This window comes from Phoenix dactylifera, chromosome 11, assembly GCF_009389715.1.
Source record: "Phoenix dactylifera cultivar Barhee BC4 chromosome 11, palm_55x_up_171113_PBpolish2nd_filt_p, whole genome shotgun sequence".
NCBI lineage: Eukaryota > Viridiplantae > Streptophyta > Magnoliopsida > Arecales > Arecaceae > Phoenix > Phoenix dactylifera.
In genome coordinates, this window is record NC_052402.1 from 15,537,886 (window position 1) to 15,598,659 (window position 60,774).

The 60,774-nt window shown below is 37.7% G+C and overlaps 5 protein-coding genes and 1 long non-coding RNA gene across 6 annotated transcripts; 4 read left to right on the plus strand and 2 right to left on the minus strand.

The window, feature by feature from the left end:
- Positions 1 to 1,851: 1,851 nt before the first annotated feature.
- On the plus strand, positions 1,852 to 2,778 carry LOC103717068 (coiled-coil domain-containing protein 86-like). Its single transcript, XM_008805308.4, has one exon. It carries the CDS (start codon positions 1,971 to 1,973, stop codon positions 2,559 to 2,561), a length of 591 nt encoding a protein of 196 aa, XP_008803530.2. The 5' UTR covers positions 1,852 to 1,970; the 3' UTR covers positions 2,562 to 2,778.
- A 9,378-nt stretch (positions 2,779 to 12,156) lies between these two features.
- LOC113463382 lies at positions 12,157 to 14,024 on the plus strand. The gene is made up of 2 exons (XR_003387527.2): positions 12,157 to 13,350; positions 13,453 to 14,024. It is a non-coding gene; the product is annotated as an uncharacterized LOC113463382 (long non-coding RNA).
- A 10,569-nt stretch (positions 14,025 to 24,593) lies between these two features.
- Positions 24,594 to 26,036, plus strand: LOC103717069 (zinc finger protein GIS3-like). The gene has a single exon (XM_008805309.4). It carries the CDS (start codon positions 25,137 to 25,139, stop codon positions 25,890 to 25,892), a length of 756 nt encoding a protein of 251 aa, XP_008803531.1. The 5' UTR covers positions 24,594 to 25,136; the 3' UTR covers positions 25,893 to 26,036.
- Positions 26,037 to 32,140: 6,104 nt separating this feature from the next.
- On the minus strand, positions 32,141 to 46,738 carry LOC103717070 (chaperone protein dnaJ 15-like). Its single transcript, XM_026808437.2, has 12 exons — positions 46,499 to 46,738; positions 46,183 to 46,420; positions 42,567 to 42,690; positions 40,562 to 40,644; positions 40,380 to 40,491; positions 40,179 to 40,283; positions 39,943 to 39,993; positions 34,931 to 35,020; positions 34,723 to 34,831; positions 34,480 to 34,628; positions 34,345 to 34,398; positions 32,141 to 32,830 (listed from the first exon to the last, which is right to left on the minus strand). The coding sequence occupies exons 2-12, from the start codon at positions 46,299 to 46,301 to the stop codon at positions 32,609 to 32,611; spliced, it is 1,218 nt and encodes a 405-aa protein (XP_026664238.2). The 5' UTR covers positions 46,302 to 46,420; positions 46,499 to 46,738; the 3' UTR covers positions 32,141 to 32,608.
- A 5,979-nt stretch (positions 46,739 to 52,717) lies between these two features.
- On the minus strand, positions 52,718 to 54,227 carry LOC103717071. Its single transcript, XM_008805311.4, has 2 exons — positions 53,219 to 54,227; positions 52,718 to 53,100 (listed from the first exon to the last, which is right to left on the minus strand). Exons 1-2 carry the CDS (start codon positions 53,987 to 53,989, stop codon positions 53,035 to 53,037), a joined length of 837 nt encoding a protein of 278 aa, XP_008803533.2. The 5' UTR covers positions 53,990 to 54,227; the 3' UTR covers positions 52,718 to 53,034.
- Positions 54,228 to 56,279: 2,052 nt separating this feature from the next.
- LOC103717072 lies at positions 56,280 to 57,649 on the plus strand. Its single transcript, XM_008805313.4, has 3 exons — positions 56,280 to 57,066; positions 57,283 to 57,346; positions 57,453 to 57,649. The coding sequence occupies exons 1-3, from the start codon at positions 56,380 to 56,382 to the stop codon at positions 57,464 to 57,466; spliced, it is 765 nt and encodes a 254-aa protein (XP_008803535.2). The 5' UTR covers positions 56,280 to 56,379; the 3' UTR covers positions 57,467 to 57,649.
- The last annotated feature ends 3,125 nt before the right edge of the window (positions 57,650 to 60,774 follow it).

A 60,774-nucleotide genomic window follows, 5' to 3' on the forward strand; every position in this document is an offset into this window, starting at 1 on the left:
AGTCAAGTGGTAGCAGGGGGTCAGCGGATCTTTAATTCTTCGGTGATGCATGCTGAGCTCAGAACTGCATGGAAGGGTATCTTTTATGTCCGTCGGATACTATATGCCGATCGGATTATCCTTAAGGATGACTCGGCTACAGTGGATGTTTTCTGCCCCTTTACTATTGAACGTTTTCTCCACTATTTCTTAGTTGATTTTGGGTCGACGCTTTTAGTTGGTCCTCCTATTGGTTCTGTTTGGTACCGTGGAAAATTTACTCCGAGGAGCCCGGTGTTTTCATGCTGGATCACTTTGAGGCTGTATTTGTGAGGCAACTGAGGCACGTCCAAGGAGTCAAATAACCTCAATGATGGCAAACGTTGGAGGAGTTGGGTCTTGTCAACGCATCCATTCTTCCCCCGGCAGAGTTCTTTCGCGCGGGGTGGTTCTATATACACCCCCCCTATTGCTCAGGACACCCCCCAAAAATTAAAAAAAAATTAAATACTCTCTACACCCCCCCATTTGCTAAGGACCCCCCTAAAAAATTGAAAATTCCTAAATTACCCCCCACCCTCCCCACCCCCTCACCTAAATTGCTCTCTACACCCCCCAAACCCCCCCCCACCCCGCTCTTCCCCTCCAAAACACCTCGCCAACGCCCAAAACCCCCCCGTTCCCCCTTCTCCCTCTCGTCGCCGGCATTCTCCCGATCTCCGACCACCTCGCCGGCTTCTCCCGGAACCACCTCGCCGGCTTCTCCCGAAATTTTTTTTTTCACGGTTCGTGCTCCGTTGGGCACTGGATCGCCGAACAAAAGGCTTCTGTTCGGCTGAACAGTGCCGGACAGAAGCCTTCTGTTCGGCACTGTGCAGCCGAACAGATCTGTTCGGTTGAGGGTTGCCGAACAGAAGGCTTCTGTTCGGCACTGTTCAGCCGAACAGAAGCCTTTTGTTCGGCGATCCAGTGCCGAACGGAGCACGAACCGTGAAAAAAAAAAAATTTCGAAACAAGGTGGAACACGTACCTTTGCGGCCGATTCTTCGTCCCAAATCACTAGTTGCTTGTCCATGCTTCGAATGGGGCTTAAATCTCCTTCAAAGATCGCCTAAACGATGTAAATGGATCGAGGGGTTTAAGGGGGGTTTGAGGGGTGTTTTTTTTTTCTTTTCAAAACGAAACGGAGGAGGAGGAAGGGGGGTGTATGAGAAAATTTCAAGGGCAATATGGTAATTACACTAAAGGTTAGTTTGGGTATTTTTTTTTTGGTTTTTGGGGGGTGTCCTTAGCAATAGGGGGGGTGTATATAGAACCACCCTTTCGCGCGTCTAGTTGATTGAAGGTAGAATGGCAGATTTGGTGTTAACTTGTTTTATATTTATTTTCATCACTTTGTTTCAAAACAGTTAATACAATCCAAATCAGGAGTATGATTTGTCGTGTCCTAAATTTAGAGCATGACATGATCATACTACCCCAAAATACAACTCATAATAAGACGAAACCAACATTGCATATAAATTTCTTATTAATATAATTATTTCTTATGTTCTCTGGCATTTATTGCATGACGTCTTTATCAACCTTTCTTCTAATGAGACAATAAAAAAAAAGTGCTTTGAGGACTTAAAACTTGTGATTGTATTTTATAGATATGCGTAGTTGTGAGTGGATTTGTGTTATATCTATATTCAGCAGAGTTGTATCGCCTCAAGGTGCTGCACATAGATAGAAATACTGCGATTGATTTATTTCGATGCGCTTCCGCTGATCATCAGGGGCCGCCCTTTAAAAGGCCATCGATTAATCGAGCATTAGTGGGATGGGCTCAGGAAGAGAAAGCCCATATCAAGACTAGCCCAACGCAAGTGCTCTCATACGCCTGCCACCGTCAGGCTGGGCTCCAGATCAGAAACCCTAACAATAAAAAGCCTCCCCTGCGTCTCTTGGATTCTCGTATTCCCCCCAGCCCTCATCTTGGTTGTCTCATGGCGTGCATGCTCGATTTCCGGTGCCTCGACGAAGGCCTCGGCGGCCAGAAGAACAAGCGCAAGAGATCCGAATCCGATGGCACCGAAACCATGGACGTCGACCCCCACGCCGCCGCCGCCGGCGGGGATGGCATCCTTCCGCCGTCCAAGAGGCCCGCCCTCCCGTCCCTTGAGAACCCGGAGAAGCCGGCCTTCGGCCGGCCCACCTACGATGGCGTCATCGCCGGCAAGGTCTCCGGCAGGAAGTGGAAGCAGGCCCGCCCCCGACGGGCGTCCGCCATCGCCGCCTCCCGCCGCGGCCTCTCTCTCGAGATCCGGACGAAAGAGAAGGAGCTGAAGCGGGCATTCCGGGAGCGAAAGGAGGAGCTCAAGGAGGAGATCCGGCGGAACAAGGAGGAGAAGAGGAAGAGGAGAGAGGAGAGGGAGAAGAGGAAGCAGGAGAACACTCTGAGGACGGGCACGATGCTCCAGAAGATCACCAACCCCAAGACCTTGAAGAAAATAACCAAGTCGAAGCAGAGAAAGCTGCTCAAAGTCGTCCCGGATGAGCTGCTCAACAAGAATAACAGCAATAACAAGAAAAAATAGGGCCTTCTGGTGACTTCCAGTTCCATCATTCCTTTTCTACGTTAATGTTAATTTTGATATGTTTGATGGTTCTCTGATGGTGGGACTTGGTGAATTGACTGGGTTTGGTTGCATGAGTAGGTATACTTTGACAAAAATTTTGGGAAGAACTAGATTTTTTCTGGTGCTAGATCGTGGTTCCTATACAATATTGAGCTAAAGTTGTGATGTTGCCCTTCTTCTTCTTTTTCTCTTCTTTTGAAAATCTATGGAGGTGTATGTTATGTGGCATGATCGTTTATCGTTGGCCGTTTAGTTTTTTCCTTATTCTGATGGCAAGTGGGATACTTAGTTCTTTTTCTTAATTTATAATCTGGCTCTTTTCGATTCTTATAATTCTTTCACCCTGTGTTATAAGACATTGCGACTTAGATTGCACTTATGTATCTGTATTGTTGTGGTCAAGACTTGATACGATATATGTAACATTTTGGTTTTAGATATTAGAAAAGTTTGAAGTAACAAATCTTGCGAAATTTCTATACCCAGACACTCTTTTTGTTTGTGCTGGGAAGGCAAATTGCATGGGACATGTTTGATAGGTTGATGCCAAGAGTGGGAGCTCATGGTTACAGAATGGGGGATTATTATGGTATTGGTGTGTCTGCCAGCTTGCTATTCAAATTAGCAGAAGACAACCTTGTTGAACCAATAATTACTGACATCATGCTTGTCCTCTGGCATTCGAAAGTGCTGTCAAATTTCAAAGCTTTGCTGAGAGCTTGGTAGCTCTTGACAATACAGATTTGAGGGCAGGGTGGAAAGAGTCAGATTCCAGCTTTATAACATTATTCGCAAGAAAACTCTTTCCCCGCTTTCCTCCCAACTTCTGAATTCAGCTTGCTTGTCTCTGGTTGCTCGTGTTTGGGGTCTTATCTCCAAGGGAGACCTCTAAACACCCTAAAGTGAATGAACTTATGGCCATGCTTTCTGCATACAAGATCGATGGTCCAAGTGAAGATAGTTACCAATTTTTTAGATTGCATTTAGTCTTTATTAACCTCAAGGTGAAGGTTTTAGCTAGGAGGAGGCCTTGAAACTTTATAGATTCTTTGAAATCCTTGCTTTTGTACATCCTCTTCTTTACGGTTGACATTCGTTGATCATCCTTCCTAGATGGCTAGATGGTGATCTTTGTATCAACCTGACTCTGTCTTATGAAGGATGCATCATCCATTCACCAATAGAGTTTGGTCTGACTTGCCAGAGGCAGCATGTTTAAGTGGCACTATTTCAAAGTGTATTTTGGTCTTGGCTCTTTGCTTAAATTCCATCATATTTCATTTTTATCTAAAGTTCACACATTATTTTTGCAGAAAGTGTTCAAAGAAAGAGAAAGAGATGCATCAAATTTTTGAACAAAGGTGGAGTTTTAGCATTGATTTTTTAGTATGCATTATTTCTTGTATGTATATGGTCTAGATTGGATGTTTTGGTTTAGGATAGTGATGCTCTAAAATTTGGCGCCATCATCAAGATCTTTATCTCTTCTTATCTTTAAAAATCACCTCTTCTACTTAGTGAACTAGCTATTGTATTATAGGTTGGGACCTTGATGCTTCTCTTCCTATCTCAACTTGTGGACTAAATCTAATTCTTGAGAAATACTTGCCTAATCCTTCTTTATGGAAGATCATTTTCTTTTGTGGTGTAACCATGAAATTGTAACAAGCCTATCTCAAGTACCTGACTGTTGTTGGCACTGCCGATCCTTATTCACTATAGAATTTCTATTGTAGACTGCATTAGTTGACATTTCCAATTTACTAAATCTTTATACATAAATTTCATTTGTATTACTTTAGGCCCTCTTTTGTTCACCATTTGGTATCATCCTCTCCCGCTCCATTTGGTATCAGAGCCACGTTAGTATCAACTTTATACAGTTCATTTAGCATTGAGCCCAATGAGAGGCTACTAGTAGTACCTTAGGCCAATTTGTACCCAACTATACTAGTGTGGGTTCATAGGCCAAGGTGACGTAAATCCATTGGATATCCCTTGTTGAGCCATACTAGTATAGGGAACTGGCATAGCCAGAATGGTTGGCTAAGCCTCTAATGATGTTGTATGCATAGAGGTATGATGTTCAGACTCTAGTTTCTTTATTCTGTGTTTTTTGTTATGATTCTTAGACTAAGGACATGAATTGGTTGATCATAATCCATCTCATGTTAGTCTTATGTTATTCAAACTGAAGTCATTAGGACGGCTGTCTTGCCACTCTTCTCATGTTCTTCTGTATTATTTCTGAGTGTGAGTCATTGGGAAGACCTTGTTTGGGAAGACCGTGTTTGCCCATTTGAAGTCAGGATGGCGAGTTTATCTGGAATGGCTAGGACTGTCTGCCTATTTATCTGGAATGGCTTGCTCTGATTCGGGTCAAGTTTTCATTCATTTGGTCGAATCACCTTGTGAATAGTGCATTTGCTGAAGTTGATGATGTACTCCTCATTGGGTTATTATGAAAATTATGATTAATTTCAACATAATTAGTTAGGAGTAAAATTGCCTCCATAACTACTCCGTTCTTTTCTTCGCATGAAGGATAACCCAATTCGTCAAAATATTTTTGACGTATGAACCATGGATCATTTAGATTTTGAACATCATTATGATCAAGGTACATAATCACCTGTTCAGATTGCTTCTCCAAATAAGTACTGTCTAGGATATTTTTCTGTGGTACTTCGTTCATCATAGGGTTAGATGATGAAGTTGCCTGAGAAAACATTTCTTTCTTTACAGCATTAATTTGCTATTGTTGGTCAACTGTCTTGTCCTCTTTCAGATAGATTGCTAGATCCACCATTTGTGGATATCTAATGGAAAGTGCATTGGCGCTACGTTCTCTACTCAAATGAAACAGAGCATTCTCTAAACTCATGGAAAGTGCATTGGCACTGCGTCCCTGCTATATCGAGCAGAATTTCTGCCTCGATTATAATTTGTTCCTTTGAGAGGAATCATACCTGCAAAAATCTAGTATTAGAAGGAGGATTATCCTCAAAAACTGGATTATAATATTTATAATAATTACAACTTGTTGTAAAATGTTATCAATAACTGATGCATTTTCATTTGTATAAGGTAAATTTTTTACCTCAATTTTGGCTTTCTGAGAACTTACCATAGCCTCTTGCTGTAGTGACCATGATGCAATATTCTTTGATTGATTATGCAACTTAATGATTGATGCATTGGTAATCTGGGACAAATTCTAAACTTTTTAATTTAAAGTTGTCAATGCCAATTTTAGAAGAGCTTGATTGCTTTTCTTTTTTAATAAGGGTTTCTTTTATCTCATTAATGACCTCTGTTTGTTGGTCTATTATGAAGGAAAATACTATTTGTTTTTCTTCTTTTACAAAGTAAATTTCTGTCTTATCTATCTTATTGATAGGCATTATATCATCTAAGAATGGTGTTCCTAGAATGATGTCATGAGTCAGATTTTTTATTATGATGAATGATGTTTTAATGCAAACATCTTTAGGACAGACAAATGTATCTGTTAGTTTTTCTTTAATAGGTAATTGGCTACCTTCTGCTATTATGATTCTTTGTGCAGTTTTCTTTAAGTATATTTTAGGAATTATTTCTTCTTTGATGCAATTAAAATCTGCACCACTATCCACTAAGGCAATTGTATTTTCTAAAATATAATTATTGTTTATTATAATGGTAACTTTAATATACCATTTCTGAGTGGTTACCTGTTTTAACATATTTAAATATTCGGGTAAGCCATCTGTTTCCTGAAGAATAGATTTTTTCTTCAGCTGATTCATTATAGATTGTTCCATATCAGGTTCATATTGTTTTTCTAGGCGTAATAACCTAAGTTGGGTCTTTTGACTTTCTTCTTTCAATAAAGTAATTTCTATTTCTAATTGATTTACTTTGTTTTTCAATTCACTCATTGAAACTGGTTTTTCTCTAATTTGAGAATAATGAAATCTAGTTAGGACTTCACTTAATTGATATCCTTCACTGGGTAGTACTGGTTTAGAAGTTTCTGCCCTATTTGGGTTCTTCTCCTGTAAAAACTCTAACAATTGTTTCTTAGTATTATTGTCATTAATTTGATCTAATACCTTAAGGATTTCTTCTTGACTATTGGTTAGGATGTTTAATCCTCTCATTTTTACCATTGATTTCCAATAGTCTTTATTGCAACTTGATTTATTGCAACAACAGTCATCTGAATCAGAATTTGATTCCGAAGATGAACTAGATGAGATAATATTTATCTCTTCATCATCTGATGTAAAGCTATTATATTCTTCTTCTTCTGAAGAAGAGTTTATCTTTAGTTTGGCTAACTAACTTTTTAGTTGGTCATCAACTTGTAATTCGTTGATCTTTCTTCTCATTGAACATTTATTAGCATAGTGCCCAAACCTACCACGTTTAAAACATTTAGGTTCATCTGTTCGATAAGGTTTTCTTTTGTATTTTTTAAGAGTATTTCTCTTGTTGTTAACGCCTCTTTTTAGCATACCATTTATCATTATGCTTTTTCCTACGAGGTGTTTTATGTTCATATTTTTTATATTTTCTTTTCTTCTTAACTAAACCTTGTGGTGTATCTTGCATATCAAATCCAAATTGGTGACAAAACTCACCTAATTGATATTTTTCTGAGTCTCTGTTTTTTCATTTGTCTTCTTAACCTTAAATCATTACATAAGGCTAATCCTTCTTGGGCACAAATATTTATTAATTGTCCATAATTATAATTTTGGTAGTCAATTGTGACTCCACCACTTCTATCTCTTAGGATTCTTTTAATCCTTTCTGCAAATAAATGGGGTAATCCTTCTACAAATTTGGGTTTCCATCTTTCATCACTAGGATTGCTTAATTGGAATACTCTGGACAAAATTGTATCTTTATACCATCTAAAATGGATTAATGCAGGACATTTTAAATTACTTAGGGGAGTTATTTTTCTTTCTCCTAAAGGTATTGGGTGTCCTATGAAATTTTGTACTATTGCTAAACACAATGTATACACTGCATCATGTTTAGCAGTTTGCATGTCGCTACTACCTGGTTGATTAGGTAGTTTTATTCTTCTTCTTGAGGTGTTGAACATTATTTCAACAGATCCATCGGTCAATTGAACTATTTGGTCTATGTTCTTGTTTATTATAGGTTCTTGTGGAATTGCTTCTTGCAATGTCCAAGATTCTGGAAAATTAATTTCATTCCATTTTATTAACCTATTGGTTGCAGCATTAGATGTTCTAAAATTAGTTTCTACTAATGTTGTCTGACTTGCCTGACGTTCTTGTCTAGGATTAGGTGATAAGGTGTTTAATACCTTATAATGAATTTTATAGCTTATTGCTATAATTTCAGATCCTGGCATGAAGTCATATCCATGCGTACTTATATTAAGTTTTAAGGCTTCCAATATATTTTGGTCTGTTAATGACAAAGTTAAATTTGGAATACAATTAAAGTAAACTGGTCCATTAAACATACTAGTTTCTATTACTGCTGCTAGAGAAGATTTGAAGTCATTGCTTCTTCCATCTCTAACTATTGACATAAGACTAGCATTTATCCCTAATAGAGTTAAGGGTTTAAATGCTACCTGGATCATACCTATGTGTATAAATTTATACTTTCCTAGGTATGGTTTAATGTCTTTATCCCTTAGTAAGTTAAGGGTTTGAGGTGCTCCAAATATTTTGAGTGTTTGTTCTATGGTTTTTATTACCATTTTTGAGGTTAAATCATATCATCCTATTTTATATATTTGGCTTGGAGATACTTTTGGAATTGTCCAATTTTTTAATTTATCCCAATATTTTGGATACTTAATTAACTTTGCATTTTTAATTAGATTATTATTATTATTATTGCTGGGATCTTGGCTTTCTACGGATATTTCCATAGATGCTAAGATGATGATGTATATGCATAGGTTCATGATGTTATAGACTCTAATCTTTTCATTTTATGACCATTTGCTATGATCCTAAGACTCAGTATACTACCTCCATTCGCATATGGTTATCTACCCATCAATCTTGTTATATTTTACATTAATTCAAACTTAATCACTAAGTCCATCACAGAAGCGGCTATTGTCAACTCCTCAATCTAGTTCTATACCAAACCATTTATGAGTTAATCATCAAGTCCCTCATGGATGCGGCCAACAACGCCCTAAACTTGCCATCTCAGCATCAAACAGGCAAACACGGCCTTCCCAATGACTCACACTTAGAAATAATACGGGAAGAACATGAGAAGAGTAGCAAGGCAGCCATCCTAATGACTTCAGTTTGAATAACATAAGACTAGCATGGGATGGATTTTGATCAACCAATTCATGTCCTTAGTCTAAGAATCATAACAAAAAACACAGAATAAAGAGACTAGAGTCTGAACATCATACCTCTATGCATACAACATCATCAGAGGCTTAGCCAGCCATTCTGGCTATGCCAATTCCCTATACTAGTGTGGTTGGCTCAACAAGGGATATCCAATGGATCTGCATCACCTTGGCCTATGAACCCACACTAGTATAGTTGCATACAAACTGGCCTAGGGAACTACCAGTAAGCTCCCCTTGGGCTTAGCGCTAAATGAACTGGGGCAGAGGTTTAGTTCCACATCGCCTAGACATGGGTTCGTGCACAGGCTTATATGGTGTCCTGGCCTTTACCTTCACGAGGCCTTTTGGAGGGAAGGAAAATATGGTAACAAAGCTAGCGGTGCCTAAGCCTGCGTCGGCGTGTGGGCCCGGCCTCTCGCTCCCACCTATTAAGGGGAAGAAGTACTTGTGAAGCCCATGAGGGGCGTGCGGGGAAAATAGCTCTCGTGAGTCGAGAGGGCGTGGGAGGGGTAGAGGTTTAGTCCCACATCACTTGGACATGGGTTCGTGCATAGGCTTATATGGTGCCCTGGCCCTTGCCTTCACGAGGCCTTTTGGAGGGAAGGGAAACCATGGTATCAGAGCTAGTGGTGCCTAAGCTTGTGTCGGCGTGTGGGCTTGGCCTCTCACTCCCGCCTATTAAGGGGAAGTACCCGTGAAGCCCGTGAGGGGCGTCCGAGGAAAATAGTACCTGTGAGCCGAGAGGGCGTGGGAGGGGCGGAGGTTTAGTCCCACATCGCTTGTACATGGGTTCGTGCACAGGCTTATATAGTGTCCTAGCCTTTACCTTCATGAGGCCTTTTGGAGGGAAGGGAAACCATGGTATCAGAGCCAGCGGTGCCTAAGCCTGCGTCGGCATGTGCGCCCGGCCTCTCACTCTTGCCTGTTAAGGGGAAGAAGTACCTGTGAAGCCCGTAAGGCACGTGAGGGGAAAATAGTACCCGTGAGCCGAGAGGGCGTGGGAAGGGCAGAGGTTTAGTCCCACATCGCCTGGACATGGGTTCGTGCACAGGCTTATATGGTGTCCAGGCCCTTACCTTCACGAGGCCTTTTAGAGTTTGAGTCAAGCTCCTTTACAAGATCGCCGTAGATTTATATGTTGAATGAGCACATTTTTGTCAATTCTTGTCCGCTCATTTCTAAGCGGTACAACTCCCATGTTTCCTCTGAAATCGTGATATCTAACCAATTCAATGTTTAACAATTGTAAAGCTCAGTATTTTGTCTTTTCTGTGTTTATGTCTGGGATCCTCTTTGGTAGCCTATAATTTGGTCAAATAGAGTCTTGTGTTGGTTCATGAACCTTGTCCATCAACTTTCTTTTGCAAAGATTCTTGCCCGAAGTAGTTTCTTATATGTCCATACAGAGATGTAATTTTCAAAAAACTTAGCTTTCTAAACATGTAGTTCTGAAACTTCATTTTGAGGATGCTCATTTCTGCTACTTTGGATGTACAAATAATATCGTGCTTGTGTTGCTATAGGCTTCTTTCTTGGTCCGCATTTCATTAGAGTAGTCTTCTAGCTAGTACAACTGATTTAGAACCGTAAATGATTTAGAGCCTATCTAATCAGGGTAATGTTAGAAATTTGTTCACATGAATAAGCAATATTTTGAAGAGACATCCTTTGATTTGATCCTTCAAAAGTTCCATAAAGACTTTGTACTCCATGTAATGTTGCTTTTTTTTATTTTCTAACAAGTGAAATTGTAGTCTTAAAGTCAGTATTAGTTTTACGAGGATATTACAAATCTTCAAGTACTTAATTTTCGTATATTTGAATGTATTATTTTATGTCAGATAGCTGATAACTTCATTTAGTCAGGTGGTTGGAGTGGCATGTTGAGAGAAATCTCACATTTACTTTAGAGCAAATGGAAAGACAGAAATGCCAAGAAATTTAGCAAACGACCTGTGATCAGGGTTTGCTTGACTAGAAGATAGCTGTACTTTGCATTTTCTGTATAAATTATTGACCTGGTACTGCTTCTCACTCGAGAGTAGAGTGAAGTACAAGAAGTAGATTTGTCAACTCTTTCCATGTTGGTTCTATTTTGTTGTGTTGGTTGGTTGTCAACCTGTTTTATTAGGTTTTCAGATATGGTCGTTTTCAGATATAGGAAGCTGGTTTTTGTTTTGGGCTAAAATTCTTGGGGAAGCTTGAGTTTTTTTTTTTTTTGTTACCCACCACCACCACCACCACCATCATCATTACTACTATTAAGGTTGTCATTAGACGATGGCATCCAGTTGAATTGCTTTTGTTTATAAACTATGGATAATATTACATCAAAATATAAACTATGGATTGTCTAGTTTGGCTAGATTTTGGAATAATTCAAGTTCGTTGGATAAGAATCACTATAAGGGGTTTGTATGGCAGGTTGATGTTATGAGTGGTCTAGCATGTGAGTCTAATTTGTGGATGACATCCTCATGTGTTTCAAGTCGAAGAGCGAAGGTAGACAACATTATGTGCCATGGAATACAGAAGCGGCACTATTATGTAAAATTTCAATTTTTGTTAAAGCTGTGTGGTACATCCTTCTCTAGGTTCTCAGCTTGTGTCGGGGACTATTCTGGTGAGATGGGGGATGGTTTCTCAGCTGTTCTTAGAATTTTTTTATCTTCAGCGAAGGCTTTTCACAAAAGAAAAAAAGGTTGGTGAGAAACAATGAAAGCTTTTAAGGGAACTTGGAAAATGACGTCATACTTTTTAGTGTTGGAAATTGTGAAATATTATCTTGTATTGTTTCAGTTATTAAATTATGTCCAATGGTTGTCACTCCTTTCCTAAGAGATTTAAAACCCAGTAGTAGCACATTACCACTGATTACTTGAAATGCTGAACTTAATCTTATCTTTTGAGCTTTTTCTTTTTTCTTTTTTTTTTTAAAATTTTCTATTAATCAATTGATAGATAAATGCAGTTCTTTGAATATGATCCTCTAGCAGCAAGCATTAGGTTTCATTATTGAAAACTTCAGCTTTAGCCAGGTGCAGGCTTCAAGGCATGACATTGTGAAAAAAGAAAGAAGAAAAGAATGGCTTTCGAACGTGTGGCTGTCATTCATTATATGTGATAGCTACAGATGTAATTATCTGCCCACATCTTAGTGTGTGTGTGTGTGTGGGGGGGGGGGGGGGGGGGGGGGGGGGGTGACTGGTTGCAGAATTCCTCTTCTTGTTTCCCCCTCTAAGTTCTGTGGTCTTAGGATGGTCGAGGTCAATGAAAAATTAAGTTGATGCTTTAATCTTGCTATTAAGTAAGCTTATTGCATGATGTGGTTCTCTCTATTTTATGGCCCTCGGCTGGCTTAGCATCTTTATAGGTCAGCCACAAAAGCTGAGCTACAAGCAAATTTGCAATCTTTACTGCTTTGTCTGGAAGGAGCAGATCGATATGTGATATTGGCATCAAAATTTGCTAGAATTTGTGGTAAAAAGTTTCCCTGTAGCTCCAACCTTCCAAATCCTTGAGGAATTATAAAGCTTTTCAGCTCACAGAAGAAAAAAGTTTGGTTCCAGTAGGCTTCTCTCGGTTGTCTGATACCTATATGTGTACCCTCAATCTCCCTCTCAATTTTTTCATTTCTTGACTGAATGATCTAGGGCTTCACTTCATGATGATTTATATTTTTTTTCTCCGATATGCGTTAAGATTATGAATGTTATGCTTTAGTCAGATGCCAGTCCAATGAGATTTTAAGTGCTTGGTTGTCATGAATGTGTTATTCTGTTAATGATGCTGCTCGATTGTTTCTCATGAACGATGACATGTTAATTTGGTGTTTATCTTCAGAAATATATTTTTGATGCTCTCAAGTTTAAAACGTTTATCATTGGATTCTTCAAATTTCTTGAGTGATCTAATGCGACACTGCCATCCAACTTCATCATCTAGATCTCAAGAAATTGTGTCGCTTTACCGCCTCTGTCATAAAAATTATTTTAAATCTGAAACGTACGAACGACGTGACCAAGAAGTGGAGCCTTGCTCGCCTTTTGTTTGACAAAATGCCATCCTGACCCTACTGCCCTCGACTCCCTCCTTCGCGAGGCAGATGGGTAAGTGGAGCTTCGGGCTCGCCTTCTCCTCGTCCCTACCAATATGGAATCCTACCCTCTCGACCCCTGCTTGTGCCTCCACCACCCCAGACTCTTCGTCCATATTGTTCGGCAACGCCACCGCCTCCACCGTATTCGCTGGTGAATTCCTCCTTGCCTCCATCGGTCTTGACGGCTTCTGCAGCGCTGAAGCCATTTGCGGCATGGCCAAGTCCGTTGGTGCACGGGCGACACTGCTAATGGCGCGGGTTACCAATGTGGAGGAAGAAGCATCAAGATGGTGGTGTGCAGTCTCAAACAATCGCATGAGATTGTTACACTATAGGATACTAGTACTATCTCTGTAGTAGGATTCAATAATCTGACATCCTTCTTTTCCATGCAGATTAATTCTTGTACTACACTTCTTGTGGAATGTTCAAGGATTCAATCATGGCGGGATAGGGTTGGAACTTAAAATTTTCAATGCTGGCTGGGACACTAGCTGTAGCAATGGAGTTCAAGACAATGCCAAAAATGAGTACGCAAGCTTATGTCACCACCTCTACCATGTTTGATGCAATGCATCAAAAAAAGAAGAAAATCCAAATGAGTACGGTCTTTTGCTTCCTGACACTGATTGATATGTAGAAACTTAGGGAGAGATGCATCTGGGCGTAGGATGCTCGTTGGAAGTAGCAGCGATCTTTAATTGAAGTTCTTAACTTTTCTGAAAGGGAAAATGAATTCATTTAACTTTTATGACCGGGAAAATGAATTCTATGAAAGGAAGATAGATCATTTTATCTTTGTGGAATGATAAGATGCCTTGTTTTGGGAAGTTGGTGGAAAGAAAATTATCTCATCTTTTGGGGTGTTTCGGTTGGTGATAGCCATTTGCAGGCTGTTAGGTGCTTGCTTGCAGACCAGAGGGAGGAGCATGTGAGACATCGTGGAGGAAGAAAAACACACTTAGGCCCTATTTGGGAAAAAAAATGAAGGGATAAAAAGCACTTTCTGACCCTTCAAAAATATTTTTATATAAAATAAAGGTATTTGGTAAAAATTTTGAGAAATTGTTTTAGCTTTCTTACAAAGCTAAAAATAACTTTTTGGAAGAAACTTCATTTTGGAGATTTTCGAAAAAACACTTTTAGGCTCAGTCGGAAAGCTGTTTTTTTTTTACCAAAATATCTATAATAAAATATAACAATTGCACAAAATGTCTCTTTAATAATCGTTTAACCAATTTTATCACCTAACTAGAAAATTTGTTATATTATGAAAAATTAATTTACGCTAATAATTATAATATTTTATATTTCTATTATTGTATTATACTATAAATATAATATTATATTACATTATATTATAATACATTGATTGTTATGTTAAATAATTTAATATTATATTAAATTATTATGCTATAGTATACAATATTAAATTACTATATTATAATAATATTATATTACATTACAGTAATATTATACTATATCATATATTTATGTATTAATACATATTATATTTTATTATGCTCTGTTGTATAATACTATGCAATGTTTTTTTATGGTTATTTTGTCATACCAAAAGTACTTTCTCAGTTTATTTACCAAACACATATTAAAGTAGCACATCATTTTAAAAATGTAGCTACCAAACAGTAAACAACTTTTTATAAAAGCTTTACTTTAGAAAACTCTACTTTCAAAAGCTTTACCTCTAAAAGCTCTATTACCAACAGCTCCTCCAAACGGGCCTTTAACTATCCAATAATCTATAAGCATTGTAATGCAGTTCTTCCTCTTTCTTTCTCCCATCTCTCTTTCTATTTCTGGAGACGAAGCATTCCTAGCGGGCATTCATGGCCTCCTCCATCTAATAAGGTCGTGCCTTTTTATATCTTTCACTGATTTATGATATTTTTCTAGAATTATATTAATATCAAGTGACATTTTTGGACTTTTGAAGCATTATGTTAACTCCATTAAGTGGCTGGTATGGCCATATCAGATTACATCAAATGTCTAAGATAAGGTGTTGATTGTAAATTTTTATAGTCGAGGTGATCCACAAGCCAACCTAGTAAATTTTGAAGCATTTTCCCCATTCATGTATTGACTGATGGCAAATGATGAGCATGACCAAGCAACATTTTATAAGCCTTCAACACCTTAGAGATAATGAAAAGCACATATTTCTCAGTAGGAGAACAAAGTATATATACATATATATATTCTTCTACTTTCTTCCTATTCTCTCATTAGACTTTAGCATGGAGTTTTATCCATTCCTTCTTGTTATGTCCTTTTATTCTCAGTAAGATGGTTATGGTGTACTAGTGGAGGTCTGTCATCACGTATGAGGATGACGACGTCAGGCAAATTATATGAGTCCTAATTGCAAATTATATGAGTCCTAATTGCACTATACTAGATCGTAGCACTGCAATCCATATGACTCACCTCCTCCGAAGGATAAAAAATATTACAAAGGGACAAGATGCAAATGGATGGAGGTTGGTTTCTTTACATCTATTTCAAAAGAAGTGCCAAAGGGAGAAGGCACCGTTGGATTGACGGCTATAGGGGGCGGAGCTCAAGACAGTATGGAAAGGCATCACCTATACGAAACGGGTGGTGAGGGCTGAGCGTATGCTCTTTAAGGAAGACTCAGCCACGGTAATCGACTGAATATGGGATGAGGAGAGGAGGGGGGATGGAAATTCTCTGCCCTGCGATATTCATTGAATGGTGGGGAATTGTGGCGCCTTCCAAGCTATGCATGTATATCGAGAGACGAACATGGCCACTGACTGGATTGCCTCCTATGCCGCCTAGCATTACGGAGAGATCCTCTGAACACACCAAGAGGTCTCTCCTCCACCACTTTGTCATTTTCTCACTCTTGATTCTGCTAGCTGCACCTATGCTAGAGTAGTGTGAACAGTATTGTACCAAAAAGAAAAAAAAGAAAAAAAAAGTGCCAAATCGGTAAGCTCACAAGGAGGTGACTAGCGCCAAAAAGAAATAATGAAGGGGGCTGCTAGGCCAAGTAGAAAGCCCAATTTAATCTAATTCGAAAAAGCTAGAGAAGCCTTGAGGTTTAATGCCACTTATAACAACCAAGCCTAAAGTAAACGTCCTTTACAAGATACGATCTTTGTCAAAGGTTCGTTTTGACCTTCGTTTCATAAAGCTAGGTTTGTTTACGCTTGGAAGTAGCTTATTGAATCTAATAGATGGATATTTTTTTCCCCCCAACAATCGTCTCCAAAGTTCAAAAGATTTGTTTATCTAAAAGCCCTTGCTAATTTATTCACGTCATCCAAAAAACTCGCTAAGCTCCACTTAAAGACAACCTCTTAAAGGCATCTGGTCTACCAATAGATCTTATTTGTCCTAAGTGTCGCGTATCTCCATGCGTATCCATCCATCAACTATTTTCCTGGAACCCACAAGTAGGTGTCCCATAAGTGGCTCGATCGTAGCCAAACACGCTTGTTCTTGTCTCAAGTGGATAGACCAGGGACTTAATTATTTCGATCAGTACTTTTTATCTTTTCCAAGTCTACATATTGGAATTGATCGAATCATAATCTAAGCCTCAGACATTCTAGACCGTATTCTAGGTTTAGTTTCCATATCATGTCCAGATTCAAGCATTAAAGTATTCTTATGGAATCACTTCACATGGCTTCAAGTGAAATCCACCCTATCTCGCCATTCATTGTTTAATGGAAGCAGGTAATGCCACTTGGAAGAAAGTGCCATTATTAGGAGGCCCAGCCCACATTTCTTGGATTGATGGAAGCATCCCTTGAACGTATCCTAAAAGAAGATATCGGCTCAATTATTAACTCAAAAGCAAGTTTTGCAATAAAAAAGAGAGAGAGAGAGAGAGAGTTTTCAAGTAGATTGCAAATGAATTATATTATTGGAAATGGGTGACATCATCTTGCATTAGTGACCTTTGTTTTTTTTTTTCTTTCTTTCTTTCTTCAAAAGCACTACTCGGTGGTCCTTGCTTGCGATTCGGCTGATCATGGATGTTGGGATCTGCATCCTTTCGGATTACATAAAAACAAAGCATGATTAAGGTCACTGTGCAGCGTTTGATATTGATTGGTGGATGCCGCCCGAGCAAGAAAGTTCTCTTTGTTCATTAATCTCAATAATGACCTAATGGCTATCAATAATAAGAGTTAAAAAGAGACTAAGTTTGTAGGTGTAATCTCTAGAAATAATATCACTTTAGTTTGTAGTCACTGCTTGAAAAGCTAAACGGGGAGAGGCTCCTGCTCACTCTGGGCAAAAAGTACCGCAAGTCATAGGTGCTAGAAGGAGGATAATATTGGGAGCACTGTCTTTTGGGTAATATTGGGAGAACCTCCTTAAAGAGAGCATGGTTACAACTTCTTTAAATTTCTAGCTAATTCTAATACTGATAATAGGCAAAATTTATTTTTCCCATTAAACCAATTGGTATGGTTCTAGATTTTTTTTTTAAAAAAAAATATATGAATTAATTATCAAATTCATAGAGCTGTAAATTAAATTTAAAAATTATGGTATCTTTTCTTAACCAGCTTGACCATGTGCCTATCAATAAGTGCATTCTGAAAATAAAATATAAGAATATATATTCTTCTATAATATCGATTATTCTTTCCTTCCATAAATTTGTCTCCTATGCCACGTGCACCGCATAACCCATGCACCACACTAACCAAATTTTTCATTTGAACGGGCTCCATGTAGCTCGTCTTGGATTGTCGCCCTTCTCACCTTGTCACGAGACTTGGATAATATGGTGCATACGGTATAGGGTATAATTTTTCGAAACCTAGGGTGAGTTATAGGGGACCCCATATATGAGCCCACACTCCATCTGGGATTCTAATCAAACACCATATGGGAGACCGGACAGGATGCAACCTTTCATTTTGGTTCCATGCCCGTAATAATATACACTGGCCTTGCGCGGAGGTTTCATCATATAAACGCTGGCTAAAAAAATTTAGTGGGGACACGGGTCCTACAGACAGTCCCATTTTGTAAGGAAGCCTGCAACAAGGAAGGGCAGGATGGAAAGAGACAGATAAAAGAGGGGCCTGGAATACGAGGAAGCCAGAGTTCACTTCGAACCAATGCGGCAACTAGGCTCCTTTGCGTCGCTTTGGAATTTGAGTAGCTTCAGTATGCCCAACAGTGGAGAATCTAAGGGATGGAGTGGTAGATGGGTAACATGAGTGCTATCTCAAAGGGTCACTTCAACTGCTTTCTTTGAGGAAGACCAACTAAAGAAAACCCAAGGTCAAGGGAAAGAGACCTTTTTTTTAAATTCAAACGGGCCCCTTTCTAGCTCCAATGGCAGTGTTAGGGCAAGTGTGGAGCACAGAAATTTCAGGGAAAGAAACACACAGCTGATGTTTGATCTCAAGGCAGGAGGAGCAAGGAAGCTATCATGGCATACTCCAATGCCTAGTTCTAATTTTCTTGTGGGTAAAGACATCCATATCTAGAAGCTATCTTGATAATTATTTGAAGGTGGAATCCTATGAGAGTGATTGGTAGTGTGCAGTGCCTACTGCATTTAATAGAATAACAATCTATGGCACCTTCAAATTTGCCCCTAAACCTCCTTTTTGTGTGTGGACACCACCGCATGGGTAACAAGGATGGAAGTTATAAATTATCCATATTTTTGGATAAGGAAGTAGATATATATTGGACCATATATAGTGATGATACATGTGAATACAAGGACAGAAAATTTCCAAATATTTTACTATCTATTTGTTTAATCTATATTTGACCATTATTTGCTAAAGTAATTTACCTTGTTAGACTAATAATTTATCACTTAAATTTCATGAGTTAGAAAAATCACTTTGATGTCCGAGAAAATCGAAACAATTTCTATCATCACTGATTTTAGAAGGCAATCTTAGTTCCCATGCTGATGCGATCATATCATCATCGATGTAATTAGTCCATGCTCATAATTAATGGGACATGGAACTTGAAATTTTTGGATCAAAGGCAGCGTCTTAATTTGTTTGGCAAGTTTCAACTCCGAAGTTGTTTTCTGCCGGAGGTAGGCTTAGGTGGCCATTATATCGTAGAGGCAACCACCAAGGTCAGATAGTCTTTTATGGGAGCCAAAAATTTTGACTCTTAGAAGTAGCTCATGTAGCAGCTTAAAAGGTAATTTAGAGAGAATTTGTGATTCAAACTGCTTCAGTAGATGATGCGGATATGATAGTTTGGGTAGCTAAAAAAATTAATATAAATTATAATGCTATTTTGGTTTGGTGTTCGGGTTGTATTTTCCACGCAAAAGAATGATCTATCATCTTCTTTTGCAACATCGATTGTTGAATCGTGCCTGCACAGCTCTTAAAACACTTCAAACTGCTTCATTCATCCACTTGCATAGATCTCGAAGCAATCCAATAGTGGTGGAATCGCATAAAGAGAGATGAAGTCTTCTTTCATGGGAAAAGGTACAACCTCGTCCCAAGGTTGTGCCCAGAAAAGCCAATCAAGAGCTAGATCGGCGATAGACTATCACAAAAACTATAAAAATAAGTAAGGAGCAAGGAGAAGTTCTCTCTTTCATTAATGAAATTAAAAGAGAATTTCTCGATGGACATTAACAGGAAAACATGCATCATGTTAGTTAATTTTTCAAATCAAACGAACTTACCGCCCTCCATTAAAACAAGAACAACATCCACCTCACTAAATATTTTGGACAATCAATTCAGTAACCAAAAAAAAAAAAAAAAGAAAGATATGTTCATCTCAACGCAATTAGTGGAACTACAACCAAGTACCTTGTCTGTGAAAAGAAAAAAAAAAAAAAAAAAGGCTCATTGTCTATGCTTGTGAAACCTTGACTCTATTAGGCTGACCCTATACTGCGTCAATATAATTAATTAGTGGGGGATAGACCATGGAGTTGGAATAAAGAATGAGTGGCAAAAGAGGGGACATGGTGGGCCTTGTTTGGGAGTTGGGAGAAGACTTTGGAGGAAGGGAGAAGACAAAAGGGAGTCCGGAGTGACACACACACATGTAAGTTGGGAAAGATTACGATAGGGATGCGAGCACCCTTCTCATGAAAGGCTCCTTTTCTTCGTAGTTCGTAAGATTCGGATAGATCTCCACCTAGAGGAAAAGAAATGCCGAGAGCTACGGTCATAATAATAAAGTGTGGGGAAACATACAACACTAGCTCTAACGTCAATCACGCCAACATCCATCTAGTCTTTACCCCATCAGCAATGCGTTAAGGTGGTGGCCCGCTCAACCCTGATATCTTTCTCCCTCTCTCTTTCCAAAGAAAACTTGTTCATCACTTTGCCAAGTCTATCAGCCTGCGTTTGATGAACCTAACTGCGAAGATACCCGTTGTCGCACCCACTAAGGGAAACATGGTTGGTAGATAGGCTAAATGAACAGGAAATGAACTATAGTCCATCCAGATATTCTAGATGGCTTCCATGCATGACGCACGCAAAAGACTCTTGCTAACTGCGCTTGTGTTTTTTCCAAATTAATTGTTAGATTACTCGAAATATATCGAGAGTCAAATTAATCGATTTTAGGGCGTACCATGATAATAGTGAAAGAAAAACGATTAGCATGTGATAAGCAAGGCAATCATCGAATTTGGACTGTGCAGCCTAACTTATAACTAATGGGACATGGCGAGTGTTATTCTGCTTGCTTGCTGGATCCAGCAAGCAAGATAGTCATCTTAGGCCAAGCGAGAATTAACCAAATGTTATGTATCTTGATTGATGTTATCACTGTAAGCCAATTGAAACGTACCACACTCTTCGGTTGTTGAAAATTCCAATAGGTAGAATTCTAGGTGATTTAGTATCTTGCCGTATGTAGAGTTCTCGCTTTAGTTTCATCAATATGAAGCGCTATGGAGGGATCTTCCCCTCTTTTTTGACTTGATCCTCCATATGGAAAAATCTATATCTTAAATGAACGCATTAAAAAAAAAGCATAAGATGTAAGAATCTGCATGGGCATATATTTAGTCTCACATTGGCTATACCTCGAAAAGATTTTCGATAATCATATATGACCAAAAAATCCAAATAATACTTTTCGGCTGGTCTTTTTGGGTGAGATCCAAAATTGTTATAAATGATATTAGAGCGGACCCGGCTTATGACCTATGAACTAGAAAGATATTGCAACATGAGCTCATTAAGATTGACTATAGATCGATTGTGTTGCTTATGATTATATTTGAAATGATTTGGACTCTTAGTTTGGTAAGAATGACCCGTAGAAAGCCCTGATCCTCCCCCACAGCATCAATTTTTATCGATGCATGGACACGCGTGGGCAACATATTGTGTCTGGCCGAGTCTATACATCGTGTGGCCCCGACGGTCGGCTTTGGCCATGCTATGCATGAGTCGTCGCAGTCTTCCACTATTCAGTGTCCTCTTCAGGGATAGGGGAGTTGTTGAGCCCGTGAACTGAGTGTTGCTACAATAGTGTGTTCCAATGACAGCATCAGTTAAATCTTATTGGCAGAGTAAGCTTCATATGCTGTCACATATGGGGTCGAGGGCCACTCTATTATTGATCGAGCGTCCACCGATGGTACTCGACACGTGTCGTCATGATAATCATATGGAGGGCAAGCACATGATCAGCATCCTTCTTTGGTCATGACATTCCAATAGGCAAGAGCTAAGATATTTATGATGTACAATGTTGCCTACATAATTGCTACTTTGTGATAAGGAGGTTGGATAAGCAACCAATTAATGCTTGCATGACATAGAAATCTCATTTAATTAGTTAAAGGGCTACTAGACTGATTTGCAAGTTTAGCAGGCTACATGATGATCAGTTTAACAGGAGCAAGTGGAGAACTGCGAGCAAATGCTAGCATGACATAGAAATATCACTTCAGTCTAGCAGGCTACATGATCAGTTCAAATAGAAGCAACTGAAAAACACCATTCCATTTAAGTAGGTTTTTCTTCTTTTTTTTAGTAATTCAGTCACTAAGCATGCCTGTTTTAGTTACGCTAATAAATTCGTAGAGTTTGTTGAATGCATGTAACCATTATAATCTTTGTTATCTGCACTAGTTGCTAAGGTAACAACACAACAACTATCTAGTTTTAGAATGTAGTAAATTATATTCGTATCTATTATCTCGACATATCAAGTATGATTTGTAGTGAAATATAGGTTCATGAGGATATTAGAAAATATTCAATCATTAGTTGAGAGGACTCTTATACCTTGCTTCATTATTTTCTTGCATATACTGTCTGTCCTGAGGGTGGAATTGAGCAAGGTATAGGGCACATATATAGGAGTGGAAATTTTCAAAAGAAGTGCACAATGCTCTCACATGCATGGCCTCCATTTTTAAGATCACCCTAGCTCTGGTTGTTTTTTATGTTATTATTGTTGTTGTTATGGTAGGGGGTAAACAAAAGCATAGAATTCAATATATTAATAGCACAAAGCCCAAGACATCAAGTGTATTTAAAATCCAAATACAAGATATAAACAAAGAGTGGAGAGTTGATGCAAGAAGGTTGACAGATGATTACGAAGTGAATTTTATTCTATTTAATATTCATTAATGCCAAGTTGTCTCTTGTAAGAGACAACAACATACTCTATTTGTGGTGCAAATAAAGAAGAGCCTAGACTATTGTCCCAAATAATAATGATGATTGATAGTTGAACTGGTCCATAGGCAACTATTAGTTAGATTCTCAAGCATAAAAAAATGCCACTGTTTAACTTGATTATTGTATAAGGGAATAGTTATGGATTAGTGACAGGGCCTTCCTTACAATAGACTTGCTGAAACCTAATTTATTTAGTTGCAGAGAAACATATTGCAAGTGTTGGGCAAAATTAAGGTGTGTTGGTGATGCCATTGAATTAAGGTAAAAGCTCTCACTTTAGGACAATGTAACAAAGGAAATAAATCCAAAATTGACAAGATGTAGCTAGGAAAGGCAGAGCGAGTGGATAAATTTGTTAAAGACAATGTTGAAGTGGTTGCTGAGTTGCAGTATGGTATAAGTTTCAAAACCACCAAATTGTCTTGTGAAGAAGCTTGAAGAGAGCGGGATTTGTCTTGCCACAACAACTTAAATTCAGTGAACAGAATTTTAATATATATATTGCTTTTGTACATTTAAAAATTAGTAGATATTCTAACAAGTCAGGACCTCATTCAAAATAGCTAGTCGGAAGATATTTTTTAGGTTTCTTAGCCTTGTATGAGTACCCAGATCTCCTCGGCGAATAATCGTTGTGGGACTAAACACATGCCCACACGATTTCTCATATACTCTCCTCGTTCAAGCCCTGACATCCTCGTCAGGTTAAGAGTTCAAATCTGTTCAAATCTAATCACAACAACACAATCAGCCCGTGGTTAGCCTCCTCGGACCCGTGCTGCAGTGCCTCCTAGTCGACATAGGCTACGAACCGAGTTCGCTCTGATACTATTTCTAACAACCTAAGATCTCACCCAAAATGGCTAGCCGAAAAATATTTTTTTGGATTCCTTGGTCTTGTATAAGTACCCAAAATCTCCTTGGCGAATAGCCGATGTGGGACTAAACACACGCCCATACGGATCTTCTCATAGCCTATGTGGACTAGGGGCACTGCAGCATGGGTTCATGGAGGCTGAACACGGGCCAATCATGGTGCTTGTGATTAGATTTGAATCCTTAACCTAACGAGGACGTTAAAGCTTGAATAGAGGAAGTATGTGAGGATTCGTGTGAATGTGTGTTTAATCCCACATTGGTTATTCGCCGAGAAAATCTTGAATACTTATACATGACTAAGAAACCCAAAAAATATCTCCCGGCTAGCTATTTTGGATGAGGTCTTGGATTGTTAGAGATTTGATCAACACCAACTATACCAAGATTATCAACAGGTTCAGCAATATTGACAAAAGAAAGATGGGACCTTTTAGAGCATATGTAAGAAAAAGCCTAAGGGCTATAGAAGAAAGCTAGATCAATTCATGAACTGATTGATTGTTGCAATCAAAAAGTGTAAAATAAGTCATGGTATAACATCTCATATTGATGAGAAAATGTATTCGCTTTCTCCTATTTTACTTGATTTCGATGATAAATTTGAGTCTGTAAATAATGCATATTTACAGCATGTAAAATAGGCACATGGAGAAAGCTAATGCTGTGGATGTAGTAATATAATTGATTTAGATCATGCAAAATATATTACAAATAAGAGCAAGAAGTTTATGATCAAAGAGGAACATGGTGTAATTAAGGAGATTTTATTATGATTGGCAATATGGAGGTTTCCTTGCCTCAACATGAATATTTAGAAGAGATCATAGTAATACACCACCACCACCACGACGGCGACTGCGGAGATAGTCATGGTGATGCATAACCTGAGTACAAGAAAAAGGTGCATGCAACGTTATATAAAATATATTCATCTTAAAATGAACAAAGCAAGGTTTGGAGTACCATGTTTTGTGTTCTCTATCACTGAAACGACCTCGCTTGCCCCTAAAAAAAGGGGGCACGGAGTGGCAATTGATACACCAGGGTGCTTTTGGTTAAAAAAGCCAGCGGTAAGGGCGAATGCAAGGAAGTCGCCAGACAAATAAACAAAGGATAAACAGTCACAGCACAGGCTGGGACTAGCGCGATCCAAGTCTCCACGAGCGTCTGTGGATTTTGTTCCCAATATCGTCTTCCCCTCTCCTTGGGATGTCCGCAACCAACCCATCCCTTCGCCTATTCCCCTATATATGTAGGAAACCAGAACTATACAATACAATAGTATGAAACCATTATTTAAATCATTCGTCTCCTCCATCTCTCTGCGAGCAGCTATGACTCCTTCCCTTTCCCCACCTACCATATTATCCTAAACCTCCCTTTCTGTTGGTATAAATACACACTTAACCCATCCCCCATGCACTCAGTACACCCCTCCCCTCCCTTCTGCAATCTCCTCTCCTCCCCACTCTATCTCTCTGTTCTTCCTTCTCTATCTATATCTATATTGGAGGACTGAGATGATAAAGGAGATGGCAGGGATTCAGTGCCATACCAAGCCCACCATCACCACAAGCCCACGCCTGAAGATCTTCGGCTTCCACGTGTCCGAGGACGACGAGGCGGAGCACCAGTCCCCACCGAAGGCCGCGGCCACCTCCGACCCCTCCTCCACCATCAACGGGGCCACGGTCGCCGGCGACGGGAGGAAGTACGAGTGCCAGTACTGCTGCCGGGAGTTCGCCAACTCGCAGGCGCTGGGAGGCCACCAGAACGCCCACAAGAAGGAGCGTCAGCAGCTGAAGCGCGCCCAGATCCACCACAACCACCACGCCGCCGCCGCCACCGGACGCCGCTCCCCGACCGGAGGCCCGTACCACGGTAACCCCATGGCCTCCGCCTTCGTCCCCCCTCCGCACCTCCTCTCCGCCGGCGGCACCGCCGCCACCCTCGTGGGCCCCACCTCCTCCCCTCCACCGGCAAGCAGCTGGGTCTACTACTCCCGGGCTGGCCGGCCCTTCCAACTGTCGCCGGCCTGCTTCGTCCCCTCCGCCGCGAGGCCGTCGCCGGCCTATGCCTTCTACTCCCAGGCCGCGCCCGGGATGTACGCCACCAGCCTCCGCTGCGACGACGGAGACCGGCCGGTCGACGAGCCCCGGACCGCTCGATTCTCCGGTTCGACTCCGGAGGGAGGGGTAGGAGGGCCGCCGGACGGGGCGCCGGACGAGACGTACGGGCTGGACCTCCACCTCAGCCTCGCCCCCGCTCGCTCCTGACTCGGTCTCGACTCGGACCATAGCGTGGACTGCGCTGGCTCGTATCATGATACATCTATAATATGTTCTATGGTGGATTTGATCCTGTAAATTGCACCTTATTTTTTGCTCTAATTGCTACAATTCTAATTTTCTTCCATTCAATCAATGGCTTCTTCTCGTGACTAGAATTAAAAAAAAAAAAAAAGTTTAGCAAACCAATTTTTTATCAAAAATAAACAAAGGGTCAATAAATATTGTATGGTCAGGACTCATGAATGAGTACGTCACGACTTGCAACCGAGTTGGCGAGTTGACCCACTAGAGCGATTGGTTGGGAGAAAAAAAATCGCCACCCGAAACATAAGCTGGAACGGGATAACGTCCACCATAGATTTGAAGCAGGTAGACGTAGAAGTTGGACATGTGTCACGGAAGTACAGGATTGTGTGGTGAAAAGGGCAGCCACAACTCGTACTAGATCGGATCCCGACAACCTCCGTGGAATCCAAAGTACCTGAATACCAGTCTGAAGGGATCAGTTCTGAGTATTGTACGATGATAGCACTCACTACATCTCACCATACCTTCTTTTTGTTTATATCCAGTACATAGAAAAGAAAAGGTGGCAGCAGCTATTTTAATTAGCGTTTGTAACAAGGTGACGAATTTTAGGTGAAAAGCTTCAGGAAAACAACTGGGCGAGACACTCATCAGTCTCGTGATCAAGGCCGCACTGCTTCACATTTTTTTTGGTTTATGGGCTTCATTGCATCAAATATATTACTCAAATAAGCACAAAAATGGCCGCTTCATTACATCATTTTAAGATACGTATCACTTAAAATAATGGTTTTAGACTTTCTTGGACATAGAAAGTGGCTCTTGTCTCAACAATCTATATAAACTGGGAGCCGGGAGGGACCGTCACATTTGAAAATACATTGGGTTAGTTCACGAGTCTTTTAATATGTGGTTGGAGCTTGCATGAGGTCTTTTGATGGAATGTCCATGGAGAACAACTGCTCCGGGCCTCCCATAGTCTGATTCCTGTCACCTTCGCTTGATATGGACTCTTCAACCTACAAGCCTCCCGAGTTTCATGTGTTCACTTTTCCTGAACACATGAAAATGGTTTGGGGTTCACATTAATTATAAGATACAGGATCAGCGTTAGCCGGCTACAATTTATTATTTAGAAATACGATGCCACCTTTTTTTATGGTAATGAAACTATATACACACACATACCCTGCCCATCACCCTAAAGTACGTAGGTAGCATCGTTGCTGTTACTTTTGGTATTATCTGTTATTTTCGTTATAATGACATTATATGAGCTGTTATTTCAGCAATTATGTTAGTATTAGAAATTTGAAGTTGTCATTATGATCATTATAACAGTCAGTAATTGTTTTGATGAGGGGCTACTGTGACTGTGCATTGCTTAAAATCTTGATATCAACCTTTCTATCATTCTATGTTTATGAAGGTGAGGAATTCCGTCGTTAGAATGTCAGCCACCTTAATGACAAATTTTTGTTATTTTGACTTAATTAGGCTTTCTTTTACAATATTTTTTTGTAGTTCGGTTAAATTATTAAGGTAATCATGATCGCTAATCAATACAAGAGACCCTAAAGCCTATAGATAATTCTTATACTTCTATTTGAGCTGTGAATGTTTTCATAGTTCAAACTTTTTGTTTAAATAGGGCTTATACCATGTAAATCATACAGTGCTAACATCCATGAGAGAGGAACAAGATAGGGATGCTAGGCAATCATCTAGCAGCCTCTTGAATTATCGGTAGAAATTCTTGCCGAGGATTTGGTTTTTGAGCGATAGACTTAAGGAGCTGACTCTCCTAGGTGATTTTCTAATTGTCATCCTTTCTTTTAATTTGTTGTTCAAGTTTGATGGTTATGGTGATGGTTATGTGCAAGTAGTTTCCACAAGCCCTTATTTTTTAAGACTGTTTGGTTCAAGAATAAGAAAGTGGATTGAAAAGAGTTAAACCTGTTGGTATAGATAAGTTTTGTTCTCATTCTCCCTCTTGAAATCAAAATATCATGCCATCCCTCTTCTTATTTTGAAATCACTTTCTTTTCTTTCCGGTCGGAAATTTTAGTTCCTAGGGTCCTCACAAAATGCAATCCATAGAGATCTTCATCATGTTAGACATATATATTTTCTTGGAGATAAGAATTTCATGGTTTTTCTACTCAACATAGATTTTCATGAGCTTATTGGTATTTACTGTAAGAAAAAAAGTTATTTTTAATAAAATGCTTTAACTAGTATGTCTGACCTAACTGTTGTTTTCTTATTTCTTAGTCCTTTCTTCTCATTATTTCCCTTCTACTCCTTATTTTATTATATATTGCAAACAATACGCACAAAAATTACATTTCTCTCAAAACCACTTGCACTCTCTCTCACTAAAGATCTTTAATTGGGCTCTTGCAGATTATATTTCTTGGGTTTTTTGCATAATATGCTACAAATATGGCTTATTGCATATTTATCTTTAAAATACTATATATATATATAGACACACACACACACACCCCTTAAATCATTTATTTTTCCAATAATACCTGTTTTGTTAGATTGATTATAATCTTGTTAATAAGTTACTATTTTAAGTGTATAATGACACTATTTTTTTTTTTGCGTTAATACCCTAGCAAAATTCTAGCATTCAATTATAGAGCTACATTTTTGCATAAAATTTTCAAGAATATAAATGCAAAAGAGCAATAATTTATACTTAAAATAGTTATTTGTTAATATCATCAGCGAAAAATCTAAAGGGAAGGGCATCATTGAAAAAATATGCTGATTTGAGCTAGATATATATATATATATATATATATATATATATATATATATATATATATATATATATATATATATATATATATATTATATATATATATATATATATATATGGATAATGAGTTTTCAAAGAACATAAATCTACTATGAATGATATTTGCAAATTTATAAATATATATATATTTGTATAATCCTAATTTCTTTGTCTTGCATGTGAAAACCTTAGCTCTCAAATATTCCATCCTACAGGTCAGAGTGAAGTCCACTTAAAACCAACTATCGCACTAAAGCGTCATTGTTGCTAATATTCAACACGTGCCTTGCACGTGATGGAGAAAAAGGGAATTGAAGACCGTGATTCCTGCTGGTTTCCCTCCAGGTCCTGCAGACCGCAGGCTCCCCCATGGCGCTTCTCAGCTCTATCACAATAACCACCAAGTTAGCTGTCCGGATAAAAATAACAAAAAAATATATATACAAAAGATTCGTTGTTTTTTTTCATAAATCTGATAAATTAAATCATACAAGAATAAATATATTCATGGCAGTCGGTAAATAAAATATTTGACAATAGAATAGAAAGGTTTGTCGAAGAATCTCATAACATAGTAATAATGTGATTAGCCACATAAGACTCTATCCAATTAGCTGCTTCACCATTTTTAGAATCGAGCTCCTCGTGGCCGGCCTAGCTTTGCTTTAGTCTTTTGTTATGCTTCTTTGTACTAGGTTGGTAAGGTTCAACTAACAATAAAAAAGTAAAAGAGAAGCCAAATTTCTCCTATGTTGCACATATTTTATAATATTAGTCAAGATAATACGTGTAAAATTCTCTCTAGACCTATTTAACTTAGTCTTCTAAATTTTATTTCTCGGTTGTACTCAAAGCAAACTAGCAAAAGAAGAATCCCCTTTGTGCATAAGAGGCCTATTCTAAAAGGGCCTGCATGAAGTTTATTATTATTATTATTATTATTATGAGGGAAAAAATATTAATTAGATCAAGTCTACCGTGAACTAGTCAAGTGCCCAATCAGAAAACAACACGTGCAACAATAAACCCTTTTTTCTTCTCTTTCTTCTTTTTATGTATGCTATAGCAATATATGCTGAGATGAATTTATTAGTGGCCTTGGTCCGACTAATAATTTTTTACTGGAGAGAAATTTTAAACCCCATTCCTTAGCATATACCCTCACCTTCTCTCCGATCTCTTTTCTCAAGTGACAAGATAAGAAGTAATACCATCCAAATTAAAGACTTAAACTTTTGGTAGGATAGAGAATACCGAGCCGCATGTCCCCAAATATCTATTGGCTTTATCGTTACGTAAACAAGGATGACCTATTAGTATGTGTGGTGGTAGCCGAACTTTGATTATCATAGGTTGTTGAATTTTTTTATAGAATTTGTGGCAAGACATGGTTTGTTTCTCTTGTGAACCAAGTGATGCCTCAACGGTCACACCTATCCCACTCGGAGGAGGTTTTAGTGGTCTTGCAGGACAGCGGTGCGCAAGATGCGGGTCTTTTGCCTTGGAAGCATCTTGCCTCCCTTTTCTTTCAAAGAGCACGCATGATGTGTTTCTCTTACCTCAGCATCTATTGGCCAAGCATTTGGACAAGCATCTGTATGATCTACCATCCTCGCACTTTAGTTTCTTGACTTGACTCGCCAACTAAACAACAATATTCAATATCTTCCAACTTGGCTCTAAACTCTCCACACATTGCATCATCCAAAGGACCTAAACCTTCCAAACCTGAGAAATAGCGAGCTTGGTTTCTTTTCCCCACCAACATCAAATGACGCAAGACGGTATAGAATTCCTACGTTGGTCTTTTCAAGTACAGCATATCAAATTGAAGGGCATGGGATGGCCTGTCCTTTACCTTGTTAAATAAGCATCCGGCCAGGGTTTCAATTCAAGTGGGTCGCTTTCCCTGAGAAGGCCACCAAAGGGAAATCTCGAAAAAGTAGATACGCTAAGGGCCTCAATGTCTCTCTCTTCCTCTCTTCGAGCGTGGGGCCGCCAATAGCTTTATGGCCCCAAAACACATCTACGTACATATATCCGGGTTTCACGTTCTACCGTCATCCACTAGCCGAAAGTCGCAGTGTAAAATTGTTAATACTCGAGAGCCTATATTACGTCTTAGTCTTTTAGCTTTGAAGTGGGAGCTAGCACACAAGAAAAGCCTTCAGGGGTTTCCAAGGATGATACTAGGGTCAGGTAAGCAGTTAGAAGACTTGGATTTGGGGGAAAGAAGCTTCTTTCTTATGTGCATCGACATTGGTTATCTTTCTTATAAGAGAACCCGTTGGGTCAATTCCCTCTTTGAAAACAGCTGCGTCAAAGCACTCAAAAAAGTGTAGTATTGATATTGGCAGGTTGATGGAGAACCTCCTTCTTCCCACCTATCAAAGAGAAACACCGTGATTAGAGGAATTAATGCTCCAGCCTTTTTATGGTCATAGCCCGCACTAATTGTCTAAAGAAATTTTTTGTTGGAATTTGATAATGTTGCTTGCATGGACGATGGACCCTATCGTGTGGCCCTTTTCCTAGTCACCAAAGGCCTGATAGTGGTGTAAGTGTGAGGTCCATACGTGACAAGTTCCAGCAAGTGGGTATGTGCTATATATTACACGAATTCCTGGTTCCGATTTCTGTATCAGGGTCTCTTTATTTTTCGGATTTGCTAATGGCATGGCGTAAACTGCATGTTGTCATCACTCCTGGTTAAGCTGCCATGTCCGGGAATTAGATATCGAACTTCCCAAGCTTGATGTCAGATTAGTACTCAATGTTTAGCACTTCCTGTTATATTTTGAGGCCTTCTCTACTTGACGCTGTGAAAGTTTTGATGATGTTGCTGGTGATGATGAAGTTGATTAAAACAGCAGACTAACTGCATGATTCGGATCGACTCATCTATGGGTGAGTTGAAACGTTGCTCGAAACTCTGTAATAGGTTTGGGAAAGTCAAGGTTTAGGCCATTGGTTGTGTCGTCTTGCCACGGTTTATTCGATCGCAGCCGAATTTATAATGCATGGATGAGACTTCTCAGCCCTCATCTAACAACTGCTTTAACATCATAATATGCAGGACGGGAGGATTATCTTCAAAGTGTGAGCATGAAAGAGGAGAACATTAGGATTGATACGAAGAAGCATTCCCGTGTAGAAATGTAATTTAAATTTTCCAAAACAAGAACAAGAATAGAATTGCGATGGGAACAAAACTTTCAGGGGATTTCGATGGTCTGGCCCCAGTTTTAAGCCTCAAAATGTCGCCCTTTTTGGCTCTTCGAACACCCAGCTTCAGTCTTTTCGAGAAAGACGCATAAGGAACAATCAAAATATAAAGTATAGGATGGCAGTTCTGAATCACAGATTAATGAACAATGCAAAGAGAATTCGGAAATTTCATGATCCAGTCCTCTCAACGAGAAGAGCATGAGACTACAATCCAATACAGGCATATAACCGCTCAACTCCACCTCTGACTGGTTTGTAAATTAGGCCCCATAGCCACCCTTGCTCCCTCTCTCAATGGGTTACAACACCTGATATTTTGTATTCTATAAAGTTTTTCACAAAACCAAATGATCAAACCCTCTCATTAACTTGCTAGATATGCATTCAGCGAATAATTCAATTGGGAGCTGAATTCAATGATGACAAACAAATACGCTGGCCACCAAACAATATATGACAGCAAAACTCAAGATACTAGCAGAGGCCAGAGAAAATAATTGAGAACTGACACATGAAAACTTTGAGACTTTGGCAGGGCAATGTTACATATATGAGCAGATAATGAAAAGGTGACATCATCTTCCTACTGTACGAACACCTTAATCTCTTCCATGTCATGCTGGAGCACAAATGTTCAAGCCTTCTTATCGGAGCGGTTAAGATTGAGATTAAACCATTTCTTTTTGTTGGATTTATCTTTCCCATCAACACTTACATCCTCTGCTGGGCTCTCAGACCTGATCTCTTCATTGGAATGTTTGCTGCTGCCACTAGCACTTCCACTGACACTGATAACAGTCCGTACAGTTGTAAACGAGGAGTGGATACTGTCCCTTTGTTTCAACAATTCATCAACCTGCAAAGAAATTGTGTACAGCCCACAAGCAAGTCACCAAGGGCAAGGATAATGATTAAGGTCATTTGATGCAGCAGGATACAGCAAGGAATTATCAGAGAGGATCTGAGGGTATAAGAATACAAGTAGTTTAACAGTTGTTAGTACGAGTAGTCATGTCAAGACACTGGCATAATTCATCATGGCTGGTCTTCATTAAGAATCAACCCTCAGTCAATAGTTTTTGCACTAATCATTTAATCAGCTTGTTTCCAATATCAACAGGTGCCTTGGTGCATCTTCTTGAAATGATAATGGGTTTAGTGCGAAATCAATATCAGGACAAAAGGGTTAATAGGAAACATAGAACAGCAATAGGCAACATGTAGTGATCATTGATGTCAACTGGGACTTAATTATATGCAAGAGAAAAGCTGTTGATGACAATTTAAACCGAATAAACCAAAGTAACTTTGATGAAATCGATAAGTGTTTCCAAAAAGTGTGATTTTTTTTTCACTTAGCTCTAGGAGAAAATTTTTGTGCACTAATATGCCTGCGATGTTCCGTGGACTATGGATATTGGGCAATCAAGAGGCTCGAATCTACAAAAACAGTGAGGCAAATACGGGTAAAAGTGTTGGTGCTTGGCACTTAAACGAATTGCAAGACAATTGAACCTAGGGTTGTTAAACCATTTGATGAACTTCATAAAATAGGTATCAAGATGAGCAATAAAAATTAAGGCCTCAAATCTTGGATGTATTTAAGGGTTAACGAAATGGGCAAAACCAAAAACAACATCAATGGAAGCAGCATGAAAGCCTACCAAAGGCTGAAAATGATACTGTAACATCATTCACAATTGAATCCAATCTGAGTTTTAGGTTCAGGGGGGAACCAGAAATACGCATTGCCTTATAGCTTTCTGCAGAGTTTGAAAATATATTCTACAATTTTTAGTGTTGAATATTCAACCCAAGAATAACCTCAACTTTTTGGAGGATAACAGAACACATGAAGAAGGTCCTGGGTTCTATTCTCCCAAAGAAACATGAATAAGATGACAATCTTCTTACCTTTAAGGTAGAGCAGAAATAGCGAGTTCTTTGGAGGATAAAAGAACTAGAGAGATATATTGAATTCTATTTTCACAAAAAAACATGAATAACATGACAATCTGATCACCCGTAAAATAGAGGAGAAATAATGAAAATAGGGATGTAGCATGAAGAGAAGAGGAACATGCACAGTTAGCAGCAGAGAAAGTAAAGATTAATACAGTCAGAGAAGAGTAAAGGAAATAAAAATACCCTTCTTTTATGACCCCAATCTAAATTTAATTAATTTGTTATCTAACAAAATCCCATAAGCATTTAAAGTCTTAAACACTATGAAAAGGGCCTTCCTACTTCTGAATTATATTAAGACAAAAAGGAGGTGGTTTATTAGCACCAGGACATAGGCAAATCAGAAACCATTTACAGAAATTTATCTAATAAAATAATAACATTATTATTATTATTGATGCTTACAGATTGCTTTTCTTCGCTATATCTGTTAGTCACTTCCTGAAAACGTGCCAAAGCCTACACAACAATGCAAAAATGGGTTAGAAGAGTTATCTCATGCTAAATTTGATATAAAAAAAAAAAATCATAGCTTCCTACTTTTCTATATTCTGTTTCAAACTGGCGGAGGTCATTTCTCTTGGATAAAATTTTAGCCTCAATCTCCTTGAGCTTCTGGGTTGTATCTTCATATGATTCTGCACACACAGCCTCAATGGTATAGGTGGCTGGTTTAAAAAAATTATCACCTGAAATAAATAGAAGAGATCAAATATCATAAGTCAACAGTTTCATATACTTTAAAATGAAAGATATAAAAAAAGAATGTCAGGAAGTTCACACCATAAACTGCAAATATGTGAGTGCCAGGTTTCAATTCAGACACTTCACAAGGTTGCAGACCTTCCAATCTTTTGAAAAAAGCAGCCTCTGGATCTTTGGCCATTGCTAACTGTACCAATGAAGAGTAAACTAACCATTAATCCCCAATTTTTTGCTTATAACCATGAGAAAAAATTGCCTACTAATTTGATGTGACAAAGCTCCATACCGCATTAACTGTTGAGTCCATACGGTAAACTTGAAAATGTAAAAAGTACATTCCAGCAGATGTTGTCTTGCCGGTCTTCTCACTATCCTCCTGAATGGGAAAGAGAGCTGGATGTTATATTAACTACAAAAGTATTTATGAGTCAAAAGCAGCACACTATGTTTGAGTGCAACAAAGTAACATGAGATATTTACATCTGTAGTTACCCCATTGTAAATTCTTCTTGTTATAGAATACCATCTAAATTCTAAACTTACAAACACAACTCAATTACCAGTACTGAAATAAAACAATAGATTGCCATTGAACCAACAAACTCATCTGTCATGAACAAAACAAGATCCAGAATTGAACTAAAACCAAATACAACCTGTTAATTGAAGATAATTTCCACTATGGAAAAATCTTATTGTTTCTGCTTTCTTGTATGAAGCATGTATTATTAACTTTCATATAAATAGTACAAATATACTTCTCAGAACACAGCAGTTTAAGGGTCCATACATGCATTAATATTTTAACATCAATTGACAATTACGTTGTAAATAAATTATATAGATTTGTTGTTGGTAGAAGATTGTCTCACCACAACTTATGAAGTGATTTGAACATTCAATAGGCCACCTTGGCAGGTACATTGACTATTAGATGGTCGTTTCACTATCATGGCCAACAGAATGGCAATGAAATTGAAAAAAATTTAGCTTAAAACACAGAATTACTAATTAGCTTATGTAAGGACTATATTATCACTAATTATATATACTATACAATAATTATATTATATAAATACATATGTACACACATACATACATATGTATGTATACGTATATATATACATATATATATGTACATATACATACATATAGTGCTAGTAAAATGTAAATTTGGACAGTTTATGTCAGTTCAACAATTACATTTGTTTTAGAATGATAATTCTTAATAGTCATTTGATTTAGTTCTCACTTTTCAGAAAGCAATGAATCTAAAATGTGTCAACTCACAAAGTTTGCAGGCTGGTTACAAGGGGCCAATCAGCCAACCATAATATTATTTCCAATCAAGACTATTGGTTTGAACTGTAAATGCGGCTAAACTTGAGTTGGGTCACTTCAAGCCAGTGATAGCATAGGTAAGTTACTAGCATATACTTATATGGGTACTTAGGTAAACTTTTGTTTTTATCCTACTTGCAGACTATCAGCTGTAACTTCTTTTAAGGCTGTGACATGGTGTCTAATCATCTGGTTAAGATGAATTATAGATTATTTTGGAGTACCTCCTTAATAAGCCAACATGATCAAGGAATATATATATATGTATGCATTCGTATAACATCTAAATAAAAATTTTCTGCTAAAAAGTTTGTGTTGTTTAGCAACTTTTTAAATGAAATGCTTTGAAGACTAGGATATGTGACTTTTCATACTAGATTTCAGATTTTAGCAATGTTTGGTATAAAAACATTTATGGTTAGGTGTGTTGACCCATTTTGCCTGTAAACAGAAGCAGTGAGGATAAGTTAGGTTAAGAAAAGGAAGGATAGCTAGGCCATAGACAGAGGAAGAGGAGGATGAGGAGATGGGAACTTGGATAAAGAGTTATGGGTTTCATTTGCATCATGCAGTAACTTCTCCATGTTCCTCAGATTAACATTTTGTGTTTCTGAATCTTATAGTCCATCCCAAGTTGATGTTTTATTCTACAAATTCCAAGGTACATGTCTTTTTCTAAAAAAAAATTGAAATCATTTGTAAGCACAATTATTGACCATTATGAGTTTAAATTATATCTTGTATTTTTTTAAAAAAACCTTGTAATCAATTTCAAACATAGGTATTGTTTTGAAAATCTAACAAAGACCTAGTCAATTTTCAAATCTCAGGGTTTTTTTAGTCTTTTGAATTTTATTACAATTCTAGGCTTATATTGTTTAAATGTTTAAACCACAAGATTATTTCCAAAACTCAGGGTTTCATTTGAATTTCTGGACTGTTAAGATTGCTTCAGTTTTTAAATCTCTTTCAGACTTTGAAATTCATAATTAATTGCAAAGATCAAGACATTCTTCTTTAAGGATTTCGTTTCTATGTTGGTTTGAAATTTATTTTTTTTATCTCCATTGAAAATTATGAATCATCAGTTTTTTAAATTGGTATTTTTGAACTTCAAAATGTTTTTGACTCGAGATTATATTTGTATTAGAACCTATTCTTAATCCATTATCTTCACAGGAGCATTCTAATGTAAGTTCCATGTAGCATTCGTGAAATTCTTTCAGCTCTGAAAAATAGTATAGAACTTGAAGGTTACATATGAAACTCTAGCCAAGTAGTATATTTGGCATCGTTTGAATTAGCGTTGGGGATTTATGTGGATCTCTAGCTAGGTGGTAAATGTTGTCTAAGTCTAATATGATCTCGAAGATTTATGCAGCAACATCCAGTTTATTGATGAGCATATATGTGGTCTCATCTTTATTAGCAACGAGGATTCATTTAGCATTGAGTGCATAAGCAGACATTTGTAAGAAAATGTAAAATCACATGAAAGATTAGAGTTTTCTGAATTTCAAAATGTGTTTTGGTCATTTGCAGTATCTCATTTATTATTAGAACAATGACCAATGGCATTTTTGTTATCAAACATTATCAATAAACATTTATTTGAACTTGCTAGTGGTAACTGACTTGAATGTTACATTTTAAACTTCATTAGTTTTCAAATGAAAACTTAAATTATTTTGACCATGCTAAAAGTTTGCTTGCTAAGAATTCATTTATAATACAATCCTTTCAAAGTGATTGACAAAGGATATAGTGCCTCTTGAAAAAAAGAGGAGTCAATGTTTTGAAGTAGCTTTTGGATCTAGTGTTTACTGGCACAACATCAGCACTACACTAGTTTGTGCCTTTATTTGTTGAAGGTGTAGTATTTTGTATAATAAGAAATGTTGAATTTCATAACTGGATTTTATTTAAGAATTATGGGTTAATAATACATTTTAAATATGCTCTATTTGATCTTATGATTTCTTGTGAGGTTAAATACTATTTATCGATTATGATACTCATATCACAAGATCAGGGTCTTTGATCGTGACAACCTCAATGAAATGCATTTTTAGGATGTGTTTGATGCACCAAACAGGCTAATTTTTACCAAGCAATCATGACCAACCTATAAATTAGGACAAAGGCCATCTTCATAGCAAAGATGAATTAAAAAAATTACTATGTTATTCTTCTATATTCACCCTTTCCTCTATTCTTCTTTTGGATGCATTTCTGATCAAGACTTGAGATTTCACCTCCATAATACATATATGATCCCCAGGAATCATTAATTTAAACTTAGTTTGATGCACCAAATATATTTTAGTTTCAGATATAAATATGAATTTGGATCTGAAATGAACATCAAATCACAATCTTGTGGAGATTGATCATGCCTATCCATCTAAATTTATAAAACCCTACCTAAGTATTCAAAAGAAGTGCAGATCTAGCTTAAGCTCGAAAGTAGAAACTTAACTCACCCTGACCATCTGGAATTCTAGCCTAAATTCCATGTCATGAGGAGAGAGAAAGAGAGTGAGAAAAGAGAACAAGGAGCTAAAGAAGAGGGGAGGTATTGGTAGACTATCTTACTAAGAACCTTCAATTTACGGTACCTATAACCAACATTTAAAAACAGACATTGGTAATGACACTTGAAACAGGTCCATAAGAAGAAATTCTTAAATATTGAATGGACCCATACCAAATGCAAGTACCAGTTCCATGTATCATTGTTGCTAGTGGAAGCCATGGGAGCTAGGGGTTTTGATTGACAAGTAACTTGCAATTGGCTAGGGGAAAAGTGTAGGTAGATGGACAAGCAAGCTAGATCATCCAACAAGGAATAGAAAGATGGGAGAGGGTTACGGGAAGAGAGGAGGAAACGAGATGCAAAGGAAAAGGGAAGGGGGAGGTGGGGCGAGAGAGAGAGAGAGTTGCGAGGACAAGAGGAAAGTAGTGGGGTGCTTTAGCTAGATACTAATTTTTGGCATGTCCAGTCATGATTCAAGGAGTCTTTTGACAAATAGTTGTGATTCCACAATTTGGTAAAATCTTGTGATTAGATATCTTACAAGGAGATCTTTTCTTGTCTAGATTGAGAATCAACAGTATTGTGTTTCACCATGTCACAGTATAATACCTTACTTTATATCATATTTGTTATATTAAACTAATATATTATAATATAATAATATATTATAGTATATTATATATGTTTTATCATATTTCATCTATTATATTATACTATATTATGTTAGACAACATTAACTTATATCAGTCATATCACATCATATTTTACAAGTTTTGAGCTTTCCCCAGGATTGGCTTGAGCTAAGGATGATTATTAATGTGACATATGCCCATATCAACCAGGGGCTATCATTATATGTGTATTATGCCGTATTGCCCCAATATTTAGCATGCACCAGCACGAAAAGATAAACAGGTCCATGAAAAGATTACCAGTGGGCATGTTATCATAAGCTAGTTAGTCCTTATTTTTCTTCCCCAACACAACAATTTTCTTTGCCATCATAACCAGTCAACTTGGTATCTACCGTAGACACAATACATGAGCACTTAATAATTGGCAACAGGCAGCTTCTGTCTGAACCAAATCAATCTCAGGATGGAAAATCTGGGTCCAGCCGTCCAACCAACATCCAACTAAAGCCTGATCAAGGGCCATCCCCAGCCCTATCGACGTACTTATAAAGGTAAACAGTTTTCATGAAATTTCCAAAACAATAGCATCAGCAAATAAGATAACGTGATTGACAATAGAGGTTAAATTTTATTGCAACCTTGGGGGAGTCCCCCCCCCCCCCCCCCAAAAAAAAAAAAAAGCATAAAATACAAGATGCAAATCTTACCAAAGAATCATATAGTCATATTTTATGATCATAAATAACTTTAGGAACAAGATTCAATAGCTATAAGAATTATAATCACCTGTAAAGCTAACCCATAACCTCCATTTGCTTCTTGTTCAAAGTAAAGAAGCTGTTGCAACAACAAAAGCAATGTCAGGTAAAAAAAAAATGTAAGTTCCACAAAAGAGTCGAAATTAGTGTATTAAAAATATCACAGCAAAAAAGGAAAAGAAAAGAAAGAAAATGATTGGATTCCATTAATTCTTTAACATCATACTGAAGACACAAATTGTTTATGGTAAAAACTTTATGTACCTTGAATTTACTTTGTGCAGCTGATGTAACTCTAATAACTATTCCTGCCTGGGATTGTTCATCATTAATTGTCACACCAAAAAAATGAGCACATTGTTTATCAACCTGCATTGGCATGAAAAGTTTTTTAAGAAAATTCCAATTTAAAAAAGAAAAGAAAAGAAATATTCATCTCAAGAGAAAGATCAGCAGATAAAGCACCTTTCCATTGACAGAGGTTCCAATAGGAAGTGGTCTGACCGTCACAGTTCCATTTAGAGCCTCTTCAAGAACAGTAGCAGAAACAGTAGTCTTGATAGGAACTCCCAGCTTGCTAATAATGTAAAAGAATCAGATACAGGCCTGCATGAAAACTCAACCAGATCTCATAATTTAACAATCACCTGAAAAGTGCTGCAAACATTGTATTGACAGTCCCAAGGTTGGACAAATCAATCTCCATATCCATGCCATCACTTTCTAAAGCCTGGGTCAAAATATATTGCATGAGTCACACCATAGCAATCTTTCAAGCATCAACCAGAGTAGGAACAAATTGTTGTTCAACACTAATTAGTGGCTCCAAAATCAAATGAAAAAGTGCAGTGAGCAAACTGGGGAAGAATAAAAAATAAATTAAACAACAAAAGTACATAACATGATTACAGGTTTGCTGAAAGAAATAGTTCTCATATCATGCATGAAGCAAAAGAAACTTCAAAAAAGTAGGCTAGAAGAATCAAAATCCTTCACATAAACTCACTGAGTTTGACATGCTCATACTTTTGTACACCCAAGTTTCCCTCAAATAATGCCCTCGCAATCTTGTGCCTTGTCACCATTGCACTGGGACAAAGCATCGTGTGCCCTGCACCATCCCAAGCATATGTCAGTGCGGTAGTTCATCTGTCCGTAACATTACGAATCTACTCTCCATTGTCTACAAGATTGGCTCCCTTGGGCAGCTCATCAAACATGTCCTTGGGTATTATAAGAAACTATTCACGGCCACCTTACCAAGCGTACATGCTGCCCATACTTATGATGATGACTGGAGAGGCTTAAGTTCACACGTTATGAACCTAGAGTAGTCAGCCTACCATATTGGCTGCCATGGTACACAATCTCCTAGCATCAACCATCCAATCAATTCTTCCATTGATGCTTCCAAATTATGCAATTTTTGTAGATGCATTAGCCACACTCTTAAGGAGTGGAGGTACCCCACAGCTAGATGTTAGTTTTGTAAGCGACCATAACTACTGCCTATTGTATGCCAGCTTCAGCTCCGCCTACCTTTCATTGGAATAAATGGCATAGATTGCTGAACAACTCAGTCAACTACTCCATAGTACTGCCATAACATTATTTGGACATGATTCATTGACTTTCTTGTCCTGTCTCCAACAATCCACTCAAATATTGGACTCCGGAGTTCTTCCCATCATATGACCCCGCTTATAATTTCTTAATACTTACTGCCAAGCACTTTAATATTCTGATGGAGCATAGTTCAATGATTTAGGATTAGATGAGTCTCTAACCTCAAATTTAGTTTTAGATTTTTTTCTCTATTTTCTGGCAGAGTTTTGATCATAGCTTTCTAAGATCGTACGATGAGATTACAAATGTTGTTTTAACTAAATTACAAATCTGCCTCAATGAGAGAATGAATTTATTTTGATAACTAATCTTGATCTAAAGGTGCAATGTGGAATTCAGGGTATAAATTTTCGTGCTTTTTACTCTTACGTTTAGTTATGGGTTAGAATAAAACTAATCAGACCAATGGTTTAGATTAATCTTGGTTTATTAGGAATTGAATCTTTAGGGCCTAGAGTGCACATGGTTCCAAGTCAATCCAAGAACCAAATTGAAGCAATCTCATTGGGTCAACTTGCTTCAGGTTTTATGACAGATCAGTTCAGTTGCAGTTCTTGTTTTAAAAACTTGGTTCAAGTGGTTCAGCTCCAAGTCAAATAGTTGAGTAACCAAATCTATCCAAACCGCACTTATACATGCATATCAAAAAGATGAATTATTAGCAATAAATACAGTTTAATCTGCATTTTGCCTAGGAAAAGTTTATTAAGAATTACATACTTCTACATGAAACAAGTCATGCTAATCCATCAGCACTTCAATGTTCCAAATTCCTTTTTCCCATACTCAATTTAGTTTTACAAAATCAATTGTCCTAGCATAAACTACATAGCCATGCATACCGATTGCAAAAATATGAATGCTTTATCATTGCATAATAATTATTTCAGTAAAAGATTACCTTAACCTCATTTTTTTTCTAAAGAAGATAAAGGAAACAGAATATTTTCACGGCTGATTTTGAATTAATGGGAATAAACAAATGCAGTTAATCACATGGAATTGATGCCGTAAGAGGGCATTCACCTCAAAGCCAGCAGTATCATATTGCCTTCTTTTCTCTGGATCCGATAAGATGCTATAGGAATATGCAACTTCTTTGAAAAGTTCTGAAGCTTCAGGGTTGCTCGCATTCTTGTCTGGATGATATCTGTTTATATCAGGATTTCAGTTATTTTCCTCTGAGATGCATAACCTATTTTTCTATAGCTAACTGCTTGAATTGCACATATGTCCAAGAAAATTGGCAATTTTATATCATAACTGACACAGTAAACTGCTGAGATGAAGATAAGGTGCAAGATGCAGTGTGATCATATAAGGGTAGAACTTTTGCATAATCAACATATGAACACCCAATGTACAAGTAAAATGTAAACAATAAATTCATTCACAACCATGTAAATGATGACCTGCAAGAGAAAAGTAACAACAAGTCATAACCATAATCAACAAGTCCTATCTACTTGGGAATATAGAACCTTCATTGTCATTCACTCCTTAAAAAGGCAAACTACATCATGAAAGAGAAATCGTTAAAACTGTTTCTCACAACTTTTGCACAGAAATTTTACATTTTCCAACTTCCATAATTACTCTATAAATTCATGGGCCAAGTCCAGTCTTGTCAGCATACAAGACTATTGACTCAAAAAAGGTTCACAATCTCGGTCCCGGACCATGCACCAATATCATCTTGGTACAGTGTCAGTTCAACGTACTGATAGTCGATACATTCACCATATTGGTTCGGTTCGGTATAGTATTGTATGCCCAGTATGCATCGGTATGGACCTGTGTGTCATACCATTAATTCAAGTGATCTCATCACTTCATCCAAAAATAAAACGGCTGGTGAACGTCCCATAATATATCTATTTGTCTCTTTACTTAGCAACAGACTCACATTTGGGTTCTCCTACTAACTCCTTTTATCTCTTTATTTGCTAGTGCTACTTAAAGAGTTAAAGCAACACCAGGTAGGGCTACAGGTTAATAAAAAAAAGGGCCCCAAAATTTCTTATTAATGGAACATTATATACTGGGTATGAATTTGGACAGAGGATCCCTTCAGGTCTCACATTTCTCCACTTGACCAGCACACTGACCAATCTGCATAAGGAGGGTGCTTAGGATTGCATAGCAAAATGGACAACCATTATGCAGTCAGGAGCATATTGAGACTGCATAGAACCTATGGCAAATGTCTTGGGAGTCGTATATGCATGCAACAACATAAACTGCTTTCTATAGCAGTGTTTTTTTGGATTCCCTTATCATGAATTCTCTAAAAGGGAGAAAAAAGTTCGTGAATTTCCATTTTGTACAATGTTAGCACTATTTGGTTGAGCCTTTCAAGTGCATTTATACCAGAATTTCTTTGAAAGCTTCACCTTCCATCCTTCATTGATTCCTAATTAAACGAACTAAGACACTTCCAATTATATTACTAATTCCAAAAGTTTGCTCATGCAGCGATTGGACAAATTCCAAAAGCACTTCTCCCCTTGGTTTACCATATACTTCACCATCCTTCCCCCCACCTACCAAATAACTTGCAACTTAACTCATTTAAACTAAGAGTTTACAGTGTAAACTACACTAAACATTTTGGCAAATAAATCCACAAGATTGAAATCCATATAGCTCATACTTGCTTGGTTAATGTTTTGATCTTTTACAATCTCATATGAAGACTGGCTTCACTCTTAAATCATTAAATGGCATACTAGTGGCACATCATCTGACCATGAATGGTTGCCAAATGCCTAACATGATGAGATCTAGAAGGACGAAGACAAGGTCAGATCAACATAAACTACTTTGATATTTATCTAGTTTATTTACTTTATATATATATCAACAACCAAGATGATAAGAGAAGAAAATAGAAGTGGATTACCAATGGAGTTGTATGCCCTAAAATCCACCTGTAGAGATGCTACCTAAGAATACATGCATATGTTTCACTTGTTGCATTTATGAAAATGGATGGATGCATTGTATCCTTGCCTTTCATATAGATTTACAATGTCCATAGATACTGTAACACAATATAGCCAAGTGGCTGGCAGTATGGCAGTATGGCTATGCACAAGAGGATCAAACTCTATATAACCCTGAAAGCTTGCTGACTGCCAAGGGTGAATTGGGGTACGTTGACAGCAATTCATAATTCAGGCCTGTAGTTATGTCAATCCCATTAGAAACTTGAATTTACATTACAAGAGGATCTTGCAAAGCTCAACATCGAAGCCACTGGACTATTTTTCCTAATAGGTAAGGTGCACTTGCAGATGCAAGGAAATGCCTAGATAACTCCCAGGGCTTAGAAAGCAGCCCACCAATAATTATCATATACATGATGTTGTTGATTTTGAGCTACCTAAGGTTATTATTTGTTATAGCCAAGCATAAGTTGTACTACAAACTGCTCAACCTGCGCAGTGATTTTCACAGTTCTATAATGAGTAGCAATTAGAACTGAGCTATTTCTGATATTTGTCAAACCACCTTATCATTCATCTCATTAATCAAAGGTTGCAGCATGAGGTGTGTGAGATATGTAGTAGAGCAAAGTCCATGCCAGCATGCTGCTCATCTTGTATATCCCAAGGGCATGATGTGCAACTGAAACAACATTCAATGATCAAATGGTCCAACAAGCATTAGACCTAACCAACTCCCTACGTGAGTAAATTCTTCATGTTAAAAGGTCTAAACTAGGTTATTCAATATAGTCTTTCAATTTCCAAGCCTTTAATATGTGTGTGCGTTTATGAGGATAGCATTGCTGACCTCATATTTGATGGATAAAGGGTTAGGTCATGGTGGTGGTGGTGGCAGGTGGTGATTTAGGATAGCATTAGGATGCTTTATGTCAGGAGCTTAGGATTTCACTACTGTCATGGGCCCAGATTAATTTATAACTCTTAGGAGTGGTAAAAAAGGCATATATAAGATTTGGCTCCAATTGTTTCCTTTCTTATAGAAATTCCAACTATCCTATTCCCCTCCACCTTTCTTCTTTTTCTTCCTCTGTTTCTTCTACCAAGCTTTTGAATCCATAACCTTGTAACTCAACTACTGGAGGCACCAATATTAACATGTGAGAGAGAACTATGGTTCTTTTGCATTCTAATGTAAGTAATGATTTCAGTGACAAGAAAAACCTAACAAAAATAGCTCATAGTAAGGATTCAAAATCTCCCTTCAGCACATCCCATGAATGCCAACGTAATCATTCATAAGTTGAGGAAAAAAACTAGTAATTACTTCCAGAAATAAATAATTGCCAGAAATTCCTCTCTCTGTATTTCAGATTCAACAAATTTTGCAGCAAGTAACTTTCTATAATAATTTGTCTAACTCTTCAATTTGTGTATGATTTGTATGATACTTCTCTCAGCATTCTCTTTCGCTTTTCTATTCAACCTTTCAACAAGGATTCGTTTTGCAAAATCATCAGAACTTATCACAAATTACATTTTTAATCATTCTTGCTAAAACAACCCTGCATGGAAGATCAAAAATGAGTTGCGTGATAGACAACAAACGCCTACGAAACATCAAATATTCAAAGCCAAAATTCCACATATGCTAAATAATCATTAGAAGAAAAGGGACAAAGATGAATTATTACTTGAGAGCAAGCTTCCTGTAGGCGGACTTGATCTCCTGATCCGACGAATCCCTCGAAACGCACAGCACCTCGTAGGGATCCCGACGGACGGCAGGCGCCGAAGGACCTTCCGACGCCATCCCCGAGGATCTCTCTCTACGTACCTTATCCCCCTCCCGATTCTCCTCAAATCTCAAATCTCCTTTCCCTTCCCTCCACCAGCCCTACAACCGCCGGAGTTCCGAATCCTCCCGGAAATCTACAGCGACCGCCCTATCGTGAACCGGGCCCAGCGGCGAAGAATCGAAACCGAAGCAGGACAGATCGAAAGGCGTACCTCGAATGGGATATCTCTGGCTGGCGGAATTGAACTGGGTGGAGCGAAAACGAAGAGGTTTCTTCTTCTTGTGTAGAGCAAGCTAATAAAATTTAATTTCTATTTTTATTATAGCTCCATAAATAGCGGCGCCTCTCGTTTCTCTCTCTTTCTCAGCTCTATATCTCTTCTCGCCTACCCTTCTTCCTCGCTTGGCGAGGAGGGTTGGGCCAGCGGATGAGGAACAAAAATCCTATTTTACCATATGCCCTCCTCCGGTATTCATCTTGCGGAAAAAATCCAAAAGTCCAACCCAAATTGTATGCATAAAAACAAAAAAAGGATGTCCTTTTTTTTCCTTTTTTTTATTTAGCCTCTCCGCCTATTCTAAGGTCTTTCAATTTTTTTTAAAAAAATTTATACTTAAAAATTTATAAAATCTAAAAACTAGAAAACTATATATCGGTATTGATGAACATTATGCTCTGGAAAGTATGTATCGATTTACATAAAGGTATGTATTGGTTTGCGAGATGATTTTAGTGTGTGGTGGTAAAAAAATATGTTATAAAAATTATGTATTGTTTTATCTGAATGTGTGTATTGGATCACTGCTGGATGTGTATCAAATAAATTTGTAGTATGTATCAGAAAGTTGACGAGTGTGTATCACTAGCTATGTAGTGTGTTCTGGTAATATGATGTGCTGAAACTTATGTATTAATTTGTTTGGAGGTGTGTATTAGGTTACTAGATAACTAATTTGCTTAGTATGTATATCTGACCGTGTACTGTGTACTGATAAATGCCATGTTCTAGAAACTGTGTATCAATTTATCTAGATGTATACATTGGCTTGTTAAATAAATAATTTGCTTAATGTGTATTACTTGGCCATATAGTATGAATCACTATTTTTTTGGGTTTTTTTCAATTACGGAACTCACGACTCCGTTAGTACAATGAGTCTATGACTGTTGGGTTTTTTTGTTAAGATGGATATTATTGAAAATGTGGCAAAATAGGAAACTCGTCCTATATTTTTTTCTCTACTGCCCTCCCCATTCGAGTTTTGTTTATGGATGAGCGTAGGATGATGATGATAAGATTGTATGAGTGGAAAGAAATTTCTAATTTAAATGTAAATTTGGTATAAAATTTATATTTATAAATTTATTCCTTCGTACTATATAGCTTACCAAGTGAGCATTTACTTTGTACTATAGTTGGTCATGGGCCGGGCCTCGGGCCTAAAATCTATTAATTTTTAATTGGGCTGCAGGCCGCGCCTATGTGAAATATGATATGTAAATGGCGTGAGCAATATGAAATCCAGTTGTACAGCTTCACTAACACCTTGACATGAACATGCTCAATTTAGCGATATGAAAAGTTGATTTTTGGGTTGAATCCTTCGGCATACTTTTAGGTTTAAATCTCTAGAGATGCTTCTATGGTTAAACCTCTTTTAGTTAGTTTGGACTTGTTAGCTCAGCTTAAACATACATATTTCTGTTTTTTTTTTTTTTTTTTTTTGAAAACCCATTCAAGTTTCTTTACATCTAAGGTCTTTTAACTTGGGTCAAGGCAAGCTATGTTCATTTTGTCCTGGGATCTTGATTTAAAATATCTTTTCTTCTAAATTGAACTAGCAACAAGGCATGTGCAACGTAGTGAAACAAGTTTATTTGAATAATTTCTAAGTAAGAAGGACAAGATTAAGAAGGCATGCGAGGAAGAACTTGAAAGTGATCGTAGAGAAAGAGGGAGAGAGAGAGGGTAAGTTAGGGGAAGTGGAGAAAGAGAGGGAGGATGTCATTGGTGGAGACAAAGACAGGATAAGATTACGAGGACCGGATGTATTTTTAATTTATTAGACAGAGATAGAGTCCGGTCTATTTGTGAGTGCAATTAGAGAGAGTCTAATCAGATTGATAGGAATTAGAGAGAATACAATTCAATCCAATTAGAAAAAGATAAAAAGAGGTGAGAACACAGGCGTGTTGTGCTTAATCTAGGGAGAGAGAGCACAAATGGGGGGTTATTCTCAATATAAAAATAACAGCAATAACCAAAAGAGAATATTTCTTGATCTCGAGACTTTCATTTTCAATAGTAGTATAAACTACTTTTTATTCGACCCCAAACCTCTTTAGCCCAAGTCTGGCTCATCCTTAACTTCACATAATTTGTATCCATTCTGTTGGATACGGTTTTGCTCTCCTTAAACTAAGCTCAAGGTAGTTTTATTTAGGTCCAACTTGTTCAATTCATATGATTTTAAAATTATCTTATGGGGGTTGGCTCTTTTTTTCATTAATTTACTTGTTTTAAGTGGATTTGGTTGGATCGAGACCATCAAACAGATTGGATCCAACCCTATTTGACATGTTTGGTCCCATTCCAATCCAATTAGGTTTGATTCTTAATTAGGTTCGATGCTGATTCGATCAGCTGCAAATCATGTTCTTTTAGACATGCCCATTTTAGCTTGGTTGCATCTATCCATTTGAACCACTCAGTGTTCATTTTGGACCTGAGTCTAATGCAACTGGTTGGAAGATGTACCTTGATCTCAATCAATCCGAGACATTTTAGTTGAATGCGATTGATCATCCAAACCAACGCTAACAGGACATAAGTTTACTTAAACCAAGTTCAGCAATCGATTGAATTTTATTTGATGAAGGTTTAATTTCACCTGGTGTTTGACTATAGGGAATTGGGTTTCTTTAGTTTGAACTCGTGATTCCTTTATGTAGCAACTCCCAGCTACACAAAAGGTGGCTCATAGCTATGGTGATTGAAAGTCGAACAAATAGCCATGTGCAAAGTGGATGCCATGCATAAGCTTGCCCGAAGAAACGGAGGCATCACATGCAAAACTAGTATGAGCTGCCGGTGTACCAAAAAAAAAAAAAAAAAAAGACATATAATCCATATATATATTTCTTTTTTTTTCTTCTTTTGCTCAATTCTATTTGATTATTGTCAAATTATAGCGAAATGCTTATGAAAGAGATTGATGCAAGACGACTGCAGCGAGAAAAGAAAAGGAGGTTATTTCATTCAATCATTCATTAACCCTAATCAAGTGCATAGACCCATATATATATATAGGGTCACAAAATAACAAAAAAACCCCTACAAAAAAAATAATCCCATAAAAGTCCTAAAATGACATTATGCAAACAAGCCCAATTAACATAAAATAAAATAACATAAAATCAATTCAGCCACAACGAAAGTGGTTGGACCATTTTTCTGCGACGACCGTGGCTCCGCGTAACAGGCGGTCTTGTACTGGTGTCCGCACCAGAGATATATTTGGTAACAAGAATAATTATGAAGAAACACCATTAAGACAACTTTCATGTAATCAAGCCCATCTATAAACATGTAATGAAACCTCCGAGTCGCAGGAAATTAATCCTTCATCAACTAATGCTCTATCTTAATAAGTTGTGGGCGCCTCGGCGGCAATGGAGCCACCGGTGGCACCTGCAGTTGCTAAAAGACATTCTCATTAGGACTTCCCATTTCAATGCTTCGTCGAGTTATTCAACAGACAGAAGAATGATGAAGATGATGAGGAGCTATATGGTGTCTCTTGTGCAAAATTTTGGAACTCATTCTGCTTTGTTTTTTCTTTTTCCATTCATTGAGCCTAATAAACAGCCTAAGAGAAAGACAAGGATGAAAGCTTGTTTGGGGCCAATTGTAACAATCCATTATGATCATACCTGTATTTCTAATATCACCATGCATATGCATTTTAAGGCAATAGTTCTATTCGTACCATTCATTTTCAGATAACTTGATGCATATGCATGGAATTTTTTTTTAAAAAAAAATGGTTTATAGATACTCAAGAATCAGCCGTTGGATTCTCATTTTGGGGCTCCCATCTTCAAATTTCATCTAACCAGATATAGCCTCATATCATAGCTTATTGTAATCTACCTACATATACATGTGTGCATGTATCTCTACGTAGTGTGTTTGTTTATATATGTTATACATATATATGTTGCATTTATGCATCTATACATGCATGTACACCCATACATATATACATATACGCGTGCGCGTGCACATACACATATAATTTTGCAAAATAAAAGTGTACAATTGATTTCAAATTTGCAACTTTGCAAACATTTTATTCTTTTTGCAAGGATAGGATATTTTTCTGCCATTAGAAAGAAATACACTAGCCCCCATTTTTTGCCATACCAAACCATGCTCTTAGGTTAGTACCTGACAAATAATATTCAAAACTCATGCGAATCTTTTCTACTTAATCTAGAACCCGGAGTTTGCTTCTTATAAATTTTTGAAATCAATCTTTCAAACAAACTTATGCGACCTTTGTCTAAAACTACAGAAGCATGGCAATAACAAATAAGCCAACTAATGGGGGACAACATGCATGCATACAAACATATATATATATATATATATATATATATATATATATATATATATATATATATATATATATATATATATATATATATGCTTTACAAATATAAGCTTGTATATACGTATCTTGGCATGCAAGTATGTATGCATGCTCATCAAAGTCCCTTGCTTGTGAATCAGGTTGTCTTAAAAACAAAACACAATGTCACTATATTATTATTAATTTAGATGCTTTGGTGCATATGCAAAGGCCCGCAAATCGTATGATTTTTTTTCTTTTTGCTATAAAGTTAGCCAAGAAGTCTAAAGAAAACCTTCGTTTGTCCTCTGGGTATTTCAATAAAAAGTGAAGCATGGCCGTGTGAATGCATTGATTCCTTTTTATTACTTTTTAACTAAATCAAAGATTATGAACAATTGTTGAATTAGATTCAAAATTAGTTATATATGTATGTATGTTTGTACGTAAGTATATATGTATGTATGTACGTATTAGACTATATATTAAGATTAATTTTTTAGTATAAGAACTGACTATAGATGCTGGATTTAATGATTAAAAATTAATGATGGACCTTACAAATTGGAGATCTATAATGTCGATTAGAATGCAATCATTAAAAGGTTTGAAAACCAATAATTACATATATTGCTTATCTCTAACCCATGTGTCAAGCAAGTACACATATAAAAAGCTTTAATGAAACTAATACTATATATTGGGATGATCTAAGCACCAAATATATTGATTTTCAATCCATGCATGTTTCAAAATGTGTAGATTGTAATCAATAGTATATTATTGATATAAACGGTCTATCATATATTCAAACACGCTAGCACAACAAACACTATTCTTTTTTAGACCATGCGATGCATAAGTTAGATATTTCCAAAAATATAATTTTTTATTTATAGACATTTTTATAAATACAGTCCTAACCGATAGTATGGATATTTGATTCAAATATTATATCATCAATTTTGGAATCATTAAATCTTTCACCAAAGATTAAATGTTAAGTATGTGAATCAACTCATAATATATACCATTTGGAGCCTTATCAAGCCAGGCTTAACCAAGTCATATATTTTCCCAACTTGGCTTGAAATCAATACCGAGCTAACGAGTTCAAATCCAGCACAATTACATTAAAATCATTCTTGTTTCGAGCTTATTACAAGTGAAGCTTGAGCTGCTCAAAGCAATTGATAGTTCTTCTCGGACGCGATACAGCTTGATTTATGCTTGTTGTATAGACCAACATGTTTCAACCCAAAGCTAGCAAACTAACATGTTTCAACAATTATATTATACTATGTTTCAACTAATTATAAAAAGAGTAGATATGATTTTTTTACCATCCCTTTCAATTGGATGACCAAGAAAATATGTTAAGATTTTAATTCATCTCAAGTGAAATGAAAGAAGACAAAAAATTTTAAAAATATCCAAAACCTCTGATATGTTAAGTCAAGATTATTTATTACTTTTACAAATTAAAATTATAATATCCCTTAATAAAAAATTATCTAAAACAATTAAAAAATTTAAAAACAATCTCATCAGACCTAGTGACACCATATCAATTTGTGTCCCATGATATATCAATTTATATAGATTGAAATAACAAATATTTGCATCCCTCCTTTCAACTTTAATCTCGGAAAAGCATCAACCCTGTTTTTTCAGGACATCTTTAATAAAAGTTTTCTAACTAATGTTAGATCTAATTTTAATCATTCAAGGAGCATAAATAGGATGGCTGGCCAGATACATGAGCCATCCTACATAGATATACACCATATCAAAAATAAACTCTCAAAACAAACTCATTCAATTCCATTGATAATATAAAGCTGTTTAATCCAAATACAGTAGAAAAGAAAAGGCCCCACAAGATAGCTAGGGTTCAAGCTAAGCTAACACGAACACATAACAACATGCTAAACCAATCAAATACAACTGTCTCTATCTCCATGAACCATGAAAAGACTTTTTTTCTTAAAAAAAAAAGCCATTAGGATAGATTTAATCCACAATTTTTACAAGTGAGAGAAAGGACTGGGCGAGGAGGGTGTTTGCTATTTGCTGACCGCAGGTGAACCTAACCGCGCCACCGTCCTTGGGGTTAATCATCAGGAACCTTGTACGAGTCAACAGTGATCTCGGAGAGCCACAAGCCGGGAAAGACCGACTGCCCAAAGAAACCACCGCCAATTAAAATAATAATAATAATTAATGTGTTAATTAAAACGGGTTAAATAATTAAACAAATTAAGAAGAATTTTTTTTTAAAAAAAAAAAAATCTTACATCCAACTGTTTCTGTATGGTCCTAGGCCTCTTCTTCGGCCGCCGGCGAGGTCTGGATCCCGTCAGCGCGTAGATGTCCTCCTCGATCTCCTCCCGCGTGAGCGCAACCGAGAACTTGGGCCGCTCACTCGTTTCCGCGCTCTTCGATCTAAGACGGACCGTCCTCTCCCGACCACCTCTCTCCGGCGACGCCGGCGCCGGAGCATGTTTAGGGCTCGGGTGCCGCCCACCGGTCCCGATTGGACCCTTGCATGCCGCCCTCCTCGTCCGCAGATTCCACGGTCTCGCCGCTTCCGCCGCGGACGATAAGGCCCCTGCCTCCGGCACCCTCGCCGGCGCCGGCGCCGGCACATCCTTCGCCGGCTCTCCTGCCAAGAAAGGCGGCGGCACGCCGATCTTCATCCGGTCTGCTGCCTCGCGGAGATGGCCCATGAGCTTCTCCCTGAGCTCCTCGAGCCCTCCGTCATCGTCGTCGTCGTCGTCGTCGTCGTCGTCGTCGCCGCCGCCCTCGGCGTCCTCATCCGGCCCTCGGATCCGCGCAAAGGAAGGAAGAGCTCTCCGTTCGCCGGCTGCAGCCGGCGGCGCAGGCCTCCGATCGCCGCCGATGATCTCGCCTTTGCGGTTGACGTTGGCGCAGCGGAGCATCCGCTGGTTGCCCCATCTCTTCAAGTTCGGGAAGGAGAAGTGGTGGAGGAGGTGGGAGGACTGGGGCTTCTCGCGCGCACCCGCCGCCGTCGCCATGGAATACCCCTCCGCCGGCGGAAAAACCATGCACCGGCCGGCCTGGAGGTGTATGGATCCGGCCTTTGTTCTGGCGTTCTAGAGGTGAGACTGTGAGAGATCGAAGACAAGAAGCAGACAAGGGTTGAGAAAACCGCCGGTGGGCGAAGACGGAAACAAAGGGGAAGAGAATTAGCGGAGAGCTCCAGCGTTTCCGTTCTCTTAAGGACGGGGAAGGGGGATGGGCATTTCAGGGAAGCTGTAAAAAAATAGGGCACGAGTGCCGGAAGCAAATATTAGACTGAGAAAAGAACTCCAAACGCAACCCAGAGGCTTCTGGGACAGGATTTCTAGCCGCATCATTGCTGCTTAACGTGAATGGGTGATTATTTGGGTTTGCCACAGGGATTCGGTTTAGGTTTAGTTAGGAGAATAATATGCCGTACCTCATGGGCCAACACGTAAGCCAATCCGTAAACATTGAACGCGCCGGTGTGCCGCTTCGGGGCTCGGCTTCGCTCCCCCCCGTTCGCAAGGACCGTTCCCACACGTGCCGCTCGTGCGACAGGGGAACCGATGCCCTGTGGACCTTGCGACGGTAAGCGACTCATGGTATCCCAAGGAAACATGCCAAGGCACGTGGTCTTAGAACAAATATAAATAAAACAAGGAATGTATCATACACTGCAAGCAACATTGACTTGATATTGGGTTGATTTATTCGACTACTGAATGCCTTATTCTGAATATATATATATATATATTTATATATTATAAAAAAATATAATAAATATAAATAAAATTATCTCATTCTATCAACTTAAGATTTTAAAAAAAGTGGTGATTTCAACATGGTATCAGAGCAGAGATCCTAAGTTCGAATCATGTCTCCGTACACTTTAACCCCATTAATAATAAAAAAAATTCGCATGTTGGGCTCACCCATTAATAAGCTTTTAGAAAAAGTGGTGATTTCAACACACACATATATACCCTTGCAAATTCACTATTGACATGTATATTTTATAATTATTTTTTATCCTTATATATGCATGTGCACGTGTGTGTATCCTCACAAGTTTGCATTTGCTTTTTATATTTTTTTAGACATATTTTTATTTAGTTAAGCATATACATACATACACACATATATAAACATTATATTTAGGAAAATATCAACGAGAATTGAGATATTTATAGTATTATGTATAAAAATAATAAAAATATATACATTAATATTAAATTTGTAAAGATATATATATATATATATATATATATATATATATATATATATATATATATATATATATATATATATGAGATATTTATAGTATTATGTATAAAAATAATAAAAATATATACATTAATAGTAAGTTTGTAAGGATATGTGTGTGTGTGTATTTCTATGAGTATGCATTTTTTTTTTTAAAAAGGCTTTGAGACATATGGTATGAGAGATATAATATAATTTAATAGGATATGATGAGATTCAGCAATCAAGCACAAATTTTGATATGATGTGCCAATGGAGCTCAGCACGGTTTGGCCCTGAAATGTTTTTCTTTTTGAATGTGATTGGTATTAATCATGTAATCTATGTTAATTAGTATATTCAATTTGTAGTTATGATTGCTGGGCATGATCGGACAGTATTAATTGAGTCATTCAACCAACCATCCAATCAAGCGTAGTTTGCTGGATATAAGTATTACGGAAGAAGGAGAAGAAGGAAGAGAAAAAAAAAAATTAATTGAAAAATTGAGCTCTCTCACTCCATACCAATAAGGAGTTAAGGACAACTCTCATTCCCTTATGCTCTCTTTTCTCACGCCGAGAGACCAAATCGCTATTTAAATAGAGTTCATGATTTCTATCCAAATTCAAAAATCAACCCTCAACATAACTACTAAAGAATAAATATAATTATTCTAAAAAATAACTAGTTAGAATAAAATTAGAAATAAAATTTTAAAATAATTAAAATTATGACTAACCAAATAAAAATTCTAATAGCATTAGGATTTGAAGTGTCCGAGGAATCTAACATCATCGGCGAATATCTATCCGCTGCTCTGTTTATTCCCCAGTCGCGTTCCTGATTTGAATCCGGAATCGTTGCAACAGTGGACTTCGATTACTGTGGCTGGCATTCAAAGGGATACCCTGGCGGCCGTGGGATGCTATGCAAAAGCAAAAGAATCGGACGGAGGAGATACCTTTGCAGCAGGACACGGATGGATCTCCTGTATCAGCTTGACAGCCAATGTATTTTTTTTTTTTCAACTCTCGTGGTGCAACTTGACCCACTGTCGTATTTAATCACACATTCGCTCGTTGGCTTTTCTATTTCTTTCCCTCGTTCCTTCCTTCACCTTCTCTTCTTCGTCTTTCCCAGCGACGAAGACAGGAAGGATACGGAGAAATCTCTTGATCCAGCACGAATGGTGATCGCTGCGGCGGACGCGTCGGTGGAGGCCCGTCGGAGGCTTGACGAGCCAAAGGCGGCGAGGATGGAATCTCCTTCTCCCTCTCTTTCGCGCAGTCTCCCCCAATCTCGCCTTCATAATTTCTCCTTCCCGACTCTCAGCTGGGGGAGCCAGCGGCTCCTCCGGTGCATGAAGCTTCCCGCCGGAACCAATGGCGAGATTGCCGAATTGCCGGCCAGTGGGTCCCGGGAAGAGCCGCGGGCGGCGAGGAAGAGGTCCTCTCCCCTTTCTTCTTCGCTCGAGAGGAAGGGATCAAGGAGGACGGCGTCTCGGATCCTGGAACCTAAGGAAAGGGAGGAGGGAGGGGAAGAGAATGCGGAGGAATCCTCTGCAGCGGCGGCGGCAGCGAGGCCTTGGAATCTGAGGTCTAGGAGGGCGGCCTGCGTCGCTTCGTTAGAGATCGGACGGGGTCGGAACGATTTCTCCTCTTCTTCTTTCTCGCCTTCTCTCCTGCAGCTGGAAAAGAGTGGTATGGCGAAATCGGCCAAACCGAGATCAGAGGTTTTGGAGAGGGGGGAGAGGCAGAAGTTCTCGGTTTCGCTCACTCCTGAGGAGGTTGAACAGGATTTCCTTGCGCTTAAGGGGACGAAGCCCCCTCGGAGGCCCAAAAAGAGGGCCAAGGTCGTGCAGAAGCAATTGGATGTAAGAGGATTTCTCATAAACGACTCTTTTTCCGTCTTCTTTTGTTCCTTGACGGCCATTATTGATCCCAATGTGGTGAATTCTTAAATTTTCTTCTTTGTGGTCTTTCCCGCAGTCATATTCCCCTCTTTTTTCGCCTTCTTTCTCGCTTGATGGCAATTATTGATCCCTATTTTGTGGATTCTTAAATTTTCTTCTTTATGACCTTTCCCGCAGTCAATTTTCCCCGGCTTATGGTTATCGGAGATAACACCAGACTTATACAAAGTTGATGCTGAAGGTAATAATCTCTGCTTATTTTGGTTATTTCTTTGATTTTTCTTTCTTTTATTTGCATATGAATTTTAACTGAAAATTTGAATAAAGGCCTTTTGTTTTATTCGCAGAACTAGGAGGGTGAGATTGCTTAATGGCGAGTTTTGTTAAGAGAAACTTTTCAGAGATAGCAGATGCTGACTATACATGTGATAACATATATCATTTAATATCGATATGTAAATTGTGAAATTGAATAAAAAAGCCTGGTATCTTTTTTTGTTTCTAAATCTAGTCTCCAAGATTGCCTTTCTTGCATTGTTGTTTATACCTGTTTTCTTTTGATCTCTCTTTCTTAAATTTCTAGAATTTTTTTTGTGTCAAAATGAGCTTAACTTCTGGCTTACCTGTGAGCCCCATGGGAAGGAAAATGGTTTTAAATCTTTAAGCTATATGTGGTAAAGTGGATCTGAAAATAGATTTAAATTGTTGCGTTGGTCGATTTGCCTTGTCCAAGAATAAATTGTGCAAAGAACTTCCTAAAGCAATTCTCTGGTAGCAGGACATGGTCATGGTCTGTCTCTTTCCTATCTATACAGAGTTGTGCAGTGGAGAGATTATTCAAAAATCTGGTTGGCTCACTCCATAAAGTTGCACATAGTATGATTATTCAAGGAAGACATTATTTTGATATGAGTTTCTTGTTTGTCCATTATCAAGTTTGTTGGAAAAAATAAACCTGTTAAGTATTGCAAAAATGTTGATTATGTATGACTATTACCGCACGTGAAGCTCTGTGGGAACATCATTTGATATTGTTTCATGAGCTGAATAGCTGATGCTATTGCTCCAAATGAAACTAGTAAGTAGAGAATGAAGCAATGGTGTTTTTCACTTTTGTATGCTTTCGCTTAATGCAAATTTATTTGTTAACCTTCACTAAAATTTATTTTGTATAAATTGCCTTTATCTGTGTAAAAAAAATCTGGCATGACTACTTCATCAATATTTTTGCTTTGTATGGAACTACAATTTTAGGTCTTGTCAAATTTAAATAATTCTGATATTTTTTTAATCAAGTATTCCTCAGCTTTTTGTGATGAAAAGTTGCAACATATAGATTTTTAGGAGAAGCAAATTTCTTAAGTAGTTTGTTGATTTTTTTCATACATATGCTGTATTGTTTGAGGCTATTAAAGTGGTTTTTTGCAGTTAGCTTCTGGTGCCTAATGTTTCCAAATTGGTTTTAGCAATTCATGGAACTTGCAAGACTTGCATTTGCATTGCATAATGGTAGTTTGCTAATTTTCAGATTTGTATTTTGTTTTCTACTTTGATTTTACGATGCAGTTGAACTCAGAAGGCTGTATTTTATAATTTTTATGCATCTTTATATGCAAGTTCAGAATAGTGTCAGCTTTTGAAATTGTCGAATTTAAAGTTTCTGGAATAAGTGCTTTTCATGCAGAGCGTCTTGAATTTTTGTCCAATTGTCAGCCCGTGCTACTAAGGATTATCTCTTAACTCTGCTTTCCAAGAGTTTCTCTAGGAAGAGTTCACCCTTGTAAATTCTCATCTGTTTGCTACTCAGTTGCCACAGCTGGACCTTATAAATCTTGTTTCTAGCGTAATATCTTATCCATCAGTGCTGCTATTTTCCAGCAGCTGTATTATTTTCTGAGGGGCTTTTTTTAGTATAATAACATAATCTTTCCTGTCTTTCGCGTTAGAGCATCTTGATTCATGAGATCTTTTCTGATGACTTTATTTAGTTTACAGAAGAAAAACTTGCCAAGAAGTTTGTCAGCCTGTTTGTTGCTATGCAGTAGTCTGGTAAGACATGGAACATATACAAGATTAATTCTCGATTTTAGTGGGAAAGTCTCAATTGTTGTAATGAGTAATAGCATTAGAGTATGACAAACACTCAATTGGACAATGCGCCTTAGTCGCTACCAAACAGTTGAGAGAATAAACTCTGTCTGTTCAAGGGATTCATTTTACTTGTTCTCAGGCATAGCAACTATATTCGAGTCCTGGAAGCTCCTTCGAGATATTTTCCCTTCATTGAGAGGCTTTGTATTTGATGGATCTGCAAAAGAGAAGAGATACATGCTAGTATCATATAACATGCATTGTACCATCAGGCACCCAGCAAGAATTGGTGAATGGTGACTTGATAGCAAATTCTGCAAGAAAATGACGGAAATTGTCAATCATAATGGCCACCAAATATTGTAAGTCATTGAGGATTGTAATAAATGAATGTCAACAAAATAATGTTATCAACATTCATTTATTGTTGGAGATGTTATTTTTGATTTTAGGCATAGGTAATTGCTAAAAGTTTACAAGAGGAGAGGATGGAGTTAATCTGAATGATCACACTAGATAGGTGAATTTTTAGCATCCTAACAACTGTACTGGCTTCAGTTTTCAGTCAATTGCAGTAATGCTTGCTGACAGGCCAATCATCCAATGGCTCACTTGGGTTACACTTAAAAAAGTGACTATGAGCTGAAGATTGATTCTCGTGGGTATTTTCACTTATATTTTCTTGTGCTCGTATTGGATTTTGATCAACTTTATACCATATTATAAATTGAAGTCCTACAAATATATGAATTGTGAGTGAAATCTCTTTAGTAATTTAATTTATTTATTGACTATATTACTGATATTACTACTATATAATTTGTTTTTCCTTTTTTATACTCTCTGTGTTGACATACAGGCTCTTCTATTTGTCTTATCCTTCTTTACTAGCTTTTCAATATCCTATAAGATATTTGTGCCTTCTGTTTAAATGAAATGCGCGAAATCCTATACTAAAAAACACTAGCAAGCAGGCACACGCGGTTCATTTGGATAGAGAATCTTTTACGTCTATGTATATATAAAATATGAAATAATACAATATCGTGCAGGAAAAAGTAAATGTGTAACTTCAATTTGCAATCTCAGCCAGAACAAAATTAAAATGATATAGAGTTTGAAAAGCCAAGAAAACCTTTTAGACTCTTCTAATAAGCATACTTAAGATGAATTGCTTGTGCATCCCTAAACAATCTCTACAAATCTATTAGACAATGTAATCGCTGTTACAAACTACCAATAGGCTGTGTGATTATAAATCATAATTTTAAAACTTGACAGAATATTATTCAGAGCAACGCAAAGATGCATTTTTGTACTGAAGCACACTAGACTGCTCAATGTTAGAACAGTTGACACATGTTAGGAAACTGCATTATTGTTGTTGTTGCTGCTGCAAATGCCATTGGCAATGTTTTCATTCAGGGTAGGCTCCTAACTGGAAACGCCTTGTTGCTATTTCCATTTGAGTATTAAGTTCGAAACCCGGCGTGTTCTCATTGTTTTATCGTAGCAACCTGAAACATTACATCTGAAATTGCTTTCTTTTTCCTTGGTTAAATACCCTATTTACATATC

Bases quoted from the DNA above. Each gene is read 5' to 3' on its own strand.
- LOC103717068 (XM_008805308.4), top strand. From the start codon at position 1,971: ATGGCGTGCATGCTCGATTTCCGGTGCCTCGACGAAGGCCTCGGCGGC.
- LOC103717069 (XM_008805309.4), top strand. From the start codon at position 25,137: ATGATAAAGGAGATGGCAGGGATTCAGTGCCATACCAAGCCCACCATC.
- LOC103717070 (XM_026808437.2), bottom strand. From the start codon at position 46,301: ATGGCGTCGGAAGGTCCTTCGGCGCCTGCCGTCCGTCGGGATCCCTAC. The intron at 40,645-42,566 runs GTGAATGCCCTC...ATTTTGACCCAG, and splicing joins ATGATACTGCTGGCTTTGAG to GCTTTAGAAAGTGATGGCAT. The intron at 35,021-39,942 runs GTGATTATAATT...TTTCCCATTCAG, and splicing joins GTTATGGGTTAGCTTTACAG to GAGGATAGTGAGAAGACCGG.
- LOC103717071 (XM_008805311.4), bottom strand. From the start codon at position 53,989: ATGGTTTTTCCGCCGGCGGAGGGGTATTCCATGGCGACGGCGGCGGGT. The intron at 53,101-53,218 runs GTAAGATTTTTT...TTCTTTGGGCAG, and splicing joins CCATACAGAAACAGTTGGAT to TCGGTCTTTCCCGGCTTGTG.
- LOC103717072 (XM_008805313.4), top strand. From the start codon at position 56,380: ATGGTGATCGCTGCGGCGGACGCGTCGGTGGAGGCCCGTCGGAGGCTT. The intron at 57,067-57,282 runs GTAAGAGGATTT...CCTTTCCCGCAG, and splicing joins TCGTGCAGAAGCAATTGGAT to TCAATTTTCCCCGGCTTATG.